A 60,948-nucleotide genomic window follows, 5' to 3' on the forward strand; every position below is an offset into this window, starting at 1 on the left:
CAGCAGGTGAGGGCAGTGGGCCAGGCCGGAGGCGCCTGAGGTGGCAGCGGCGGCACAGCAGGTGGCCCTCCAGCGGGTAGCAGCGGCGTCCGTCCTCCCCGCTCAGCTGCAGCCCACAGTCCTAGGGAAGAACAAGCCCAGCCCCAGTGAGCAGGCAGGGGCAGCACAGCGGCTCCTCAGGGTATCGGTGCGGGGCAGATCGGTAGGGCTCTGTCCAACGTCCACAGAGCTCTCTGGCTTTTACTCTCACGGTGGGGTGTCAGGAGCCCCGTGTGGGCCACACCCATTGCCCCTTGGAGGGGTGGAAGGTGGCTGGACACAGCCCGGACAGAGGGCTAGGCAATAAATGGGGGCTCCGGCATAAAAATGGGTTATCTTAACAAAATAGACATCTCCCTGGAGCACAGGAAACTAGAAAAGAGAACTACCTGCTTGAGCCATGAAGGCTCCGCTGTAAAAGGAAAAAAGATCTGAGCCAAGGAGACTTGAGGGGGAAATAAAAGTGAGGGAAACCGAAAATGGACGGTCCCAAGGGCACAGCGAGGAGTCCAGAAGAGACGGGTCAGCGTGTGGGAAGCTGCTGAGAGGTTAGAGCAATGACAACTGGGACATGACTCCTGCATCTGCCACATGGGGCTCACTGGTGATCTCGGGGAGGAGAGGCTGTCAAATGCCTGACCCCAGTGGCCTTAGGAGATAACGGAAGAGAAAAAGCGGGGACAAGTAAACAAGGGGTTCTGCCTTACTGCGCTCACCTTCCCGTTGTACCGTTGAGGTATGTATCCTAGGCTAATTTTTTTGTTGTTTAACAAGTTACATGATTGGTATGTGGCCTCTGTAAAAAAAAGGGGGGTGACACTTGCCCCCACCAGGGCCACCCGGTTCCAAATGGACCTTTGATGATGGAAGATTTCTCACTCACACTCCCTCCTGCTCTTCCCGGGGCTCTGAAACCCAACTGCTCTTCCTGGTTTTTCTCCTGCCTCTTCATTCGCTCCCCATGTAGCGGCTTTGCCTCCACGCATTGGCCAGTGCTGCTCCTGGGGCCTTCCCCAGGCCCGGCTCCTTCCTCGGCAGCTCTCCCCGGAGGCCCTGTTACTCCCCTGGCTTCAGCAGCCGTCCACAGGCCCAGGACGGGGCTCCTGCATCAGGCCATCACCGTTACAAGGACCAGGCTTCCCAGCCTACCTTTCACAAAGCGAAGCCAGGCAAAACGTATGAAACTGGATTCTCAGATCCTAGACAACAGCCAAGGCACGTCGTGACCTCTGAGGAGGGAACCTAATCAGATGCTCCCGAGTTATACGAGAGACGTGCCAGGCTTTCCGGAGAGGGCCCACCGGACTCCTGGAATTGAGAACTCAGGGAGGCTGAGGTGTCTGGACACCGCAGGGCAGAGTATTAGAGAGGAAAGAGCTACACATGCCAGCGACTCCCAGATTCCTGTACCTGTGGGCAGAGTCTCTGGACTCCACACATCTAGCTGCCGCCTGCACATCCCTATGCGGGTGTCTCCAAAAATAAGTGCATCAGATGATCCCCTCCCTCCTGTCGCCCTCACACTCTCCTTGGTCCTAATGGACACCTCCCAACCCCCAAACTCCTGCACCCAGTCACTGACCAAATCCAGTCTTTTTTACTGCCTAACATCACTCAGCTCGATTTACTACCCTGAACCCAGGACCACAGCCCCCTCAGGGAACCCCAGCCCCTGCTCCCCTTCCTCCATTCACTCTCTGCATGGCACCGAGTGCCCTTTCTAAAACCCAAATGCCATCGTGTCACCCTCTCCGATCATTCTCCAGGGCCCTCACGGTAAGCCAACCACACTCCTTAGCTCATGTAGCCTTTTGTCCCCAGCTCCCGCCAACATCCAGTGACACAAACAACACACCCGTCTTCAAGTCTAAGCACATTCTGCTTCGACTGCCTGAAACCGCCCTCACTACCTCCTGGGCTAACTCTTATTCGTCTTTCAAATCTTAGGCTGGGCTAGGTGACCTCCTCCAGAAAGCCTTCCTGATTTCCCAAGGCCTCGGTGCGCTCTGAAAACTCTCCGTGACAGCAACGATGACCTGTGTGGATACGATCTGAATACCTGTCTCTGTCATGGGAATGGGGACTATATTCTCTATGATTCACAACACCCCATACACGGTAAATCACCAGTAAATATTTGACTGAATAGGAAACAGGGTGCGGGAGAACATATCTTGGGGACAGGGCTCACTGCAGGGTGCGGGGGGACAGGGAGAAGGGGTAAGAAGCCATAAAAGAGGAGGTGGGCTCACAGAACACCTAGAGGGAGAGACAACCGCGTGACGGGGACTGCCCCAGCCCCAGCCTTCTGCGAGGACCCAGCTCACCTCACAGTGGTAACATTCCACATGGTAGTCCCTGTCCATGGACACCACCCGGATGGTTGTCTCACAGCCCTGGAGGAAGAGGTGGGGTTCACACACAATAAGCAGGCTGTGGCTGGAGGCGACCTGTGCGTGGGGGCACATACCCACGCCACAGGCTCTCGCCACGGTGGACGAGCACTCACGCCCCTGTGGGCAGCAGCAGGTGCACGTGGACGAATGTGCATGTGCCTTGAGCAGCCTCCCACGGCTGCCACCCAAAAGCATGCACAAGGGTCCACGAGAGCCCTCCTGTGCGTGTCAACGTGTGGGTGCGTCTCCTTTTTAGCTCTTTGGAGTCAGGAGACCGTGGCCGGCCCTGCTTCCCCAGCGTGGGAGAGCCCAGCATATGTGGAAGACCCACTGCCTGGGAAAGCTGCACGACCCTAGGTCTCCTGCACAGACTGTCCCCTCACCTCGTCTGCACCCCTGCCGCCTCCGCCTGCACAGGTAACAGACCCAGTGGGCAGTTCTTCCATCGACGGACAAGGGAGCTGAGGGCAGCCAAGCAGCAGGGGCCACCGCCTCCCCCTAACTCATGCAGGGACACCGCACTCCGCATGCGTGGGCACCATACACATCCCTCAGCCCGAGGAGCAGGGGGCAGGTCCTGCTCATCCCTCCCGCAGGGCCCAGAGCTGGGGCTGGCCGGGCCAGGCACCTGATCATCTCCTGGTGTGTCCTACCTGTGCAGGGAGGATCGGACGAGCACAGGAGGCACATTTTGGTGCAAAAACCCTGGGGAAAAAAAGAAAACCAGAAGTGACCAGCTGAGTGACCACAGGCCAAGGGCACAGGGAAGGCCCACCCACTATCCCCCTCCCAGGCCAAAGAGGCCCGGCCTGCCCTGGCCAGTGTGGCTCAGCAGTTAGAACACTGGCCCGTGGACCAAAGAGTCAAGGGTTCGATTCCCGGTCAAGGACACATACCTGGGTTGCAGGGTTTGATCCCTGGCTCTGATCAGGGTCATGTGGGAGGCAACCAACTAATGTGTCTCTCTCACATAGATGTTTCTCTCTCCCTTTCTCCACCCCTCCCTCCCTCCTTTACACTCTCTCTAAAAAGCAATGGAAAAAATATCCTCCGGTAAGGAATAACAAAAAAAAAAAAAGGAGAGAGGACTGATTTGGCCCTGGGAACCTAGGGATAGAAGTGGGGCAGCAGGGAAAGTCCCCACCCTGGGAGGAGGGAGCACGCAGACAAGGGCTGGGGGTGGGGGGACGGAACAGACAGCCGGTGGCTGAACCACCCACGAGAGAGGGCTCAAGGCAGAGATCTGTGCCTCGAGCCAACCACCGGGCACACAAGGGGAGATCGGAAGTATAAAAGGTCAAAAGTGGAGCCCTGGTCATTTTGCTCAGTGGCTAGAGCATCGACCCACAGACCAAAGAGTCACAGGTTCAATTCCAATCAAGGGCACGTGCCTCGGTTGCGGTTTGGTCCCCAGCCCTGGTCAGGGTCCTGGGAGAGGCAACCAATTGATGTGTCTCTCTCACATCGATGTTTCTCTCTCTCTCCCCCTCCCACTCTGTCTGAAAGTAAATGAAAAAACATCCTCGGGTGAGGATCTAAAAAATAATAATAATAATAAAGAGTGGCAAACACGGACGGGCAGGTCAGGACGACGTTTCCGGGGAAGGCAGAAGAACAGCAGGAGCCGCACCTCTCCACACGCCGACTACTCACGTGTGATAGTCTCTGACACAGTAGATGTTGTTCTGCACGTCCACGGTGAAGGGCACCCCGTCCAGGCACTCGTTACACACGGAACACCGGAAGCAACCCGGGTGATAGGACTTCCCGAGGGCCTGGAGGATCTGAGGGTGGGAGGCACTGAAGGGTCAGTGCGGGGGAAGGCTCAGCACAGCCCTGGAACAGGCGCAGGCTCTGAGCCCCTGGCGGGTCTGCAACAGGGGAAAGGGTGGGGTCCTAAGTTTGCTCACGTCAGGGGGGCTCCAGGAGGCTGGGGGAGGTTCTCACCATTTCCATGATGAGGTGTCCACACACGCTACACTTGTCAGCCGTTTGCTGGAACCCGGAGTACTGGCAGGGGACACAGGATCCAGGAGGTTATGTGACAGGGACACTCACTGACCAGACAGCACCTGCCTCCTGGCCTCAGGTCTCCACGGCAATCAGGAGGGTCCCTGCCCCTGCTCCCACCCATGGTACCAGCCAGTGCACAGCTGACTCACCAGGAAGTCCTCCTGGCAGTACACTTTCTCGCCCACATTGTAGAACGCCTTCCCACGAAGACGTCTCCCTGCAAGGACGAGGGTCGAGAAAGGGGTCCCTGGACTGCTGGAAACCAGGGGTGGGGTCCCTGCTGCCATTTCTCAGCACCCTCCTCCAACAGACAAGAAGCGGATTACGAACAGATTTTAGATTTTCCCTTTAATGTTGTCATTATGCTAATTTCAAAATTTTATTTTTCAATTACAGTTGACGTTATATTAATATTAATTTCAAGTGTACAACATAGTGATCACCCCAGTAAATCTAATACCCATCTGACACCATAACTAACTATACTATTTATTATTAAATCATATTTACAGTATTTGACTATATTCCTTGTACTGTACTTTACATCCCCATGATTATTTTGTAACTGCCAGTTTGTACTTCTTAATCCCTTCACCTTTTCACCACCTCCCCCCACCATACCTTGCACCCATCAGTCTTTTCTCTGCGTCTATTAGTCTGTTTCTGTTTGGTTCATTTATTTTTTAATATTCCACATGTAAGTGAAATCATATGGTATTTGTCTTTCTCTGCCAGACTTATTTCACTTGGCCTAATACCCTCTAGATCCATCCATGTTGCCGAAAATGTAAGATTTCATTTGTTTTTCCTATGGTTGAGTAATATTACATTGTATATATGTACCACAACTTTACCCAATCATCCATTGATGGGCACTTGTGTTACTTCCGTATCTTGGCGATTGTAAATATTGCGGCAATGAACACAAGGATGCATTTATCTTTTCAAATTACTGTTTTTGGAATTCTTTGGATAAATACCCAGAAGTGAATTGCTGGGCCATATGGTAGTTCTTTAAATTTTTCGAGGACCCTCCATACTGCTTTCTACAGTGGCTGCACCAATCTGCATTCCCACCAACAGTGCACAAGGGTTCCCTTTTCTCCACATCCTCTCCAACCCTTGTTGTTTATTGATTTATTGATGATAGTCATTCTGACAGGTGTGAGGTGATATCTCACTGTGGTTTTAACTGGCATTTCCCTGATTAGTGCCATTGAGCATCTTTTTATATAGTAATTTTTGTTGTTAATCCACAATCGAGAATATTTTTCCATTGATTTTTACTTATTTATTTTTGTATCCTAACCTGAGGACATTTTTTCGTTTTTTGTTCAGGTAGAGTGGGAGAGAGAGAGAGGAAGAGAGAGAGAGAGAGAAACATCGACGTGAAAGGGACACACCGAGTGGCTGCCACCTGCACGACCCAACCAGGGCCGGGGACAAACTGCAACGGAGGTACGCGCCCTTAGTGGGAACCGAACCTGGGTCTCTCTGGACCATAGGCCGACGCTCTAACCGCTGAGCCAAACTGGCCAAGGCTTTCCATTGATTTTTAGATAGAACTGAAAGGAGGGAGGGAGGGAGAGAGAAACATTGATGTGAGAGACACATCAATTGGTTGGTTGTCTCCTGAGTGACTATCTTCATGATTCAAAGGGAGCCAAAAATTAAGTCACAAAAAATAGTAACTATAAAACAAAACAAAAAACTGACTAAATGGATTTCATTAAAATGTAAAATTTACCAGAAAATATATCATCAAAATATTTTTTAAATCACACTAGCAAAAAATATTTACAAAACATACATGTGAAAAGAACTTGTACTCAGAAAATATATATTTTTTCCCACAACTAAATAAGACAAATAACTCTCAATTTAAAATCTGAACAAAAGACTTGAATAGACTTCACCAAAGATGATTTTAATGGCTAGAAGCAGACAAAAAGATGCTCAACCTCATGAGTCCTCTGGGAAATGCCAATGAAAACCATGAGATACCACTCCACATCCATTAGAACAGCTAAAATTAAAAAGACTAAAATATCAATTTGTAGAACAATGCAGCTCTCTATATTTCTTTTTCTTTCTTTTAAAAAAAAATATCTTTTCTTTATTGATTTTAGAGAAAGAAGGAGGGGAGAGAAACAGAAACATCGATGAGAGAGAACATACATTGGCCTCCTCCTGCATGCCCCCCACTGGGGATCAGGCCCACAGTCCAAGCAGGTGCCCCGACCAGGAATCGAACTGGCGACCTCTTGGTTCATGGGTCGACATTCAACCACTGAGCCACACCGGCCGCGCTCAACTCTCTATATTTCTCGTAGGAGTATAAAATGGAACAAGCCCTTCAGAAAACAGTTTGGCTGTTTCTTATAAAGTTAAACATACACTTAGCCTATGACCCAGAAATTCCACTGCTTGGAATTTACCCAAGAAAAATGAAACATTTGTCCACAAATGACCTGTACAAGAATGTTCACAGCACAATTTAGCATCTACCCACAGTTTAATGGATAAATAAATTGTGGTATATTCATACAAGAGACTCCTACTTAACAATAAAAAGGAGTGACAACTCCCTTAGTCCACTATAACAACATGGACAAAAAAATAAAGACACGCTTAGGAAAAAAAAAAAGAAATCAAAATAGTGCATACTACATGACTGCAGGTATATGAACTTCTAGGACAGACGAAGACAAAACTAATCTACAGTGGTAGAAATCAGAACACTGGTGAGGTGGATATGATGGGGAACTAAAAAAAGAAAGAAGTTTTTGGGTGTTTAAATGCTCTATATCTTTGTTAAGGATGTGAGTTACTTAAATATATATACTTATCCAAAATCTTTTCACTATGGCCCTGGCCAGTGTAGCTTAGTTGGTTGGAGCATCATCCCAAACATGCAGGAGATGACTTATCAAAGTTTCTCTCTCACATTGATTTTTTTAGTATGTTTCTGACTTGGGCCAGTTCACACTCCTTAGGCAACCTGGCGGTCCCCCACTCCTGGGAGGTTACCGTATCGATGCCAAACTTAGGGTGGACACCCAATTGGCAGCACACTACAGCCCAAAACTCCTGGGCTTGGGATCCTCTAGCCTCAACCTCCCGAGTAGCCGGGACCACAGGCGAGCACCATGCACTGGGCTTTTAATGCTTTTATTGATTTAGAGAGAGAGGAAGGGGGAGAGAGAGGGAGAAACACGGATGTGAGAGGAAAACATCAACTGGCTTTCTCCTGAACACCCTCTACAGTGGATCAAGCCTGCAACCCAGGCACGCGCCCTGGAGAACTGAACTGGTGTCTTCTTGGTGCTCAGAATAACGTTCAACCTGAGCCTGGCCTCCCTTCTCTAAAATCAATTTTTAAAAAAATCTTTATACTACATACTTAAGATCTGTTTGCTGTACTGTATGTAAATTGTTCTCAAGAACAAAGCTAAACCTAGAACATCTTATGCCAAGTAAAGAAGTGCTGCCCTGGCCAGTTTGGCTCAGCGGTTGGAGTGTCGACCTGCGGACCAGAGAGTCCCGGGTTCACTTCCCTTCCCGATGGAGGCACGTACAAAAAAAAAAAAAAAAAAAAAAAAAGTGCGCAAAGCCCGGCCAGTGTGGCTCAGTGCTTGACCCATTACCAAGAGGTCGCCGGTTTGATTCCTGGTCATGGCACATGCCCAGGTTGTAGGCCAAATCCCCAGTGGGGGCATGTAGGAGGCAGCCAGTCGATGTTCTCTCTCATGGATGTGTCTATCTTTCTCTCTCGCTCTTTCTCTAAAATCAATAAAGAAAAACAATTTTTTATTTTTTTATCCTCACCCGAGGACATTTTTTCCATATTTTGTTCAGATAGAGTGGGAGGGGGAGGGGGAGAGAGAGAAACATCGACGTGAAAGGGACACATCGAGTGGTTGCCACCCGCATGACCCAACCTGGGCCAGGGACAAACTGCAACCAAGGTACGTGCCCTTAGCGGGAACCGAACCCGGGTCTCTCTGGACCACAGGCTGATAACTGCTGAGCCAAACCGGCCAGGGCAGAAAATAAATTTTTTAAATAAATAAAGTAAGAAGTGCTCAAAGAATGATGGGGACATGCCAAAGACACAGGGTCCAACTGGAAGGGATTTCCTCTGGCCACTGCATAAATAAAAGTCCATGAGCATATAAGAATACTCACAAAAGGAAAAATACATTTTCCCCATCCAAGTTCAAAACTTTCCTAACAGAAAGCTTTCAAACATTCCCTAGGGAAATGCACCTTCAACACAGAACTTGACGCCCTGGCCAGTTTGGCTCAGCGGTTAGAGCGTTGGCCTGCGGTCTAGAGAGACCCGGGTTCGGTTCCCGCTAAGGACACGTATTTCGGTTGCAGTTTGTCCCTGGCCCTGGTTAGGTCGTGCGGGTGGCAGCCACTCAATGTGTCCCTTTCACGTCAATGTTTCTCTCTCCCTCTCTCTCTCTCTCTCTTCTTCTCTCTCCCTCCCACTCTATCTGAACAAAAAAAAACACAAAAAAATAAAAAACCAAAAAAACACAGAACTTGACGAATTCCCACAGGCACACTCCACAGTCAAAAATTACAAAACTCGGGAGAAAACAAGGTATCATATCATGATCAAGAGTGAGGAGAAACAGTAGACAGTAGAAGTCAGACTTCAAAAGACATCAGATGCTGGGAATATTAGATGGAGAATACAGAATAGGTATGTTTAATATGTTTACAAAATACAAACATATCTAAAACATGAGACTGCAAAGATTTCTTCGAGAGAACAGTTAAAGCAGTAACTATAAGCAAAGATTAACTAGGCTTAATTAAGAATTTCTTTTTTTTTTTTTTATCCTCACACGAGGACATTTTTCCATTTTTTGTACAGATAGAGTGGGAGGGAGAGAGAGGAAAAGAGAGAGAGGGAAACATCGACGTGAAAGGGACACATCGAGTGGCTGCCACCCGCATGACCAACCAGGGCCGGGGACAAACTGCAACCGAGGTACGTGCCCTTAGCGGGAACCGAACCCGGGTCTTTCCGGACCGCAGGTGGACGCTCCAACCGCTGAGCCACTGGCCAGGGCAAGAATTTCTTTTCTTCAGGAGACTTCATTTAGAATGTAATGAAAAGTGAGAGTAGGTAAGGAAAAAAAAAATTTATAACACATATAAACCAAAAGGAACTTTTATCCAAGATGTGTAAAAGAACTCCTACAATAATAGAAAAATAAGTGTTTTTCTGCTACTGCAAAAACAGCTTCTCAGAATGATTTGACTTAACACTGTGCCTACATCATACTTTTATAAAATAAAATATTAAAATCTTTAGTGTAAATAAATGAAAGATGTCTGCTTCGGGGCAAAGCCTAGAACAGACAGTGGGCCCCGCCGGTGTGGCTCAGTGGTTGAGTGTCGACCCATGCACCAACAGGTTGCTGGTTCAATTCCTGGTCTGGGCACATGCCCAGGTTGTGAGCCAAATCCCCAGTGGGGGGTATGCAGGAGGCAGCCAATCGATGTTCTCTCTCATCGATGTTTCTATCACCCTCTCCCTTCTTCTCTCTCTCAAATCAATAAAGAAAAAAAATTTTTTTTTTAAAGTGCAGATTTCTGATGCTGGTTGGGTTATATTTTCTCTTTTATAACTTTGTCTAGGTTAAATTACAACCACTATAGTTTATACTGTGTGTAAAATTCAGGCAAAAAAGAAGTGGCATGGAAAAGAAATATTTGCCCCATATTGAGGCAGGCAGTAGGCATAGCACCCAGCCAGCCAGGAGACATCAATACCCTGCACAGGATGAAGTCTCCAAAGCCCAGGGCCAGAGGGGCAGCCTTTCCTTATGGCCAGCAAAAGTCTCCTCCCTGGCCCCACACCTCCCTCCCTGGGGCCCAGCGAAAAAAGGCTACAACTAGCCCCCCTCCACATTTCAGCTTGGGTCAGAGCTGCATGGTCCATCTTCCTGGGACTTAGTTGCAAGGGGCTCCGTGGAACAAGAGGGGCCAGAAAGAGGTTACCTACCACAGGAGTCACAGGTGAAGCAATCTGTGTGATACAGGCTCCCCATTGCCTGGCATGCTTGCCTTGCTCCATAGATGCCAAGCCCACACTTGATGCAAATGCCTATGGGAGGAGAAGCAGGAGAGAGCAGTGGTTAGCAACGTGCCTGTGGGGTTGGATAGACACGCATCTAACTCCAGTCCCAATGCTGCCCACCCGCCTGACCTTGGGCAAGTGAACTTCTCTAAGCATCCATCATGTAGTTACTAATGGCTACTACAGGGACAATAAGGGTACCCACTTACTTAGGGTCTGTTGCTGCTGTTGTTTAGCAGAGTACCTGACACAGAGTCATCTCGCCATCAGATCATTGCGACCTGTGTATACCCAGAAAATCATTCTGGACCCCTTCACCCATGACCTGCTCTTGGCTAAGGGAAAATCCTTTCTTCTGTCTATGAACCAAAAAAAATGAAGACCAGCCCAGCTGGTGTGGCTCAGTGGATTGAACGTCATCCCATGGGCTGAAAGGTCCCAGTTTGAATCCTGGTCAGGGCCCATGCCTGGGTTGTGGACTAGATTCCCAGGTGAGGGTGTGCAGGAGGCAAATGACTGATATTTCTCTCACATGTTGATGTTTCTCTCTCTCTCTCTCTCTCTCCCTTCTTCTCTAAAAAAAAAAAACAAAAACCACATTATTTAAAAAATAAATAAAAGGCCCTGGTTGGTCTGGTTCAGCAGCTGGCATGTCGGCCCACAGACCAGAGTTGCAGGTTCAATTCCGGTCAGGGGCATGTACCTCAGTTCGGGTTTGGTCCCCAGCCCTGGTCAGTGCGGGAGTCAACCAATTGATGTGTCTCTCTCACAATGATGTTTCTCTCTCTTTCCCTTACCCACTCTATCTGATGATAAATGGAAAAATATCCTCAGGTGAGGATTAAAAAAAAGAAACCAAGGTGTGACTCTGGGAGTGGGTGGCTGAGAAGCAGAGAGGTCACCCAGCTTAAAAAGGTTCTGGAAGCCCTGGCTGGTTTGGCTCAGCGGTTAGAGCATTGGCCTGCGGTCCAGAGAGACCTGGGTTCGGTTCCCGCTAAGGGCACGTACCTCGGCTGCGATTCATCCCTGACCCTGGTTGGGTTATGCGGGTGGCAGCCACTCGATATGTACCTTTCACGTCGATGTTTCTCTCTCTCTCTCTCTTCCTCTCTCTCCTTCCCACTCTATCTGAACAAAAAATGGAAAAATCTCCTCGGGTGAGGATCAAAAAAAATGGTTCTGGAATTCTGGAAGCCTGAGGCTGTTGGCTGGCTAATGGCAACGGAACTTGGTAAGGAGACATGAGAAAGTTCCAAAGACATCAATGAATGGCAGAGGGATCAGGAGGTCAGCTGGTGCCAGGGCCAGGAGAGGAAGGAATGGCACAGAGGAAGAAACACACCCTGAGAATGAGGTTATCCGAGATCACTTGAGCTGAGGCTCCCTGCAGACTTCCTTGTGTAAAACTTTGTCTTCTTTAGGTTGAATCATATAAAATTGCCACTTTTATTGTTCCAAAACATCAAATATCAGCAGCAAAACATCAGCAGTTAAAACAAATAGTTTCCCATATGTTTTTTTTAATCCTCACCCAAGGATATGTTTTTTAATTGATTGTTTAGAGAGAGAGGAAGGAGGGGAGGGAAAGAGAGAGAGAAACATCGATGTGAGAGAGAAACATCGATCGGTTGCCTCCTGTACATGCCATGACTAGGGATTAAACCTAAAACCTAAGTATGTGCTCTGACCAGTAACTGAACCTGCACCCTTTTAGTGCACAGGACTATGCTCCAACCTAAATCTGGCTTCTCTTGAAAAAAACAAAACAACACAAGGATCTATCATCACTCACCTTCCCCTCCCAGTGGCTGCAATGGGCCAGAACTTGAGCAGAGGCTCCCTTTAGAAAGGACGGCCCACTACCCAATATGGTCTTGTGCCCTGGGCCCCTTCACTTCTCCCATTACCTGGCTGGGCTGACCACCTCAGCTTCACACACAGACTCATGAGTAGCTGTGGAGGCCCACAGAACACACCCCTCCCAGGTTCTGCAATGGGCAGGGACAGGAAAATGAACAGCCTTTTGTGGAGAGAGCAATGGAATGTCTTTTCTCTTCAGAAAACAGTCCCAGCTTTTGCTCCTGGCTCCTGCCAGGCACAAGAAGCAACAGCTTCCTAACTCACCTCCCTGCTCCCAGGATGCTCCCAGGCCATGCCCAGCAGCCTCACCAGAAATTCTCACCCTAATGCTCCCAGATGAGCCTGAAACCCCTCTGTGTTTCCCCTCCCAAAGGCAGGGCCACATACTCCCTTGGCCACCTAACCCCTCCTGGGCTGCAACCTGGAGAATGTAGTGAAACAATCCACATCCTTACTTGCTTTGCCCACATTCTTCCTTCTGCCTGAAATGCCCCATCTGATCTGTCCCCTACAGCTTCCTCTTCCCTCAGGATCCAGTTCAGGGCATCCTGAGCCGCGAGCTGGAATGAATGCATGAACCCCAAGACAGCCGCAGTCCCAGGCAGAATAACCACCGGCCAGCCCCCTCCCCAGGCCTCTTCTCCGAATCTCAACCCTAAGAGCCCTAAGCGTTGTCCAAAGGACTAACGGGGACCTGTGAGGGCCCAGGTCAGACTGGCAGAAATCGGTTAGCTTTGCAAAGGCTATCAAGCAGGATTCTCTTTAGAAACATCCCACTGTAGGAAGCACAGCCCAAAGAAAGGACAGCTTGCTATGACTGGCTTGGTCTCTTCCCCTTCATGGTGGACTCTCCCTCCTTCACACACTCTACCTCCAACAGCTACCATCACCAAAGCGGGGTCCGGAGGCTCCTGGACCACTCCACCACCCCGCTACCATCCGCAACCTACACTGCTGGGGGAGGGGGAACCCCGGGAGGGCTGGGTCCCTACACAACCTGGGCCGGAGTCACAAAGCGTGGAGTAGGCTGAACAGAGGCAACTGCCAAGGTTTAAGAAGAAATTATCCGGAAATGGCTCATCCTGCCTATTAAGACTTTTTCCCCCCAGTTAAGGTAAGGACTGCAACTCACTTTCCCAGACCCCGTCTCCAGCCGGTAGACCTAGAAGGGAGGCTGGCAGTTCACACACACACCTTGTGCGAAACACGCCGCCGGCTCCCCCGTCTCATCCCGGCCCCTCGACAACGCCCAGCGCAGGGCCGCCCGAGCGGTCCTCGGCCGAGCGGCCGCCACCCCGAGGCCGTCCCGACCAGCTCACCGAAGTAGTCCCGCGCTGTGCGCGCTTCCAGCGCCCGCTCCAGCTCTCGGGTCAGCGCCTCCAGCCGCCGCTCCGCCGCGCTCGGGCCGCCCTCCCGGCCCGGGGGCAGCTGGAGCGAAGGCAGAGGGAAGGGGACCGGCCCGGCAGGCTCGGGGGAGCGAGTTGGCGCGGGGCCGGCGCCGGGCAGGAGAAGGTCGGCGTAAGCACCGGCCGAGCCGCGGGAGCCGAGACTGGACACACTGGAGCGGGCGCTGCCCACTGACGGCGGCCCGGGGCCGGGGCGCGGGTCCGAGCGGCCGGAGCGCGGACTGCCGTGGCGCTGGTCGTAGCCCAGGCTGATGCCGCTGGAACGGGCGCTGCCGCTGCCGCCGCCGCCGTCGGAGCCCGCCAGGCTGGCCCGCGGACTGCCCGCCGGCTGCGCGCTCAGCTCGGGGGCGGCCGCGCGCCGCGGGCCGCGCTCCCCACGGCTCAGTCCGTCCGCCCCAGCCTCGGGGCCGCCGGCGCCGCCCTTCCCTCGGCGGCCCAGCGCCGGCGCCGCCTCGTCTCCGGGCCCGGGCCGCGGCCCCCGCCGACCCCGGCCCGGAGAGTCGCCGCCAGGCTGCAGCTCCCGCAGGGCCAGCCCGGCCAGGAGCAGAGCCGCCTCGTCCGCGGCCGCCCGGGAGCGCTGCATGGTCCGGCCCGCCGGCCCTGGCGCGTCACCTCCGCCTCGGCTTCCCGCCGCCACTCCGGCCGCGCCGCCGCATCGTCCGCCCGTACCCGGAGCCCGCCCCGGGACCCCTGGGCGCAAGGCGGGGCGGGGCCGGCGCCGGGCCGGGGTCGCTCCGCCGGCCACGCGCGGTCCAGGGTCCGCTGCGCTCCGCTCAGTGGCGCGCGCGGCGGAGGAATGTGCGCTCGGCGGCGCTGGGCCGCGCCCCCTCCTCCCGCGGCCGCGCGGGGGCGGAGGGACTCCTTTGTGGGGGCAGGAATGCGAGGAAGGAGACGGCGCTGCGGCCTCTGGAATGTGGGGGAGTGGCGGCGGCGGCGGCGGGGCTCGCAGCGTGGAGGGCGCGGGGCCGGGCCGGAACGTGGCGCCAGGGCGCCGCGCGCACTGCTCGGAGCCGGCCCTGGAGTGGTCCAGCGGCGGGCGTCGCGCGCCCAGACCGCCGGGCCTGTGGAAGGATCCGATCCCCGCGGGCCGAACTGGAGGCGGCCAGCAGCCCCGGCCCGAGAAACCGGAGCATCTGACAAACGTTTCCCACATCCTCCGTCGTCTTACTTCCCAGTGCTGCCACATTTTCAGCTTCTTGGCCTTCGGCTGAAGCTCGGCGCCCGATCCAGGACCCTGAACACTGTGCGTTGGACGCAGTTGCGACCCCAAGACCTCGCGTGACCCCCCGACCCCAGCCCGTCCCTGGGCCATGTGGTTGGTTGCTCACTGGTTTCAGGGGTCCCCACCTGCCTGGTGGGGAAGGCGCCTAGTGCTAAGAGCCGGGCTTGGTTGGGGTCTGTCTGGTCTTTGTGCCGGGTCGCTGTGCACAGATGCTCAAGGCTAAGCCAGGCCGAAGCAGACCTCAGGCTGAGCCAGTGCACTGGTGACCCTCGGCTGTGACCACCACATGCAGTCACCAAGAGATATGAGGACCCCCTGTTTTTCCAGTACCTGCCCTCAGGGTCTTGGATGGGGCGCCAGGGGGGTGCTGCTGAAAACACTGGCACTGCCACAGGTCCTGAGGTGAAGTGGGGGCGGAGAGAGGTGACCAAGGCTTTGTCCCCCAAAACAAGCTACAAAGCCCTACCTTGTCATACATTTCAAACAAATCGTAGGGAAGAAAAGCAAACCATTATCTGTCAGGACCTGGGGGATCCAGGAAAACAACCTTGGGTGGATTAATCTCTCTTTTCCCCCGAGAATTCCAGCAAGGCACCCACAGTGTCTCAGGGAGCAGGGAGCCTGGATCAAGAATTGTCCTGGTGCAGACTAATCAGGACGTGGGGCCTCCACACTGCTGGGGAACCAGCTGTGGCCCATTCTCCTCAGCTAACAGTTGAGCAGCGTCTGACCCAGCAGCTCCACCCCAGCACTTCTGAGAGCTTGCAGACTCCCAGCATCCACCCCTCATCACCCATGCTCAGGGTGAGGGGGCAGGCAGAGGTGGGGACTTAACGAAAAAGGACCTGAGAATGGAAACAGATTAAATCAACAATGTGTTTTTGTTTTTGTTTTTTGGTTAAGTGCCCCTAGTGGGAACCGAACCCAGGACTCTGGTCCACAGGCGGATGCTCCAACTGCTGAGCCAAACCGGCCAGGGCAAATCAACTTTCACATCGTCTTCCATTTAAAAATGGAGATTTTGACAAGACGGTGATGAAATGTGCCTGTAGTTTACTGGTAGGAGTATAAATTGGTATATTCTGTCAGGAAGAGCAATTTGCCGGTATTAACATCCTCACAAAAACCCATATGCAGTAGTGCTCCAAGAATCTATTCTAGGGAAGTAATGCAAAATGCAGGTAACGATGTTAGCAAAAAATGTTATCACATTATTTATGTAATCCATACAGTCCTAGGGTCTCCAGCCTTCTGAAAAGGAGCTCAGAGGGAGCTTCTGCCCTCAAAGGTAGTTCTTAAATAACTGTTCCATCCCCTCATGCCCCACTTAACGCTTCCAAGATTTAAACAATATATTGGAGCCCAGAGTCAGCTAAAACACATTACTCTAATAGTAATAAATAACAACAACCCACAATCAGAAATAGAAACAACCCAAAATAGTTTCCTTTACTCACTTCTGGCCACCTGGATGGCTGTTCTTGGTTGGGGCCATCCCACAGCTAAAACAGGAAAATGGTGGCCGAAAAGAAGACCAAAAAAACATGAAACATGGGAATCAGTCAAGTCTAAGCTCCAGCTGGTTACAGAAAGTGGGGAGTATGGCTGGGGTACAAGCAGACTCGGAAGATGATCAGACTAGGCAAAGTGAACCTGGTCATCCTCGATAACAGCTACCCAGCCTGAGGAAATCTGAGATAGAGTCCTGCCCGTGTTGGCCGAAACTGGTGTCCATAATTAGAATGGGAATACCTGGGGACAGTGTGTAGAAAGTACTTCAGTGGATGTACACTGGCTGTCATTGAGCCAGGCGATTCTGATGTCATCAGAACCATGACAGAACAGATATGAAGAGTAAATTATGCAAACATTTTTCTCTAATAAAATTGGCTAGCTCTGGCTGGTTTTCTCAGTGGTTAGAGCATTGGCCCGAGTACCAAAGGGTTTCTGGTTCAATTCCTGCTCAAGGGCATGTACCTGGGTTGCAGGTTTGATCCCTGGCCCTAGAGGGATTGAGTGGGAGGCAACCAATTTTTGTGTCTCCCTCACATTGCGGTTTCTCTCCCCAACCTTCCACTCTATCTAAAAATTATTTATTTTTTTAAAGAAATTTATTTTAAAGTACACTTTTTTTTTTATCCTCATCTGAGCACATTTTTGCATTTATCTTCAGATAGAACAGGGGTGGGGAGAACATGGATGTGAGAGAGACACAGTGAGTGGTTGCTACCCACACGACCCCAACTGGGGCCGGGGACAAACTGCAACTGAGGTACGTGCCCTTAGCGGGAACCGAACCTGGGACTCTCCAGTCCATGGACCGATGCTCTAATCGCTGAGCCAAACTGGCCAGGGCACTCTATCTAAAAATTAATGGAAAAATATTCTTGGGTGAGGATTAACAGCAATAACAAAAAAATTGGCCAGAACTCATTTAAATAAGTAAATAAAATGGCCCTGGCTCAGGTGGTTGGAGCATCATCCCATTCCCCAAAAGGCTGTGATTTGATTCCCTGTCAGGGCACATTCCTAGGTTGCAGGTTCAATCCCCAGTCAGGGCACGTATGGGAGGCAACCAATCGATGTTTCTCTCTCATATCAGTGTTTCTCTCTCTCCCTTCCTCTCTCAAATAAAAAATTTTTTGTTAATCCTCACCCAGTGATATAATTTCATTGATTTTTTAGAGAGCATAGAAAGGAAGAGGATAGGGAAGAGAGAGAGAGAAACATCAGTGTGAGAGAGACATATCGATTGTGTTGCCTCCTGCATGTATTCCAACTGGGGTTGGGGATCAAACTTGTAACCCAGGTATGTGCCCTTGACCAGGAATCAAACCTGAGACCCTTTAGTCCGAGGGCCGATGCTCTAACCACTGAGCAAGCTGGCGAGGCTCTAAAATCAAATTTTTTAGAAGTTTAAATAAATGAATTAACTAAACGTTCATTGTTCAACATTAAAACAAAGTACTTCCATGAAGTGGGAAGTACATTAAGCAACTATTTATAAATATATTAAACTATTTAATGGTGTGGGGAATCACACCACTGCTGAATGGACACAAAGTAGCATTCAAAATTGTGTGGCCTCTATGCATTACCTGAATATGTAGCCTCACTAAAGACATGCTGAGTGTTTGATCTGTTTGCTGGCTCTTTCTGTCTGAGAAGCACAATAGGGGAGAAGGAAAAGAACAGGGGCTGACTCGGGGCTCGAAGCACCATCCAAGGACTCACTGCCCATCCTCCACTGACACCGGGATGTTCTCTGTGCTCACCTCTCTCTGGCCTTTTTCTTCTTGGGTCTGGTGGTATGTTGGTACATATTTAACAACCAGTACTCTGGGAACAATTTGTACAAACCAGGAGCCCTGATGTATAGCATTTGTCAGTACCACCATGGTCAATTTCAAACTACCAATATGGTATCACTGAAGAGAGTTGGGAAGAAATGAGTCTAATAATCAGCTTGGAAAAGCTTGTATGAACTGGCTCCAACTACCACTGCCTGGGTCCCCCCATTGGAGAAAGAAAAAGTGTCGCAACAGAATTGCTGGGCCTCTCAAATTAACCAGAATCCTCCTGTCTAGGCAAATGGACACACTCTGAAGCTGAAACAGGACATGTTCAATATAGTCTCACATCAAGTCCTGAACCCACCACCTTTTCCTTCTAATTCCCCAGAGGCTATCCTACCCAGACTCCGTCCACGTTAATAGTGATTTTGTTTTTAAACTTTACAGCCTTTTTTTTCCCCTTTGTTGATTTTTAGAGAGAAAGGAAGGATGAGAGATAGAAACATCGATTAGCAGCCTCCTGCATGCCCCCCACAAAGAATCTGGCCCACAACCTGGGCATGTGTTCTGACCGGGAATTGAACCAGCAACCTCTTGGTGCATGGGTCCACGCTCAACCACTGAGCCACACCAGCCGGGCAATGATGATTTTTAAAAGAGATTATGGAGGAATTGCTGGGATCCACACTTCTTTCTCTTCCCTAAGCCGGTAGCAGTCTTGATCGTTACAGTTTTTCTTGTGAGTGCAGCAGGAATCTCGCACCTAAAGCACACTCTTACCTCTCCCAGCTCAGCTCCCAGGGGCTGGCATCCCATACACACACACACACACACACACACACACACACACACACACACACAGAGCCCAGTCCCAGACCCATGGTGCATCTCCTGCCTGATCCACTGGGAGGCGGTCTACTGGAAGTTGTGCCCATTCCCTTCAGAGACCCAGCTCTTTCAACCAGATTGAGCCCAACTTCCCCTGGCCCTGATTCCCCTTAGGCTTCTTTGGGGGCACAGAAGTTTCAACGCATTGATAGCTGAAGCCATTAACAGGTTGATTCCCCAATCTAAGAATTAGGGTTAGGATCTATAAATTACAGCTTGCTTCCTTAAGTCAGGAAGCAAGTGGCCTTTTAAAAAATGTATTTGATGCCCTGGCCGGGTTGGCTCAGCGGTTAGAGCGTCGGCCTGCAGTCCAGAGAGACCCAGGTTCGGTTCCCGCTAAGGGCATGTACCTCACTTGCGGTTTGTCCCCAGCCCCGGTTGGTCGTGTGGGTGGCAACCACTTGATGTGTCCCTTTCACGTCGATGTTTCTCTCTCCCTCCTACTCTGTCTGAACAAAAAATGAGGATAAAAAAAAATGTATTTGAGAGAGCTGAGAAACATTAACCTGTTGTTCCACTCATCCATGCATTCCTTGGTTGCTTCTTGTATGTGCCCTGACTGAGGATCGAACACACAACCTTGGTGTATCAGGACGATGCTCTACTCAACTGAGCTACTGGGTAGGGCCTGCAAGTAGCTATCTTGAAGAACCCTCACTTTTGTCCTAAGAGCTTCCTCTGCACTCAGGAATGGGAATTTATGCCCAAACGTTGTATAAGGCAGACACCAGCCAGTCCACAGCATCACAAAGAGGATAGCTACAGCTTAGTTACATTGTTGAGCTCGGGGTTGGTGCTCATGAGTGGCAGTGATGGTGGAAGCTGGCGCCAGGAACAACTGGGAAGCTTTTCAGAGAAAAGTTAGATGAATATTATACCTAAGAAAATAATTCCATTGCAGCCAATCTATTTTTTTCCCCCAATTTCCAGTGATCACAAAGTGTTCTAGTCATTTATTTTGCACTTGAATTCTAAAATGACCCACATTCTGCCCTGGCCAGTTTGGCTCAGCGGTTAGAGCATCGGCCTGCGGTCCGGAGAGACTCGGGTTCGGTTCCCGCTAAGGGCATGTACTTCGGTTGCAGTTTGTCCCCGGCCCTGGTTGGTTGTGCGGGTGGCAGCCACTCGATGTGTCCCTTTCACGTCGATGTTTCTCTCTCTCTCTCTCTTCCTCTCTCCCTCCCACTCTATCTGTACAAAAGATGGAAAAATGTCCTCGGGTGAGGATTAAAAAATAAATAAATAAAATGACCCCCATTCTGTACTTGGCTGATTGTTTGCTCATATTCATGTGTTCCTCTACCCATGTCCTGTCTGCTGGAAATCAAGTAGATGCTAGATTAGACTCAGGTTAACTCTTTTTTTGCCTAGGTAGTTGTAGTTTTTATTTCTTGGGGAAGTATGTATCAGATTGTCCCATTAGTGACGCTGGGTTTGATCACCTGATTATGGTAGTGACAGTCCCCATTTGAACATGGAGTGAAGATTCTTTTACTAAAGGTTCTAGCATGCACTAATCTTTGCTCGATCAGTCATTTCATTAAGGGCTCAGGATCTATATTAAAACACTGAATCCTCATGGTCCAATGAAGAATTCTTTCACTTGAGCCCACAGTGATGCAGACTGATCTTTGGGACCGTGGAGTCTCTTGGTAAACTTCAGGCACCACATTGCTCCCAATGAGGCTGGAAGATGGTGTATCAGGCTGTAGCTGCTGGGTAAATACTCTTACAGAGCCCTGCTCCAGCCTCCCCCACTGAGAAGACACTCACAAGGGAAAACCGTAAACACAAGGCCAGATCTAAAGTGTCTCCACAATCCAGGGAAGTGGAGGTAGCTTGGACTTGCTAAGTCTAGTTGAACAAGACCCCTAGAGTCAGCCCTGCCTTACTGAAAACTCCAACTTTATAAAAATAGGTAGAAAATTAAAAGAAACTGCTGAAAAAGATAGTAATCGAGTTGTTGAAAAAATGAAAACCACCACTGTCAGAGCAGAAACACCCCTCCAGATCAAATGGCCAGTTATTGCCATGTACATTCAAATGGGAAGGAACCAAAGAAAATACACAAAATGCCAATTGTTGACAACTGTGTCTAAAGGCAAGTCGAGGTTTTAAGGAATGAAGAGAATTTCAAAATACAAATTTCTGGAGAGTTCTTCAGAATTCAAAATTTTCAAAATAGACGATGATTATCAGTGCCCAACCAGTTAACCAAAAATTATGCTGAGAGCTGGTCTTTTAGGATTTTTATGTTACCTAGTTCTGTCATTTTGAAACTTTTTCTGGAGGAAAATGAAACTCCTATAAATCTAAAAGCAAAGTGAACCCCACAGGCTCACAGAGTTGGGTGAGGACTGTCTGCTTGCAGTTGCTATCAGAAGGCTGGGAGTCAGTCCATCTTGGAAGCACCCAGCAGCATGCCCCTGAGGGCCGTCTTGTTCAATACGACTTTTCTGAAGGCTTTGATTACATGCTGAATTTGCAAATGATATAAAACAAGGAGTAAAAATTAATAAGCTAGGTGGCAATCAAGAATTACACACAGTGAGACAATATAATAAATGATCAGTTTGAAGTTTAGTTGACTGTGGCCAAAAAACCACAGGCAGAGACAGAGAATGGGGAAAGCTTCATGGGGTTCTGCTATCTGAAAACTCAAGGCACACCTGTGAGGAGAGGACCCTACCGGCCCTCTGGGGTCCAGGCAGAGATATGAGTGCTGATGCATCCAGAGCTGGTCTGGCCACATCGGTAGGCTGGAGTTGGGCCCAAAATGAATGGTACTCTAAAGAAGTGGAGAAGACTGCAGAAAAAAGGACTCAGCCTCTGGAATCTCAAATCCAAGGCTCTAAGTTAATGGGGCTGGCCAAAGATACTCTTAAATACTCTCAACAAAAGGTCAACTATTTACAATCCAAATTTAAAAAGCAACATTGCCATTAAAAGCTTTATTTTAGAAAGTAATCATCTATGGCAAATAGTGGAGATCTTTTAACCTTCACATCCATTACAAGTTAACTTTTTAAAAGGAAAGAATTTAGCATGCCTGCAGTAAATACAATGGATAAACCCAACAAGGCAGCAGACACGTGAACTGTGCAGGCATGTACAAGTATGCAGAGGCCATTTATTTGGTCCATAAGTACAGTATAGTCGTATTTGAGTTTTACAAAACATCAAATATAAATAACCTGAAACTGTAACAATACACAAAAATTGGCTTCTTACACAGACATACCAGGCAGTACAAGCTGAATACTTAGTAAATTAACATTGTTTTACATCAATATACATAGTGCCAGTTAATATTTAAAAAGTTTCAATGCATAGCACTTGATACTTTTTTAATCTGTTTAAGAGTATGAAAATGGTTAGATCTAGGCTAAAAATAATTCTTTTTCTAACCAAAAATAAAGGCATAATATTTATAACCAGGTATCAACTTTACTAAACCACAATATTTTAAACTATTAAATGATACCTAAGGATATTTACATTAAAAAAGGCAACATGCATTGTGTTGTTTCATCTCATGACTGGTTATGCAAACGCTTTGTTCAAAGGGTTTTAAAACTATATTCCTACTTTCCATACAGCATATCGCAATGTGTCTAATAGTTCTAGCAAAATGAGTGCTTTCAAAGGGAGCAGGATCATCTTCAAGTCACCAGGGTCAACCTGTCCCCTTTGGAACAAAGGACTTAACAAACAACCTGGTTCTGCCCGGGGTGACCTAATGCAGTGAGGATTCTGTCAGAGGCACTGCTGTTCAATCCACTGCTATCACATCATCCAGCTCGTCTGAACGTTCTGTGCGTGACCTCTTTGTACTGATATTCTCTTTCTCCTCTAATTTCCTCTTTCGACTTCTCTCTTCTTCACTAATGTCAGCATTATTTGAAGGACCTTCTTCATCTGAATCAACTATGAGCACATCATCTTGCTCTTGTGCTTATTTCAGGGAAAAAAAGGAAAAAAATGGTTAAAAGTATGGGAATTACTAGTAGATCATTAATATTTCATATAAGTTGAAAAGTTAACTCTTCTGATGTACATCAGATCTTAAGAAAGGGTACCCTTAGACTGTACTGACTTCATGTTTTCTGTATTAAGCACCTATTTCTTTTCTAATAATAATAAAAAAAAAACCAGTAACAAGCATTATATTACTCAAATTACTACAGTTCCTTGTTCCTATTTCTCCAACAGAAAAGGGGAGGGTGCAAATCCTAATACTGTGATGTAATAAAAAACAACAACAACACATACATAGCACTTACAATGTGCCAGGAACTGCTCTGAGCACTTTGCATATAACAACTCATTAAATCATCACAACCACCCTATAAAGAAGATAACATTATTATCCATTTTCCAGAAAAGTAAACTGAGGTACAAAGAGGTTGAGTTGCCCAAGATCACACCATAGCAGAGGATGAGGCCAGGATACAACACACACAGTGGAGACTCTATAGTACATGCATTTAACCTTACACCAGTTAGTTTTGTGCCCCGACCCAACAAACCAAAGGCAGAGTACCTATCTTATTGCCACAGTCTCTAAAATCTACCCTCAGATGATCAATAAATGTACATTTTGAATTATGATTTTTAAAAAGCCACCACAGTCCGTTCCTCAAAGGATGTTGGCTCTATTTTCAGAGGGGGGTGAGGGGAAGGTCAAGAACCCATGGCCCACAAGTGGGCCAAACTCTAGATAGTCTCAAAGTCCACCTTTAAAACTCAGAGGACATTAGAACCGAGAAACATATTCAAAGAACACCAAAGACCCAGGGTCAATGAAATGGAAACAGAAGTAAAAAAACTGGTACCTTTTAGTTTCCTGACTTAAAGAATGAAGGGGTGGTGGTGTGTGTGTCTGTGTGGACATCCAAATACAAGTACAAGCACCAGCACGGAAAACCCAGAAAACAGAGCCTCTGTTGCACTGCTCCAAAGTCACACCGACTCTGAGAAAACTGTGAAATCTATAATTCTATACTCAGCAAGCATCTGCTCACTCATAATAGTCAGATGCACAGAGCTGTCACCTCTAAGTAAAACGGGGATACAAAATCCAAAACTACTACTACACTAAGAATAAATGGTCTTTATGCATTAGTAAACTCACAGATATAACCAGTTATAAAAATCCACGAACAAAAAATGGCAAAGTGTTTTTATTTTCAGTAAGAATTTCCCCCAGTCTTAAATGGCTTTATGGGTCATACATTCAAATCGCCATTAAAACAATCAATGCCAAACCAACACATACCTCTAACAGTCCTTTTGATTTCTACTTTATGGTCAACGTTCATCAAATAATCATAGTTTGTTTCTGTATAGTCTAGCCTGCTGGGTAATTAGCAACCTGCTGGCTGGGGCCATGACTCACCTGTGGACGTGGAAGGCTGAGCTCCATCGTCACTGCCATTGGTTATGCTTTTGGCGGCATCTTCAGCTTGTTTGGGCCCCACTTTTTCTGGGGCATCACCAACAACTTCAAATTCAACATCCTTCCCTAGGTCTTCACTGTAAGAGAACCACACACCATAAAACGGAACAGTGCTATGACTACTCACAAAAACAAAGATGCACCAGAGAGGTATTTGAAGTGTATGCTATGTACACACCAAATATTTAGATTCTGATTTTCCTTCAAATAGCTAAAATAAAAAACAAGACTATATGCAACAGATTTTTGTCATACAGGTCATTGCAAACTGCAACTCAAATTGTACATACCACTCACTGCACCTTCAAATAAGGGGAAGGGTGTGCATTTTTTTTTTTTAAATGTTAAATAACTTTATCGCTAAAGCAGAAAACTGAGTCCAAAGGTCTATGGCCTGATGTTAACTCTTTGGCATCATTCTTCAGCTACTATGTGAAGAGAGTCTACACTCCTACTCTGATCTTGATCGAAGTGATTTGGTTTTAGGAGTAGGATACATGGATCCTGGGTTTCCCCCACCTACAGGCAGCACTCTGCTTCTGCAATGCGCTCCCAAAACCACATATCCAGGTTTAATGCATAAAAGTCAAACAAAAGACTTACCTGTTATAAAGGGGGGTCTGTTCTGAGAGAGCTAAAAAATATGATTTAAAAAACCCTAATCATGCCTCCTCTTTTAGATACCTTCTAATATATTTTCATTTTATTGTACCTGCCCTTTCACTGTCTTTTTTTCACACCAACCCAAGCACACCACGGACATCCAACTGGTGCCTGCGGCTACAGCTCATTCTTAGCATTGTCTTTGACTCAACTGTCTGACTTTGTGAAGCTTATACTCATTACTAATAACCCAAATTCAGTCTTTCCTGTAATTTTATGCTTTTCATAAACCAAACATATGAAACACAATGTTCTCCAAACGATACAAAGTTATATGTTTGTACAGAGATGGTGATACTGGCAAAACAGCTGGACAAAGCTGTTGGTTAGACAGTACCCCAAAGTCCTAAGTCAGGGTGCGATTTAGGGGCATCAGTGAGCATGCACAAAACTACATGCGCCTTGTTCAACAGAGAACATTACCCAAGTGGAGGACCATCTAGATTTTAATTGTTTTATACACACACACACTCGCAAATATCCTACAATGAAAGTATTTTAAGTGCCTCTTATGAAGGATGTAAAATGAAATTAAAAGTATACATATGACCCAGGAATCTATACAGTATAATTTTAATATTCTCTTAATGTTACAGATCACAAATGAAATACTTATTTTCTTCTAATGAATCTTTAAAAATAACAAATTTTTATCCTAGTTCAATTATTAAAACGAACTCACCTCTGATTATAACTATTCAAATGCCTTGATTTCTTTCCCAGGCATGTGCCTTGACTGGGGATTGAACCATGATCCTTTGGTCTGTGGGCCGACACTCTCTCTAACCGCTAAGCCAAACCAGTCTGGGCTCAAACGCCTGGATTTCTACCCTCTTCCTGATCAGCCACCATCAACAACAGTTAAAACATTTTTTGTTTACCCATTTAATTTCTGAATACCCCAAATTTTCTGTAGGTCAAACCTCAGGGAATTTAGTGCCAACTTAAGCAAATATACAGTGCAGTTTCATATGAACTGTAGAGTTTAAGGGTAAGAAAACATTTTTTTTTCATCCACTGTACCTTAAGTTGTATAGTCAAATAATTTCTTACATTTAAAATATTAATAGTTCTGCCCTGGCCGGTTTGGCTCAGTGGTTGGAGCATTGGCCTGCAGTCCCGAGAGACTTGGGTTTGGTTCCCGCTAAGGGCATGTACCTCGGTTGCAATTTGTCCCCCGCCCTGGTTGGGTCCTGCGGGTAGCAACCACTCGATGTGTCCCTTTCATGTCAATGTTTCTCTCTCTCTCTCTCCCTCCCACTCTATCGGAACAAAATATTGAAAAATGTCCTCGGGTGAGGATAAAAAAACAAACAAACAAACAAAAAATAAAATATTAATAGTTCCTACCTATGAAGGATGTTGATCAATAAAGTGTAGTCCTGAAGGAAGTCATCTGCTTGAAGCCGGCTCCCGTTTCTAATTCCAAATTCTGACAATTTCTTGTGATTATTAGCTAGGAAATTTTAAAGAAATTCGAATACTTTAGTTATAGCTCCATGGAGCAGTCACGTTAGTTTTAAAGAGGTTAACACCCTACCCTAAACTGAATTGTGGGCCCGCCCCCAATTCATATGTTGAAGCCCTAACCCCAGTACCTCAGAATATGACTGTATTTGGAGATAGTGCTTTTTAAAAATGATTAAAAGGAGGCTGTTAGGGTGGACCCTGATCCAATCTAACTGGCATCCTCATGAGAAGCCAAGGAGAGAAACCTCAGGAGAAAACAAACCTGCTGCCACTTTAAGACCTCTAGCCCCAGAACTATGAGAAAATAAATGTGTGTTATTTAAGTCACCCTTATCTGTGTATTTTGGTATGGCAGCCCTAGCAAACAATCCATTAAAATATTTGCCACTTATGCCCTGGTCAGTCTGGCTCAGCAGTTGGAGCATCGGCCTATGGACGGAGTCGCGGGTTCAATTCCGGACAAGGGCATATACCACTGTTGCGGTTTATCCCTGGACCTGGTCGGGGTCATGCGGGAGGCAACTAGTCAATGTGTCCTTCTCATGTCGATATTTCTCTCTCTCCCACCCTCCCACTCTATCAAAATAAATAAATAAATAAATAAATAAAACATTTGCCACTTAGGAATTCATCCCTGAACACTCAACTACTATTACTTCAAAAGCACCAAAATGAGAAATTCTGAGAACTTTCTCCCATTCAAACTGAATTAATCTAGAATCTTGAGCAGTCAAAGACAACTTCCATAGTTCAAAATATATTCTTTATTGATTTAAGAGAGAGAAATATTGACTTGTTGTTCTACCTATCTATCCATTCATTCGTTACTTCTTATATGTACCCTGACTGGGGATCGAACCCACAACCGTGGCTATCAGGACAATGTTTTAACCAACTGAGCTACCCAGACGGGGCCCAAAATATATTCTATGTTGTAAAGAGTTTATCCACAACAAAACTTTTTAAATCTTTATTAATTTTAAAGAGTGAGGAAGGGAGAGGGAGAGACAGAGAGAAACATCGATTGGCCACCTCCTGCGTGCCCCACACTGGGGACTGGGCCCACAACCAGGGCAAGTGCCTTGACCAGGAACCTAACTGGTGACCTCCTGGTGCACAGGTTGACGCTCAACCACCGAGCCACACTGGCCAAGCCACAACAAAACTTTTAAGCAAGTTTTATAATTCAGAATATGAGAAAACTCTAAATAAAATTTTTGTTTTCTACCCTGGCCGGTTTGGCTCAGTGGTTAGAGCGTCGGCCTGTGGTCCAGAGAGACCCGGGTTCGGTTCCCACTAAGGATGCGTAACTCAGTTGCAGTTTGTCCCCGGCCCTGGTTGGGTTGTGCGGGTGTCAATCACTCAATGTGTCCCTTTCACATGGATCTTTCTCTCTCTCTCTCTCTCTCTCTCTCTCTCTCTCTCTCCTCCCCCCTCCCTCCCACTCTATCTGAACAAAAAATGGAAAAATATCCTCGGGTAAGGATAAAAAAAAGAAAAAAAAAATTTGTTTTCCAACATCAACATTTCTCAATGAAGAGCCAGTGGGGCCTCCCAAAAATAAACATTACAACCTCGTTCTATCTTCCACATGTCTTTTCTGTATCATCTGAATATCCCCAGTATGCAGAATGTGCTTAGCACCCAGTAGCATTCAGTAACACTCTGCTACATGGACTGTAAATACTCCCATGAAGAACGATCCCTCCCACCAAACTTTGGGTGTCACCTATTCTGGAGTCTGTCTGCCATCACTATGCTCCTCTCTCCTGACCTGTGAGAACACTCAGGTCTCATCTACAAAACTGCTTCCTCTATAGCACAGGGAATTAGTAATACTGTAATAACTACACATGGTGTCAGGTGGGTAGACTTATGGGGTGATAACTTTGTAAAGTATATAATGATCTAACCACTATGTTGTACACCAGAAACAAAAACAATATTGCATGTAAACTGTAATATAAATTTTTAAATTTTCATAAAAAGTAAAGATTTCAAAAGAGAAAACCCTGCTTCCTCATCTTGCTCCCTATATGCACTCCCAGTTCACTTATTGAGTGCGTTTGTGAGGCGCACAGACCGCAAAGAACTTTCTGACCTATATCCACAGTGCCTGTCATATACTAAGCATACTATATTTTAAATTCTAGTTATCATGTTTAACTTTATGTGATTTAATTAATGCTTATTATTTCTTTTATTGCTTAAAAGAAAAATGCTTAGGAAGTATCTTCCTCCCTAGGCTTTGAAATGCAGAAAGACCGACAGTTTCTAGTTTTTTTGTGTGTTTTTTTTATACAAATGTATTATTTTAACTTTCCAATCTACCTGGAATGTCTTTAGAAAACAATAGTTCCCACCCATCCTTCCACCCCTAAGACCTTTCACACATTCCCCATTCACGACAAACTCCTCAGATCCAACACATTCAAAAGGAGAAGTTACTGTGCAGTCTACCCTGGTTAATTAGCACATTTGTAAAGCCAGAGTCCTGGCAACAGTCCTGCAACGATGCTGCTCTGCTTCACCAGTGCCCTAAATTCTGACCTTGCACGTCTCTTGTCATCTGTTTCTACCTTAGTAAAAATCCCTCATTCCCCTCCCTAACTGGCTCCACCTCCACTCTCTTACCCCTAACTCATTCTGGAAATTATACTACAAGGTAACCACATTACTTCACCACTTAAACCGTGGGGTGGGGGTGGAGGGGCAGAGACACATTACGTGTAGCCACAGAAAGTCCTCCAGTGCACCTCCCGTGAACCGGCACTGCCACCCCACCGCACCCTACCTTCCAGTGAAACAACGTGACTAGCCATTCCCAAAGCCTCTTATGTTGTTTCATAAGTCATGCCATTGTAGAAGCTGCTCATTCTGCCCAAATGCAGACACTCCCTTCTCTGCCCAGAGGATTCTTAACTTCTTCAAGAACTGGCCCAGGAGTCCTTTCTTCTGTGACCTCCCTTTAACCTTCCATTCACCAGGTTTCAATTCATACATTCTTTTCCCACAGTATTTCTTAGACTGTACTAAATCCACTAGCTGATAATCTCTCCTTCCAGGCTATAAAGTATTTCAAATGAGAGACTCCTGTCATACTCGTCCTTGAATTATGACTACCTATAACTATGCCTATAGTACAGGACTCCACATATATTTGAATAAATGCTATCTCACCCTCAGCAGCACACATATTTTGTGGAGAAGGGCCCCTTTAAGCCACCGAGATTCTTGACCAGTTTCTATTTTTAAGGTCCTAACATTTGAGAGCCAGCTAGGACTAAGAGAACAGGGTAGAACCATGAACAAACTTTTTTCTTTGGATAAGACAGCTGGCTAGAATGAATACTAAATATTCAACTAGACTCTTAAAATACACTACTACCCAGCCACAACATGGCCTCCAATTACTCATGACCTAAAAGTCCAAACAATTTGACAAGGAACTACAGCCAAGAAGAATCCTGACACTAAGTTTTAAAGAAGGCTTAACATTTGAATCCCCATTAGGATTTGGCAAAATGTACTGAATTAAATAACCAGTAAAGAAATAGGTAAATAAATTAAGTCAATAAAAATAAACAAACAAACAAACAAACAGTGCCCCCAAATTTTCAAAGTAATGGTACTCTGGCAAAATTTAGAATATCAAGAAATCAACTAAAATGGTAACCCAAGAGATTCTGAGATGCCAAAGTGACAGAAGAGAATTCTAAGACCAATGAGACTAACCAGTGTAGGCTGAAGGAGGCATGACCAGAACCAATCCTCACTAAGAAAGCTTCAACAGAATCAAATGCATTGAACCTTCTATAACAAATGCAGTAACAAAAGGGATGGCCTGCTTGAACTTAAAAAAGTCTAAAAACCCAAAACTAGGCACTGATTTTCAACACTATTTTCTGCTCTATATAGGAGCAGGCTACGAAGGGACCAAACAGCCAACAGCCAGGGCAATCTCATTACCACTGTAGCTCCAGGATCCATGATACAAGCAAGGCAGTGCCTTCGAAGTGGACAAGAGCACTGAAGTCACTGTACATAGTGACTATGTGCTGGGTTATAGAAAAACAGCCCCTGAGACACAATGACAATACAGAGTTCCCCAGACTAACTTGTGATCCCACCAAGGCATGCCGTCTTGGAAGAGCACTCCTTGACCACATGGCCACGTTCAGCTGTGATGCTGAGTAACGTACACCTCGAATGGACAAACTAGCGTGCACTCCTTCATTTAGGCATCTCCACTCAAATGAAGGCAGTATATAAATGCAATGTATCATACCGTCCGTCTCTCCCTCTTCTGAAGATATTAAGATTGTTCCTTTCCCATCCTCGATTTGGACATCGGGTGCTACCATAGCAAATTTTTCTTTCACAATCTACAGGGATAAAAGATTCAAAATATTAATATATGTAATTAAAGACCATAAAATACTTGGACTTTTTTTTCCATAAAGTGTCTTACTTTCCCCTTCCATTGGAAGGGGGCCAAGTAGCTGTACAAGATACCTCAGGGCAAGTAGAAAAGCAGTGGGAATTCCACCAATTATTTCATGCCCATGCTCTATCCCGTTTGAATACTGATAAAGATAAAGATCAGACACAACTTCCTCCAAATGGGGGACAGAGAACTCCTTGACTGGCTCTTGGTATTTTGTCCTTCCCTGAAGATTAGGTACTTAGCTAAATACATATTTCCTCTTAGTCTCCATGACAACCCTGTACTAACAGACATTTTACAGTCGCAAATTTTCTCATTAACTTTATTCTCAGATGGTCCAAAAATGACATTATTCTGTCAAATCTACATGCTCCTAAAAATAAAAAAGGGGGAAGGGGATTCTTTAAAGGTCGGTTTATTCTACAGATAATGGAATTTTGCCTTTAAGTGCAAGCATGAGTAGATACCAAGTATAATTATTTCTAAAAAAGAAGGTGGGGCAACCACCCTCTACTGACCAGTATTCCAAGTCCTGCTGTTTCCCCATCCCAAACAAAAGATCCAATCAACTGCTCTGTATATACATTTGTGGGAGAAAGGATATTCCTCTTCCTGAGAATATTTTTCTATTTATCATTAGATAGAGTGAGAGGGAGGGAGGGAGGGAGGGAGAGAGAGACACAGAGAAATATCGATGTGATAGAGACACATCAACTGCCTGCCTCCCGCACAACCTGACCAGGGGTGGGGACGAACTGCAACCAAGGTAGGTACATGTTCTTGACCAGAATTGAACCTGCGACTCACTGGTCCACAGGCGGACACTCTAACCGCTGAACCAAACCAGCCAGGGCAGGACATTCCCTCTTAAGCAGTCTGTAGGACCTTGAAGGTCTGGGAGGCATGTAAGGATATAACATGATGATGGATATAATCATAAAACAATCTGACCTTGGCCAGTTTGGCTCAGCAGTTGGAATGTTGGCCTGCGGACCGGAGAGTCCTGGGTTCGGTTCCTGCCAAGGGCACATACCTCAGTTGCAGTTTGTCCCCGGCCCCTGTTGGGGTCGTGCGGGTGGCAGCCACTCGATATGTCTCTCTTACATCAATGTTTCTCTCTCTCTTCCTTCTTCTCCTTCTGAAGATAAATGCAAAAAAAAAAAAAGTCCTCTGGTAAGGATAAAAAAACAAACAAAAAATGGAAGTAATCCCAAAGGTGGGAAGCAATGCCCACTGGGGCAATTTTTGATATCTTCCCTAATAAAAAAAACCCAAACTAGCCAGTTTAGGGGGAAACTAAAAACCTGGCCATAGAACCAGACCACATCCCCCATTTCCCTCACTCTGGAGCGCTATAGGTGAATGCAGGTATACAAATGCTGCATCTCCTGCTCTGGCTGGGCAGGTCAGTTGGTTGTAACGTCATCCTGTACATTGAAAGGTGGCAGGTCTGATTCTTGGTAAGGGTACATACCTAGGTTATGGGTTCGGTCCCAAGTCAGGGTGTGTGAGGGAGACAACTGATTGATGTTTCTCTCTCTCTCTCCTCTCCCTTCCTCTTTCTAATATCAATGGAATACATATCCTCAAGTGAGGAGTAAAATAAATAAATACATAAATACATAAATAAATAAATAAATAAACAAATAAATAAAAATAAAACAAATGCTGCATCTCCTCAACAGACCAGAGTCAGGACCATCACCAAACTGTTTTAGGACACCTCTTGTCTGTCAAAAAATACAGAACGTACATGCTATCTGGGAAAAACAGTGAGCAAAAACCTCCTGCTTCCCAAGATACTGCACCACCTCTGTAATACCCATGGTGCATTTTCTAGCCAAATACAGCTAATTCCTTTCTGGAATTACATCACATATTTCAGCACATATTCTGAAACCACAGAGAAAAGGGCCAGCAAGATTGCAAATGGTAAAGTGACCAAGGATATCAGAGCAACACACCTCAGCAGCCAGTCTTTAGTTATTGCCGTCACGCAGTAAAATGCAAAAGAAAATGAGGTGTTTTTTTATTTTATTTTAGGAAAAGGAAAACGAACGAACTTGTAGAAGAGAACTAGCCTCTGCACTTACCTTATCTTGTAACGTGAGAACGGTCACTTTATGGACATTCAGTCGCACAGTCACCTCTGGCTTGCTGGCACATACATAACAATTAGGGTTGGGAGGATCCAGTGCACAAGGCACAAGGAGCTTCTTCCTTGGGTTTGGTTGTTTATTCAAAAAAATCTTTGGAGGTGAAAATCACACAATCAGAAATTCAAGTCACAATTTTATACACCATACAATCTGAAATTTACTCGTATTTACTGTATAGCCAATAAAAAAGGATGTAAATATTCCCTTCTAAACGGCAAAGGGCTAAGGAAAAATCATGACTAAGCATATGACTTTTCAAATTAGCTACCTTGTAAAAGGCTGAGCTTACTGAAAAGAAATCTTGTATTTAATACTCTAGACTACCCTGCAAACTAATCTAGCAAGACTAAGGGCTTAGGTATACTCATCTCTTGTATCAATAATCAGCTTCTGGGTATCTCCCTACTGGTTATTCTTATCATTTTTAAGCCAAGTTCTCAACAAGACCAATACATTAATATCTCCAACTAATGATAATGCTTTCACAGATGTATGGAACCAATGGGCTTGCCTTTCGTTTTGAGTTTTCTATGATTATGATATTAACTTTTATATAACTAAGAGAAAAAAACTAATGTACTTCTGGCACTACTAGCACCTATTCACCATTTCCCTAATACCCAAACAGAAAAATAAGAACCAAGGCAAATTAAAAAAACTACACTGAAATTTAAGAAGACCCCAACCTCAAACTACTACAAAGTTTGGAGAACACTAGCCAGATTCAATATGAACAAATGTCAGGTAACACTGAAAGCTAATATATAAATTCTCATCTTGTGACTACCAAGTACTGTGGTATTTGCTAACATTAATTAATTCTAAAGAGAAAAACCCCATGCATTCCCCCAAGCTTAAAGAAGTAAATTCCTCCAGAGGCAGTTAAGAGGTAGAGAGATCTCCTGTATTAACAGTATTACTGGTACTAAGTCATTGTACTGGCAGGCTGGAAGAAGGGTAAATGGGGGAACAGATTTGTTTGAGCTTCAATGGAAAAATAACTGTGCCTTAGCAATTGACAGTAATAGAAACAATCACTGACACTATTAATATCCAGCCTAACACTACTAACCAATCCTGAAATTCACTATGAACAAAAAAACCCCCAGAAATAAGTATCATTAACGCAAGAGAGGAATAGAGCTGAGATGGCAAAGAATCAAGAAGGATGCTAGAGGAACAGTGGACATTTTAATAAATACAACAATTAGTAATGTGAGCTCAAAGGGATATGGTAGCCACAGGATAAAATTAAACCTGCTATTAAAAAGTTGGAACTCGCCCAGCCGGTGTGGCTCAGTGGTTGAGCATCGACCCATGTACCAAGAGGTCGCTGGTTCGGTTCCTGGTCAGGACACATGACCAGGTTGTGGGCCAAATCCCCAGTGGGGGGCATGCAGAAGGAGGTCAGTCGATGTTCTCTCTCATCAATGTTACTATCTCTCTCTCCATCTCCTTTCTTCTCTTTCTAAACATCAATAAAGAAAAAAAGTTTGAACTAAAAAAATGTTCTTAGAAATAAAAAATATGTTAGCAAAAAAAAATTTTAATAAAAGATGGCACACTGGAAATACAATACTACATTTCTTGATCCTGAATTTCATGAAAACAGTAAGATATTCAAAGACTGCATCAATAATGGCACTGAAAAACAAGAGTATCATCACTAATTAGTTTTTGTTTGTTTAGAAATTCTTGAAATTAAATTGGTCCTTTTAAAAAGGGAAACAAATAGCAAAACGATTGGCTATAACATTTTTTTTTTTTAATCCTTACTTGGGGACATTTTTGCATTTATCTTCAGATAGAGTGGGAGGGAGAGAGGGAGGAAGAGAGAAACATCGATGTGAGAGAGACACACAGAGTGGCTACCAGCCATACGACCCCAACTGGGGCTGGGGACAAACTGCAACCGAGGTACGGGCCCGGGCAGAAACCGAACTCGGGACCCCCTGGTTCGCGGGCCGATGCTCCAACCACTGAGCCAAACTGGCCAGAGCTATAACATTTTTAAGGAGTAAGAAAGCAAAGCATCTTCAGACACACAAACTCAATACAAAATGAAAGCCGGAATCCAAAGAGAATATCCAAGTGGCTCTAATCTTCAGATACACCTAAGGAGACATAAAACAAGAACCTGCAAGGGGAGAAGAGCAAAGAGAAGCTATCTTCTCCACAGAAATAACAAGAAAAATTACGACCTTGGTGCATCAAGGAGGGGAAATCTTCCTTTATAATTAAGTAAAATAAAATAGGGTTTATGCAGATTTGCTGTCTGAATAAGTATGTGGATTGAAAAACTAAGGAATTTAAAAATGTTCCCAGACTGGTAGGACCCCAGATAAGTAAACACAAATCCTCCTTGAAGAAACACATTTAATGGGTCTTTACGGAATTACCAAAGATATAGTTTTAACAAATACTAAGTGAGTTTAAAAAAAAAACAAGCTCATTGCCAGGCTGGTGTGGCTCAACAGTTGAGCTTTGGCATCAAGATGTTTCAGGTTCCATTCCCAGTCAGGGCACAAGCCCAGGATTCAGGCTCGATCCCCAGCAGGGGGCCTACAGGAGGCAGCCAATCAATATTGATGTCTCCCCCTCCTCAATGTTTCTCTCTCTCTAAAATCAATAAAAAAGATATTTAAAAAACAAAAAACAGCCCTGGCCAGTTTGGCTCAGCAGTTGAAAGCGTCGGCCTGCGGACCAGTGAGTCCAGGGTTCAATTCTGGTCAAGGGCACGTGCCTCGGTTGGGGTTTGGTCCCCAGGCCTGGCTGGGGTGGTGCGGGAGGCAGCCAGTCCATGTGTCTCTCTCACATAGATGTTTCTCTCTCTCGCAATCCCCCTCCCACTCTGTCTGAAGATAAATGGAAAAATATCCTTGGGTAAGGATTAAAAACAAAACAACCAATCATACACCATACAAGGAAACGATATACTATGAGACAGATCTGGCAGATATAACAGTAAAATCATTCATAAAGGTTTAAGACATTAACATTATCAAATAATATAAAACAGGTTTAAAATAAAATGATTAAGGCCCTGGTCAGTGTGGCTCAGTGGTTACAATGTCAGCCTGCACATCGAAGGGCCTTGGGCTCGATTCTAGGTCAAGGGCATACATGTACCTGGGTTTACAGTTCAATCCCCATCTCGGTTGGGGGCATGCATGTACAGGAGGCAACCAATCATCGATATGTCTCACATCAATGCCCCCCTCCCCCAAACTCTGTCTAAAAATCAATGGAAAAAATATCCTTGGGTGAGGATTAACCAAAATAAATAAATAATAATATGATTAAGAAACACAGCACTATACAAAGTACAGCATAGGGAATATAGTCAATAATACTGTAATAACTATGTATGGTGCCAGGTGGGTAATGGAAATATCAGGGGGATCACTATGTAAAGTACATGATTGTCTAACCACTATACTGAACACCTGAAACTAATACAAAATATTATAAAATGTAAACTGTAATTGACTAAAGAGAACTGGACTATAAACCAACCAAACAAAATTTAAAACCCGTAAAGAACTTTAGCACTCACAAAGTAACTGGGATAATTAATTTTCCATTGCTCTAAACCAGTTTTATTAATTTTTTAACTGTTAAGTTTAATGTTGTATTTTTAATACATTATTTTTTCCCCTGCAAATATATATTACTTTACAAAGAAGGTAAATAAAAAATACAAATAGAATAGAAATACTCACTGTTCTACACTGGTCTATTTTTCCTGATAAAATCTTCAATCCTTCCAATACTATTAACCCAGCAATCACTGCATTAGTAGTAGCGATAGCAGGAATAATGTTCCCTGCCATTGCTAAAAAAAGTTAAAAATTAAAAAAAAAAAAGGATGAATATGTTTAACTGTTAAAAAAGAAAAGACTAACATAGCATTTTAGATGATACAATTGAAGTACAAAACAACTTACATTTTATATCAAATCTGCTCTTCATATTCATACTGAAAATATGCATCCTGAGGTTTGCAGCAGAGGTGACAAAATCCATTGCAGATGGGTCATCCTACCAATAATTTAAATAATTTAACAGGTCTCCCCCAAAATTTACGAATTTCACTAGCATTACTTTTAGAACAATACTTGCATGTTTATAACATTGCAGTCAGTCAACCAGAAAAAGAGATGGCCACGAGGGAGCGGTAAAGCCTTACTGCTTGTAGCTTGAAGATGGGATGAGTAGGGGGCAGGGTCTCATCACCAGCTCCACTGACCCAGGAATATAATCTGACAAGGATGCCATGAGCCATCAGGCTCCTAGGAACTCAGACACCAATTCCATTAATTGACAATGGCAACCCTTTCCTGGGTCCATCAGTCAGTACAGGCATACCGCAGATACTGTGGGTTCAGTCACAGACCACCAAAATAAAGCGAGTGTCATAATAAAGCAAGTCACAATCCTTTTGCTGGTAGAAGGTCTTGTCTTCAATTTGTTAAAAACACAACATTCGCTGCCAGGCTGGTATGGTTCAGTGGATTGAGTGTTGACCCGTGGACTAAGAGGTCCCGGTTCAATTCTTGGTCAGGGCACATGCCCAGGTTGTGGGCCCAATCCCCAGGGGGGGGCATGTAGGAGGCAACCGATTGATGTTCTCTCCCATTGATGTTTCTCTCTCTCTCTAAAATCAATAAAGAAACAATATTTAAAAAACACACACATCTAACCAGTTGGTGTGCCTCAGATTAGGCATCATCCCACACACTGAGAAATCCCTGTTTGATTCCTTGTCAGGGCATGTGCCCGGGTTGCAGGCTGGATCCCCAGTAAGGGATGTGCAGGAGGCAGCCAATCTATTTTAAAACGTAATAACTCCTGGTACCGCATATACCTAAGAGACTAATGTTTATAAGAATTTCAAAAATCTAAATTTAGTAGCTTGATTTTACATGGGTGATTCAACAATTCCAAAATTTGCACACACAAAGTTATCACATCAGTTTGCTAAAGCTGACTAAACTTTTTTTCTTAAAGTTCATGGGAAATATTTACCATCATAGGAACATATAAACTCTGTATCAGATATATCACTTGTAGCCTTAGAAAATATTGCCTGCATTAAAAATAACTAAAACTTGCCCTGGCTGGTTTGCTCAATGGTTAGAGCATTGGCCTGCTCACTGAAAGGGGTCTTCGGTTCGATTCCCAGTCAAGGGCATGCCTGGGTTGCAGGTTCAATCCCTGGCCCCAACTGGGGTGCATGTGGGAGGCAACTGACAATGTGCATCTCTCTTTCACATCAATGTACCCCCCACCCCCACATCCCTCCTTCTCTAAAAAAGTAAAACTCATCAAACCTCAAAACACAACATCTAGCCCTGGCCGGTTTGGCTCAGCAGTTGGAGTGTTGGCCCACGGACCAGAGAGTCCAAGGTTCGGTTCCCGCTAAGGGCTCGCACCTCAGTTGCAGTTTGTCCCTGGCCCAGGTTGGGGTCGTGTGGGTGGCAAGCACTTGATGTGTGTCTCTCTCTTCCTCCCTCTCTATCTCAAGGTAAATGCAAAAAGTGTACTTGGGTGAGGATAACAAAACAAAACACAACACAACATCTAGCCCTGGCCAGTGTGTCTCTGTTGGTTAGGCATCATCCCATGCACTGCAAGGTTTCAGGTTCATTTTGGGTCAGGGCACGTGCCCAGGTTGGGGACTCGATCCCCAATAGGGGGCATCCTGGAGGCAGCATATAGATATTACATTCTCACATGGATGTTTCTCTCTCCTTCCTCTCTCTAAAAATCAATACAAATCTTAAAAAAAAAAATACTTCTATATAAAAAAAACACACCCTAATTGTAAAATACTATATCAACTTGTAAGGAATATTACTCTTATTTTTGTTTTTAGAGGTCTCAGACCTCTAAAATAGTTATAATTATTTCAACAGAAAGGCAATTTTGTTACTTTTAAGGTCAAACTGGTCCAAAGCTGTTGTCTCCAAAAGAATTTTGACCTCTGTTAACAAATCTATACTACACAGGAAGCTTTCTTAAGTTTGTAAAATATTTTACTCTAATACATTCACAATATTTCTCTAGCCAACATAATTTTAAACCATTAACACATTACTAGAATCTAAAATGAGGTTTTATGATATTGCCTGAATTCATGCAGAAAATTCATAGTTCAATGTAGTGATTAAAGATAAACATCCAAACAAAATCAAAACCATGTCCCCAAAATCTGGTAAAATAAACAATATTGAAAAAATTACTAGCTTCTGATTACAGTTCAAGAACTAAAATATACATCTGATATATAAGTAATTACCACTGTACTTCAAAACGAACCTTGTCCCATATGAGCTCAGCGCCATCCCCCTTTTCAGCTAAATGGTCTCTCAAAGTCTCAATGCTCTTTGAAAAAAGACGTGCATAGCTCTTTACGTCTAGAACCTGCTGGTCTTTGAGACCTAACTGGGGTTCATTTTGTTGATCTGCTGCATTGATTTCTCCTCCTAAGGAAAAAAAATATTAGCAATTTCACTAGTAAATATCATTTCTCTACAGTTTTAATAATTCAATGCCTGACCAATTAAGAAAATAATATAAAAGAAATTCTATTAAAGTAATTATAACAATGACACATACATCTGTATAAGAAAATTGTCCTGGCTAGTTTGGCTCAGTGGTTGGAGTGTGGGCCTGCAATCCAGAGAGATCCGGGTTCGGTTCCTGCTAAGGGTGCGTACCTCAGTTGCAATTTGTCCCTGGCCCTGGTTGGGTCATGTGGGTGGCAACCACTCGATGTGTCCCTTTAACATCAATGATTCTCTCTTTCTCTCTCCCCCTCCCACTCTATCTGAACAAAAAGTGGAAAAATGTCCTCGGGTGAGGATTAAAAAAAAAAGAAAACTACTAATACTGAGATGGGAAAGATGCAAGACTGTTTCAGAACCTCAAAGGATTACCAGGGGATTCAAGAATATAGATAAGATGATAAGCATTATACCCAGCACATAGTAAGCACTCAATAAGTGGATACTATTAGAACCACACTCATATTGGTCCGTAAATCCCAAATATCCATTACTGTAGGAAATTGCTCCAAACTGACATCTCTAATCTCCTTGGGACCCTTTAAGTTCCAATGTGCTGACCATTGCTGTGCATAATTCAATTGCCATACAATTCAGATAAAGCAGTTCATCCAGACAGTGTGTTGAGGATGAGTGGGATAAGGAATTTGTCACTATAGCAATAGTTTTACTCATATTTAAAATTATAAATATGTTCCTAATTTAAATCTAAAGAGATAATCACACAAAGATACAAAGATGTGTATACATATATTTTCGTCACTACACTGTGTTTCAGGGAACATATTAGACAACTAAATGTTAACAGATAAAGGACTATTTACTAAAAGTTAGAGCATTAATTCCATTACACAAAGTGCTCGTGTCTATGTGCAGAGATTTCACTACCAGACAGTCCCTAAAACATTAACAGTGGCTATTTCTGTAGGTGATAAGATTTCCAGTGATTTTCCCTTCTTTATAATTTTTTGAATTATTTGAACTTCTTACCATTGAATGTATACCACTGTTCAGAAATAACAGGGCTAGCTAAAGACTGAGGGAATTTCCAATTTAGGTATCAAAAATACTAAAATGTACCCTTTACCTTGACTCTGTACTTCAGCCCAGTCCAATGGAACCGGAGGTTTCCTTTTCCGCCATAGTTTGTCCATTGTCAACAGATACCTGATATCATCTTTAAAAAGCTTTAAATAAATAAATAGATAAATAAATCAATAAATTCCATAAACTCTACAGTCCCTATGCTGATAAAATACAACAAAATTTCACTGCTGATTTATTATCAATATTACACTATAAAATCTTCTGACATGCCATACCCCGGCTGGTGTGGCTCAGTGGCTGGACGACCCATGCACCAAGAAGTCGTTGGTTTGATTCCTGGTCAGGGCACATGCCCAGGTTGTGGGCCTGATCCCCAGTGAGGGGCAACCAAGAGGCGGCTAATTGATATTCTCTCTCATGGATGTTTCTCTCTCTCTCTCTCTCTCTCCCTCTCCTTTCCTCCCTCTAAAATCAATAAAGGAAAAAAAAAACTTAAAAAAAAAAAAGAGAGACTTAAAAAAAAATAAAGACATGCTGTATACCAGTAGATTAACAATTTTTTAATTGATTATTTAGAGAAAGAGGAAGGGAGAAAGATAGAAACATCAATGTGAGAGAGAAACACCGATTGGCCGCCTCCCGCAAGCCCCTCAGTGGGGATCAAGCCCGCAACCTGGGCATGTGCCCTGACTGGGAATCAAACCAGAACCTCTCAGTCCATGGGTCGATGTTCAATTCATTGAGCCACACTGGTTGGACAGATTAACAATTAAAATTTTTTTTTATTTATTGATTTGAGAGAGAGATCAGTTTGTTGTTCCACTTATTTATGCATTCACTGGTTGATTCTTGTATGTGCCCTGACTGGGGGTTGAACCCACAACACCTTGGCATATTGCGACCAACTGAGCAACCCTGCCAAGGCCTAGATTAACAATTTTTAAAAGAAGCTCAAGCCTTTTGTAAAAGAAAATTTTGACACAGAGCTCCTATATCTGTGATAGTTAAAAGCAGAAGTACTCTGCCCTGACCGATTTGAGTGTCGGCCCATGGACCGGAGAGTCCCAGGTTCGGTTCCTGCTAGGGGCATGTACCTAGGTTGCAGTATGACCCCAGCCCCAGTTGGGGTCATGTGGGTGGCAACCACTCGATGTGTCTCTCTCACACCGAATTTTCTCTCCCCACCCCCCTCTCTCTGAAGATAAATGAGGAAAAAAAAGTGTCCCTGGGTAAGGATAAAAAAAAGAAAAAGGCAGAGGTACTCTGAGGAGTGCAAAGCAAGGGAACTCTGAACTGTGATGAATGACCCTGCCCTAGCAAGTCACCTCCCTAAAAGCTTCCCTAAGGTTCCAAAGATCTTCTGAAGCACAGTCATACCAACCAAGGGACTAAATAAACATACACCAACTCCACAAGAATTGAACACAATCATTAAGCCTGGAGATACCAGTCTGCAATATCTCCAAATCTGTAGGTACACACAAATAAAACATACACACTCTAAAGTTATTAAGAACAGAATTTAACCATCTGTAACATTGTTGAAATGTGCCCCCCCACCAAAATGAACAAAAAGACGATTACTATTTGAAAAACATAAACATTACTATATACTGAAAGACTATCACATATATCACACTATTCTATATGGTAGAATTTAAAATGATTTTAATATCCTTGGTTGCATTTCTATTGATTTATTCAACATATTTATCTGCTATAAATTTAGGCATCCTTAATCTTTGGAAAACCAGCCAAATATACAAATAATTAGAATACAATTTAGTGTGAAAACCACGTAACTTGGAGTACTATCAGGAACTTTATTGTATTTATCTGAGACATGAGGAAAGAGTTCAAGAAAGTTAACATCTGAAATGGGTACACAGGAAAAGATTGAGAAGTTCAATATGACAGGGGTCACAAAAGTGGCTGGAGACACTCTGTAGAGTACCTTCAGCACTTGGCTGAAAAGTTATCCAGACCATGGGGAATCAGCATGGTTTCCAAAGCACAAGCTCCATGTCTTTTCTTTAAAAATCCTATTATTAAATGCCCAGAGTCCCTCAGAGTTCTGAATTGAAGTATCTTCACTCTGTTCTATAAACCTATGCATCTTTAATACATAGCTACTCCAAACCCTTCTACTGACCTATAAAATCACTTATTATTTCTCCAATATTTCATAGGAGTCCTACCTACCTCCTCCCTTTATGCTCCAACCCCAACACATCTGCTTCCTACTGCACCTACCTCAGAGAATGCTACCTCTGTTCATCCTGCTGCCCAGCAGGAAACCAGGTATTGATTCCTCACCTCATACACCCCAATTCCTGTTAGTCTACTTTTCCTTCCCATTCCACTGGGAATACAGGATACAGGAAGTTGTCCTTTAGACTACTCAGTCACTGCACAACTCCAGAAAGCACTGTCCCAAATTGCTCACAAGAGGATAATAAGGTGCCAGAATGGTGCATTGCATACCCTCTACATCCTTATAGTGACACTACAGACCAGCAGTTCTCAACCTGTGGGTCGTGACCCCTTTGGGGGTCGAAACACCTTTCACAGGGGTCGCCTAAGACCATCGGAAAACACATATTTCTGATGGTGATTCATAACAGTAGCAAAATTACAGTTATGAAGTAGCAACAAAAACAATTTTATGGTTGGGGATCATCACAACATGAGGAATTGTATTAAAGGGTTGTGGCATTAGGAAGGCTGAGAACCACTGCTATAGACTATCTTTTAATGCATTCCTACTGCCTTCATATAACATCCCTATCATAACCTAGAAAGCCCAGCCTGCTCTAGCCTCAGCTTACATTCCCAGTCCTCCTTCCACTCTCCCCTTTAATGGGAATGACTTCAGTACTGCAACCCAAGATTTTCTTTGTATATGCTGCACTCTTATCCCTACCTTTATTCTTCTTTTTTTTTTTATCCTCACCCGAGGACATTTTTCCATATTTTGTTCAGACAGAGTGGGAGGGGGAGAGAGAGAAACATCAACGTGAAAGGGACACATCGAGTAGCTGCCACCTGCATGACCCAACCAGGGCCGGGGACAAACTGCAACCGAGGTATGTGCCCTTAGCGGGAACCGAACCCGGGTCTCTCTGTACCGCAGGCCGACACTTTAACCGCTGAGCCAAACTGGCCAGGGCATAAGTTTACTTTTTATTAAAAGGTTCCAATGCAACTAAACTTAATGTCTTATCAATGAATCTGCAATTACTTGTTCAATGTTTGACTTCTCTAGACTTTGAGATCCCTACAAAGAGCAGGGACTCTATTTTCTGTCGTGTTCCCCATTAAATCTCCTGTACAGCCCTGGCCAGCTGGCTCAGTAGTAGAAGCATCAGACCAAGACAAAAGAGTCACAGTTTCAATTCCGGTCAAGGGCACATACTTCAGTTGCAGTTCATCCCCGGCCCTGGTCGGGGTTTTGCAGGAGTCGGCCAGTTGATGTGTCTCTCTCGCATCAATGTCTCTGTCTCTGTCTCTCTCCCTCTCTCCCTCCCACTTTATCTGAAGATAGATGGGAAAAAGTATCCTCAGGTGAGGATTAAAAAAAAAACAAAACTCCTGACATTAGGTGGTGCCTGACACACAACAGATGCTTAAATTGTCTGTTAGACAAAAGACTGGAGATATACGTCAGATTATTCTGGCATTCAACTGTTGCTTGGATTAGAATACAAATAGGTATATAGATACCAGTTTGAAAAATATTGTCATTATCCATTTGAGCGTTCATTGCATTTTAAGTATAATCACAATAAAAACCATTTTTTTTAAGGAAAAGGGAATAGTGAGAGAATAATGCAACAGGCTTAAGAAAATCAACCTGTGACACCTGTTGATAGTGAGGAAAGATATGAAATATAAGCTGGATGAAGTAGCAAGCCATTTGCTTAGGACAGCAAGACCTGTGCATGTTAGAAAGCAGAGAGCAGGAGACAGGAAAGGTTACAGATGCAGGGCAGAGAGAAAATACTGTTTGAAAAATAAGATAAAGGAGAAAGAAAAATAAGAGGTAGAAAAGTTAGCCTTTACTCAGACATTTCCCTCCAACGGAAGGTAAAAGAATAATGAGTCTGCAGTGAAATGGAACATTCTCTTAGCAAGTAAATTATGTCCAATGGCTTCAAATTTGTTACCGTATCTTCAAGGTCATTTGCTTAGTGAGGGTAACAAGAATATATTAGGCAGTTTAAGAGCTGAGAAAGTTTCAAGTACCTGTTAGATAAACTTGCTAAGGAACAAAGGCAGAAGAAATAAAGACTTTAAAATACAGATCTGAGTCCTGGCCAGTTTGATTCAGTGGACAGAGCATCAGCCTGAGGACCAAAGGGTCGAGGAGTTCAATTCCCGGTCAAGGGCAATACCTGGGTTGGAGGTTCAATCCCCAGGCCTGGTTGGGGTTGTGCAGGAGGCAAACAATAGATGTATCTCTCTCTCTCACATCAATGTTTCTCTTCCTCTCCCTCTTCCCCTCCCTCCCACTCTATCTAAAAATAACAATCAATGAAAAAATTTCCTTAGGTGAGGATTGACAAAAAATAAAATAAAACAATCTTGAGTATTTCTTTAGAAATATTCAGCAGACAAATAATATGCACTAATGAAAAGGGGTTCAACCAAGAACAAAAGGCTTTGGGATTAAAAAATTGTCAACAGAAGATTTAAGCAGAAAAAGCATAGAAGACGAGAAACAGCAGGAACCAAACACCAATTATAAGGAAAACCAACTTTCAGTAAAAGTGAGAGAAGGGAAGACAAGAGTGTATAAGTTTCTGTACTTTACCTCCTATAAAGATGTTATATTGATTTAGTACAGATGTAAAAATTTCAAAACCTGCTTATCTTGACATCAATCAATTTATTACAGCATTAGGCATAAAAAGAAATGTAATTCAATTTCATATACTATTTTAAAACACACCAAATAAACAATCCCCAAGTAAACCTAACCTTGGTAAAAAGTTTAACTGGGTCATATCCAGTTGATTTAGCCCATTCCTTTGTGGAAATACGTTTAATGTCACCGTCTTCATTCGCTGCTCTGGCTCTGGCTTCAGCTTCCATTGGTTCCCCTACAAAAACACGACTTTTGTTTTCAACTGTAATAAAATAGAACTAAGCTCTCATCCACATTTGGGAGGGAAAAAAGTCACTCATGGAAGTCACCTACACACAACACATTTTGAGTTTGGAGAAAGAAAAATGACCTGCTCATTGAAAACTTTATTGTACCTCAGTTTCTAAAGGTACAAAGTATAACCCTGTGATCAGATCTGGTAACAACTCCCAGGTCTATTTACTAGATTTGTGAAATGTCTCTGCACTTTAATTTTCTCGCCAGTAAAAAGAGACTAAGCATCTTAAAAACATTATTTTAAAAATGAAACACTACATCTTAAACATATAATATGGCACCTAGCACATAATGGCATTTCCCCCCTTAAACTGTCAATATTAAATTAGCAAAATAAAGGTAGTGCTCACTAATAAGAAAACATATTCCAAATGGTTTACTCACAGGAAGCTTCAGGGTCAGCTCTGTCAGGAGATACTTCTTGATCAGCATCTTCTTCCCCAAACAACTGGCTATAATTTGAAAGTAGTAAATATTTATGTACAACAAAATATTCTGAATAAATGTTTACTTTTCCAACTCTCCTTACAAACAGCTAATTTAGAAAATCCTAAATACTTAGTAAGGATGATGAACAACAACTGATAAGTAATACTTCATAAACTTAAAAATATTAATTTGTTGACAGCTTGCACCCTAATTTCAACTGCAACACAAGCAAAGCTAAATTTTAGTAGACCTATATTCATTCCTATCAGCTAGGCTCTGCAAATATGTATGTTAAAAACCTTTGATTAAGCCCTGGCCAGGGAGCTCAGTTGGTTAGAGTGTTGTCTAGAAATGCCAAGGTTGCGGGTTTGATTCCTGGTCAGGGCACATACAAGAACCAACCAATGAATGCATAAATAATTAGAAAAACAAATCAATCTCTCTCCCTCCCCCTAAAAATCTACTAAAAAAAGTATTTGATCAAGAGACAGGTGAGCAACTTTTATCTTCCAACAAGGCTAGAATAATGTTTATGAAGTATACCTGCAGCGGGCATTCAACAAACATCCCACATCTGCTATGTGCCAGGTGCTGCTCTAGTTGCAGGAAACACAGCAGTGAAATAAGACTTTTTTTATGGTAGTATGAATCATTACTATCGAAGAGTATATAAAAGTAGTCAGCTGAAATTCTTTCATTAATCAAGTTATCCTAAGAACTGTTTAATTAATAACATTTATGGTAATAGTTTTCCTTTTTCCTCAAGCACATGACATATGAAAGTTATCTTATGCCCTGGCTGGTTTGGCTCAGCGGTTAGAGCGTCAGCCTGTGGACCAAAGGGTCGTGGGTTCAATTCCCCATCAAGGGCATGTACCTGGGTTGCAGGTTTGATCCCCAGTCTCGGTTGGGGTGGTGCAGGAAGCAATCAATGTACCTCTCTCACATTGATGCTTCTCTCTCTCCCCCCTCCACTATCTAAAAAGCAATGGAAAAATATTCTCAGGTGAGGATTAAAAAAAGTTATCTTAAAGGACTCTTTGTAGTTAAAATTAAAACAAAACCCAAAAGCTATTATCTCAAAGCTCCTAATACATTTTATAAGAAAATACCATTTGTTTCCCAAAGTCGTTGTAACAATTTGCACTCCAACAATGGCAAGGTAAGAATTCCTATTGATTCACTTCCTTTCCAGACTTAATGGTTGCCAAACTAATGGTGTAAAATATATTTCGTCATTTTATTCTCAGAAAATAATTTTTTCAATTGATTTGAGAGAGAGAGGAAGAGAGACATTAATGAGAAAGACGTCAATTGATTGCTCCCTCCTGCTCACCCTCTACTGGGAATCGAACCCAAAATCTGGGCATGTTCTCTGACCATGAATCAAACTGGTAAACTTCTGGTATATGTGACGATGCTCAACCAACTGAGCCACATTAGCCAGGGCAAATTAATTAAGTAATTTAAAAAAACCATCAAGGTCATCAAAAACAAGGAAAGTCTGAGAAACTGTCACAGCCAAGGCAGGCCTAATGTGGTTTCCTGGAAAAGAAAAGGGACACTGGGTAAAAACTAAGAAAACTTAAATGAACTATGGGTTTTAGTTAATAAATAATGTATCATATTGGTTCATTATTATTTCACATTGCATTACTAGAATAAATACAACTTGCAAGTCTAGACTTATATGTTAATATTTTGTATAAGGTTTTTGCATCCACATTTATGAATGAGAATGTCTTGTAATTTTCCTTGTATCCCATAAAGGCCTTAATTGGTATTGCTATCAAAGATATAATAGCACCATAAAATAAACTAAGTATTTAATTTTTTTTTTTTTACCCTAACCCGAGGACATTTTTCAATATTTTGTTCAGATAGAGTGGGAGGGGGGGGGAGAGAGAGAGAGAAACATCAACGTGAAAGGGACACATCGAGTGGCTGCCACCCGCAGGACCCAACCAGGGCCGGGGACAAACTGTAACCGAGGTACGTGCCCTTATCGGGAACCGAACCCGGGTCTCTCTGGACTGCAGGCCGATGTTCTAACGGCTGAGCAAAATTGGCCAGGGCTAAGTATTTAATTTTTTTAAAAATTTTTCTGGAAGAGTTTACAAGTTTAGAATGATATAACCCTTGCAAATTTAGTGGAAATCACCTGTAAATTCAGAGATCTGGTGCATTTGAAGAATTTAAATGATTGATTAAATTTCCCTAAGGAAATTTGGGCTTTCTATTTGAGTCAGTTTTGTAAGGCTTAAAAAAAAAAAAAATACAGTAGAATCTTAGTTCTCAACTTTAATTCATTCCAGAGGCTGTTGGAAAATCAAATTATTTTTTTCCCATTCAAAATAATGTAAATTGAATTAATCTGTGCCAGACCCCCAAATGAATCCATTTAACATTTCTTTTTTATCATTATTGTTCCAAGTATTATAGGTGGCCCTGCTTTTTCCCCCCATTGACTCCCTCCTCCCCACTCCTGCCCCCCACCACTGTTTAACCTTTCTTATACACAGTACATATCTAATGTACTGTTTAATCTATAAACACTTTTAAAACAAAAAGAACATGAGATGTAAACAAAAATTTAACACAAAGGAAATGAAATGTACAGTAAAAAATGAAAATTTAGTAACAATAAGCAGCAACAAAAGCAAAAATATATGAAAATATTCAAAGCACAATTTCCTGAGATGTTAACATGAGTTTTAAGGGTAAACTGACTCATACTCATGCATTCTCTCCTTTGTTTGTTGCCTGAGAGTTGGTGCCTGATTATACAGGTATCAGCATGAAAGGGTTGTCAGGTTGAGAAGCTAATTATTCAAAATGGGAGACATTGGAGTACCAAGGTTTGACTATAAATGTATCCTGCACGTTACAATTTTAAATGTATGGACATGGTCTTTGCTTATCTTCTCTACTCCATGCTGAAATTACATTCCCCATTTAGTTCTTTCTCTCTCCTCTCATTTTCATGATCAAACTTGCCCATTTTTCTCTTTTTGCTCTTATCTCAATTATATATTTCCTTCTAATTTTACTGAGTCTATTCTGTGGTTCTTTTCTAACATAAGCTGGATCTTTACCTCACTAATGATCACCTTTTTCCGTGTATGTAAGCCTTTAACTTTTCTTCCAACTACCACATTCAAAGCATCCTACAAATTTCACATGTAGTATTTCACTATTATTGCAAAGTATTTTTAATAATTTATTAATTACAGATGTCCCTCCTTCCCCCTTTTGACACTCTCCTCCCTGTTCCCACCCCCACCCCCCTTTCACTATACTATTGTCTGTGTCTGTTGTTTATGCATCATTACAAAATATTTTTAACTTCCATTTCTTTTTTAATCAATGAGTTATTTAAAAATGTTTTTATATCCCCAAATAACATAGATTCATATTCAGTTACATAGATTCATATTCAGTTATATGCCTGTCTCCAATATCACACCAAGTTCTTCACTGCATACAACAAACATGCACTAAATGTTGGCTGAATTTAATTTAATCCAAGAACCACAAGGAGGCTACTAAAGCATCACTTCCCCATATTTAAAATAACACTCACTGTAAGTACAATCTCTCCAAGATTTTAAATAAAAAATGACCCCATTTCTATCATCAGTACTAAAAATATGGCCAGAAATATACATATATATATATATATTCTTACTTGAACAAATACTTTGCCCAAACGATGCAATGAATAGGTTCTGAAGGTGTGTTACGAATTGTACAGCCAGGAAAAGTTCTCTGAGTTGGTTTGGGATGACATTCATAACACTCAGTCACACCCTGTAAAGTCAGAATATGAGAAAAATATTTACCCCATGAGAGTGGTTTCTCAATAAGATAATATTATCATAAACATTTCATTCATCCATCTCCATTCCAAATGGGGTGTATACTGTCAAGGAAATTTTAACATATTAGTGACTACAAAATCCTTACTTTACAGAGAAGAAACTATAACATAAAAGCTAATTGGATCAACTATAGTCACAGCGAAGGCTAAGCCAGGACTCCTCTGACTCCTGGACCAGTGAACACCACTTACAACAGCCAAATAAAAATTACCGAACCTTCTATCAAATACGAGAAATGTACCTTGATCATACCTCACAGAAAGAAAAACTACTAGAAAGACAAACAGCTTGCCCAGCTGGTGTGGCTCAGTGGATTGAGCGTCGTCCCATGAACTGAGAGGTCCCGGTTCAATTCCCAGTCAGGTAACATGCCTGGGTTGCAGCTAGATCCCCAGTAGGGGGTCGTGCAAGAGGTAGCTGACTGATATTTCTCTATCACATAGATGTTTCTCTCTCTTTCCTTTCCTCTCTCTAAAAAAATCAATAGAAACATATTTTAAACAAATAAACAGCTTTCCAACCACTTCTCTCAAAGTTGTGAGACTTAGTTATTTAAATATTATTCACAGCCTTACTTTATATTCTCCTAAAAATTAAGTGAACTAAAAGAAATTAATTTCAAGAGCTGCCTAGATACATGGGAAATACTAGGTATTATCAAACCAATATAAATCTTCTTCATTGGCTGATTGTGACAGTTAAAACAAAGAAAAACCAGAATTTTCAAGATGGGTAAACTGCCAAATAATGAATAAAAACAGCAAATTTCAAGTAGAGTGTAATTCCTTTTTGCTTCAAAATCTGTAAAATCATTCTTTAAATGTACTTATGTTTAGGTTCTTGAAAGAATTAAAAGAAAAAAGATGTGAACAGCAAATGAATCAGTGCTGAGATTTTATAAAATTGGGTTATGAGTACAAAGATATTTGCTCCAAAAATATTTTTCAACATGCTCTTCAGATCTACAAATTCAGACTTTTTTACACAAAAAGTTAACTTTTTAGAAGCTTAGTTTACCACATATCAACTATAGCATGACTTCTCATGTCTAGAAAGGATTTTTTATTTTAATTATATCTCCTTTATTATTACTTTTTCTTTATTAATTTTGGAGCGAGAGGGAGAAACAGAAACATCTATGAGAAAGAACATCGACTGGTTGCCTCCTGCATGCCCCCCCGGGGACTGGGCCAACAACCTGGGCATGTGCCCTGACTGGGAATCGAACCAGTGACCTCTTGGTGCATGGGCCAACACTTAACCACTGAGCCACGCCGGCCAGGCTCTACAAAGAATTTTAAAGGCTAATTTATTATGCTCTGTCACTCTATGGATTTTAATGTACAAATTAAATGACTCAAAGTTGTAGAGATAAAAAGATCTCCCCTCTTTTGGGGTACCTTTACGGTCTGCTAAATTTTATAGGGGCACAAAATTCTTTATGTCCTTGATGCTGACTAGCTCATATCATATAAATCCAAAGTTTATATCCTTCTTCCTACTCCTTTAGGTCCCAAATAAGTATTTGAAAGTGTTTTACCTTTTTAATAGTAGTTACTTGCCCAAGATAACCAGCAGTTCCACTCTCAATAAGAGGGACGTCAGCTGCCAGACACATCCTATTCACATGGTTTCGGGCAGCTGGAAGAAAAATACTAGTTAGTAAGACTTTATGGGTAAAAAAAATTAGCTACTCTTTAATTAGGATGACATTTACCCAAACTGTTTTTTTTTTTTTCCCTTTATAGTTGAGAGAGAGAGAGAGAGAGAGAGAGAGAGAGAGAGAGAGAGAGAGAGAGAGAGAGATGGAAACATTGATAAAAGAGAATATGAACTGACCACCTCCTGCATGCCCCCCATTGGGGATTTGGCCCACAACCTGGGCATATGCCCTGATCAGAAATTGAACCAGTGACCTCTTGGTGCATGGGTCGACGCTCAACCACTGAGCCACACAGGCTGAACTTGACACATATACTTTTACATGTGGGAAGTAATTATAGGCAAGGAATATTAAGTATTTTCATTCCACATTACACAGATTTACTAACAATGAATGGCTATACAACACTAGGTTATATGAAACACCACAGCATATTGTAAGAAAGTTTAATTGGGCTAGAATGTGTACATCTAAGAGAATCCAGTCTGTTATCTTAAAACAACCAGATATACTTAAAATAATTCAAGAGCCATAGCTTCTGCATTAACTTTGGGATCCTGTTGCTTCATTCTCAAAACAGTGGTTTTCAACCCTGAATGTACTTGAGAATCACCTGGGGAACTTTGAAAAAATAGGGTCCCATAAGTCTAACTGAACTGGTCTTGGTAAGATCTGGACATTGATATTTCTTAGATTTCCACAGAAATGCGGGGAGTGAGAGTGTTTAATTGCTAGGATAATCTGAATCAAACACCCATGCATGCACCCTATGTAGTCACCCTCTTTAGTATTTTAAATTCCCTTACTTCTACACCTTTTGGTAGAACAGCAGAATATATGATAGCTGAATTTCTGCCTGGAACCAGTTTTAGTTAAAATTACAATCTTTTGGGAAGACTTAAGCCTGATCATACTTCAAGTTCTAACTCATAAGGAAATACTTTGATTAATCCTAAATGTGTAAACAGCCTTGTTATGGGGGAAGAAAAATACTTAAAATTAATAATCTCACCTCTGTTATCTAAAGCATTCATAACCAATATAAATTGCCGGAAAAATTCCACATTATAGTCAGGGCTACAAAGCAAAACAGAAAAAGGTCAACAAAACAAGTGGCCTTACACATGATCTTCACAGTATAATACAAGGTCCTAAAAAGCATATTAAAGCAATAGTGCAAAAATAACTGATAATAATTAGAGGTCTCTACCATTTACATAGGTCTAACTTTTTTCTAAACACTGTAAGTGGATTTTAAAGGAATATCTTCTCCTTAATCCCTATGAGTGGCTATATATCCTTTTTGGCCAACTACCTAGGGCACTAGAGCAGGATCTCCAACTAGCAGAAAGATGGCATGAATTCACTAGTCCCACCAGGCCTTCTCTGGGCAGCAAGTGCCTGGGAACATACAAAGAACACATTCCCAGGATCTGCCTGGCCTGTAGCTTCACCTCACATGGTTAGGATCAGGCAGGGTTCAGGTCCCTAGAGTCCCCGCTTTTAGCAGCACTGGGAAAGCAACACAGGGTAAGGGGTTACAGTGCTATAGGCAAGCTTATAGAGCAAACATCAGAGAATAAAAAATAAGCTAGAGACACAAATTCCCGGAGCCAGTATAAGATTTCCTCTAATTCCAGACCTCAAATAAGAACTCGTTATTTTAAACACTGTTTACTTGTGAGCTACATAATTATAGGTAAAGAATAATTGAGGCCCTGTGCCCCAACACCTCCAAAATGTTATATTTACTCTATTTATCTTTACTGAGATCAGAGCATGTTTATATACTGTCAAAACTACTGCCCCATCACAATTCCCAGTGTAATATTACAGAAGTCACAGTCCTAAAAGACAAATTATCCTGGGAAGGGATCTTTTAAAGTGAAAAAGACCATAGCTGAAATTAATCAGAATGAGAGCAATATATTTAGAAAAATCTGAATCATCACATAAAAGGACTTATAGTTTAGAGTATCTTTTTATTTAAAAGAAGACTATAAGATCCTTATATTAAGTTTCCAAGTAACTTATTTATTGAAAATATTTAAATACCACATCTCTTATCTAAATCATTCAAATCATATACAAACTATTACAAGAATGCTACTCAACTTATGTAGGCACACACTATCACATTCTAATTAGTCTATAAAAATCATTTTAAAAAAGCATGACGACTTCAAGCTCATATACTTGGCTAATAAAAATACCTTACACTTTAAAACTTTAATTCAAAATTCACAACAAACAATTTTTCAACATAATAATTAGAGCATACTTCATGATGCTGTCATGGTAGGCTATGATATTAGCTTTCGGGTAAAACTGAAGTACACTTTCTTTGGCAACCTGGAAAAACAAGCAACACTAAATTACTTACTAAATTAATACAACATTTCTATCTGTATTTGAAATATATTTATGGCAGACAATACTGTTTTCACCTACTTACATAATCGTATTCATATTAAAAACTAAAGAAACATGAAAATGTGACAAAATTCCATTAAAACTAAGCTATATACACATATTTATAAACAGGAGGGCTGCCCCACTCCCGTATAGAATTCTACAAGAATGACGAGCTTCAGCAAAAATATAAAATACAGTAAAGAAGTGTCATTCATTTATTCAACAAATATTTACTGAGCATTTTCTATGTACCAGGATCTGTATAAGGCACTTGCTGAGCAAAATTGACATTAATCAATAATCATCTAGATAAATACAAACTATGATACATGATATGCAGAAAAGTAGAGGTTGTTATGAGAAGAAAATCTGGTTTGGCCTAAGAGGGTTGGAGAGTACCCCTAGAGAAGGGAGCCAGATGGAGAAAAGTGTGGGAGTTTGCCAAAAGGGCTGGGAAAAAAGCAAAGGAAAAGATGTTTTAAGATCCTGAATCAAAATGGAACATTCAAGGAACTAAAGGTCAGGGTGGTTAGAACCTCAAGGGAGGCTGTCTCCTATAAAAAGAGACAACAGCATAAGCTGTAGCTTCCCTTGCACCCAAATATAGGAGCAGTCAACCTCTAGGGAATATAGAAACACAAGGTTCGTTCTAAGTAAACTATCAGAAATTTAAATAAGGGACACCATTTATATGACTTGGTAGAGTACTTCCATTTCTTCTGCAGACCAAAAAAAGGAGGGCATCTTTAGTACTTTCCTCCACACATCCTTTTATTATTCACAATCACTCAGCTAAAAAGAGATGGCTTCTCCTTACTCTTCCTCTTAGTAAAGTTTAAATTAATCTGATATCATAAATAGAAGATCCATCAAAGGGTAGAAATATAAATGAATAAATAGAAACGGTATGAACAATATAAAGTTACCTGGGCCTTTGATCTTCCAACATGTTTCTTTTGAAACAAAAACTGCCTGTTGAGGTTGCTGACATCAATAGTATCCAGATCAATCTACAAATACATAAAACCCAGATAAATCACAAATTTTCTGGTATGTTTAAACAATATCACTATTTTCAGTATCCGTAACCGAGAACTTTTGATATTTGCCACATTAGTGGAGAAAATGCTTTTTGACCAATATCAAAATTCTTAAACAGATTTAAAAAAATTAACTTTAGAGATAACTTTCACAAAAATTTTAGAAAGGACACTTTTGTGTGTGTGGGGGCGTGTTCAATCCTCTTGGCCAATATGTTAGTAGCTCAGGTGGTTAGAGCATCACCCCAAAACACCAAGGTTTTGGATTCAATCCCCAGTCAGGGCAAATACAAGAATCCACCAGTGAATGCATAAATAAGTGAAACAACAAACTGATGTTTTTCTCTCTCTCCCTCTCCTTTCCTTTCTCTAAAAATCAATCAATAAAAAAATTTTAAATTCCATACTGAAAATGCATTATATAATTCATCTCTATCAATTTAATTAGTCTTTCAAATCCATATATTAGCTTTAACTGTGCCGGTTTTTTCCTTAAATTATACTTGGCTAACACATTTATTGAATTTTTGCTAACTTATTTCATTCAAAAGTCTTCACACATACACAATAACATTTATTTTTTTATATTTTATTTTTATCCTCACCCGAGGACATTTTTTCCATTTTTTGTTCAGAGAGAGTGGGAGAGAGAGAAATAGCGATGCAAAAGGGACACATCGAGTGGCTGCCACCCGCACGACCCAACCAGGGCCGGGGGAAAAACTATAACTGAGGTACATGCCCTTAGCGGGAACCGAACCCAGGTCTCTCTGGACCGCAGGCCAATGCTCTAACCGCTGAGCCAAACCGGCCAGGGCAACATTTATTTTTTAATACTTTTTTCTTTATTGATTTTAGTGAGCAAAGGAAAGGGAGGGAGAGAGACAGAAACATCAATGAGAGAGAACACTGATTGGCTGCCTCCTGCATGTCCCCCATTTGGTTTGGCCCACAACATGGGCCTGTGCCCTGATCAGGAATAGAACTGGTGACCTCTTGGTGCCCGGGTCAACACTCAACCAGTGAGCACTGGCCTGGGCTACACTAACATTTACAATTATTCAATTATTTCCTGAGAGCTGCAAAAAAAATTTTTTTACACAAGATTTTTAAAGTGTCATGTTTTAAGTCTTGTCTAATTGCTGCTCAAATATAAATATTAGGGTCCAGCTGGTATAGCTCAGCTGGTTGACCGCCCCATGCATCAGGAGGTTGCAGGTTTGATTCCCATCAGGGCACAAGCCTGGGTTTCAGGCTCCATCCCCAGTAGGGGGCGTGGAGATGGCAGCAGAATGATGTTTTGTCTCTCATGATGTTTCTCTCTCTCCCTCTTCCTGAAATCAACAAAAGCACTTTTTTAAAGTAAATATTGGGGAAGAAAAAAATAACTAAAGCCATGTTCATCCCATTTCAATAAATTTATATGCAGAGTAGTCAAATATTCTATTTGTGAAACATCTTAATGGTTTTGGTTGTAACTGGTGAAAATCATCAAAACATATAACCAAACACCTAAACAATGTTTTACTTTGTACTTTCAGAATTTACTACAAAACTAAACCAAACAAAAAGAATGCCCAAATTTACCGTTTTGTTTACTACAAAATGGTTCTTTTAAGTATCAGTAGTTATCAGGAAAGGCACAACCATATTTGGATTTGTGGTACAGAAGTGAAAGGGAAGACAAACCCTATAAAAAGCCAAAGGAAAAATGTTTAAATTGTCCCCGCCTCCCATCACTCATATATTAGCCCAGTCAGCCACCTATACTTTTTTTTTTTTCCATTCCATGTTTCCACTACATCTTAAAACGCTTTAAACTCACATGCAATTCCAGGAAACATCTCTAATCTCTAAAAAGTTTCGTTTAATAGAAATAACTTGATTTAAAACTAGTCACTGTAAACTAATGCAAAAGATCCTAACCAACATCTCACGAAATAAGTGTATGATCTACGGTAAATAATGACAGTCACGCAGGTTGTACCCAGAACCGAAAAGCACGAGCCCCGAGGGAGTCCTGCCACTTGTTTCGTGACCCAAGGTAAATTGCTAGACTCCACTGCATCTCACTTTTCCCCCCTCCTCTGTTCACAACAAAATGTGATGCAAAGCGCGTTTGCCACCTTACGGCGATCGTGAAGAGCAGATGCGTGAACGCGAGTGAACTCGGGACCTCACCCGGCTCGGGAACAAGCGCTCCGTGGGATCCTGTTACCGCCACCCTCTGCCCTGGATCATTACTTCTGAGTTAAGGGAGACCTCTGATTTCGACCGTCACAACCTACACTTGAAACTGAATCACCTCCTGCCTCCCATCAAAGCTGGGAAATGCGCTAAAGCGGGAAGACGAGCGGCGGTTTCTGCACCCTAGAGACGCCACAAATCGGCGCTGGCCGGGAGGCGGAGGCCGGCCCGCCGCGGGATGCCCCGAAGACCCGGGCCCGCGGCCTCCACGGCGTCCCGAGCGAGCTCGGAGAGCGGCGAGGCCCGCTCCGTCCCCGCCGAAGAGCTCCCTCTCTCCGGCCGGGACCCCAGAGCCTTGTGGCCTGCCGTCGCACCCCAACTCCGGTCCCGACCCCCGGGCCCCGGCACCACGGCCCGCCATTCAGCCCGCGCGCACGCCTGGCCCTCACCAGGTCGATGTGGGAGAACCCGGTGAGCACAAGGTTCTTGAGGAGCTCACAGCCGATGCCGCCCGCGCCCACCACCAGCACCCGGCCCCCGGCCACGGCCTCGGCCAGCTCCCGGGGAAGCCCCCGCGACAGAGCCATGGCGAGACGACCACGAGCCGCGACGGAGGCGGAGGCGGGAGAACTGAGCCGCGGCCGGAAGCCGGTGGGGGAAGGGCGGCGCGGCTTCCGTTCCTGCGCACTGCGGCCGCCAGTCGGCGCCAGGCGCGGGCGGTCTGGGACCTGGTGAGTGGGCGTCCTTCCCAGGGTGGGCTCTGGACAGGCCTCTCACTCTTGGGGCTGTACTCCTGCCTGGCCGTGTCCTTTACAAGCGCCTGCAGACTGCAGTTTAAGAAGCCTAAGGGTCACCTTGCAGCCTGGGGTTTGAACTGCCAGCCAAGGTTTCCTTACAGGTCACAAAACATATGCCCCTCTATGTAAAGAGCTCTTACAAATTAAGAAGAAACCAAATGTCACCCACCAAAAAATATAGGCAAAAGATGTCAGCAAGCAATCGTAAAGAAAATGGACAATATGCCCTGGCCGGTTTGGCTCAGCGGTTAGAGCATCGGCCTGAGGTCCGGAGAGACCCGGGTTCGGTTCCCGCTAAGGGCATGTACCTCGGTTGCAGTTTGTCCCAGGCCCTGGTTGGTCTTGCGGGTGGCGGCCACTCGATGTGTCCCTTTCACATCGATATTTCTCTCTCTCTCTCTTCCTCTCTCTCCCTCCCACTCTATCTGTGCAAAAAATGGGAAAAGTGTCCTCGGGTGAGGATAAAAAAAAAAGAAAAGAAAATGGACAATACGATCAATAAGCATATTGAAATTTAATCAAAGAAATACAAAATTGTATTTAAATTCTTTTCACCTATTGGCTTTGGCTGGGTACTAGGTTAGAACATCCTCTGGGTACACCAAGGTTGCGGGTTCCAACCCCAGTCAGGGAACGTACAAGAATCAAACAATGAATACATAACAAATTTGTTTCTCTCTCAAATCAATTTTTAAAAATTTAACCATTTAAAATATAAATTATTTTTACCTATTAAAGTGGGAAAAAGTTGGGACGGGTTGTGAGGCTAAGTGAAAAAGGTGAAGGGATGCGTCTCTCTCACATGGATATTTCTCTCTCTCTCTCTCTCTCCCTTCCTCCCTCCCTTCCATTCTATCTAAAAATCAATGGAAAAATATCCTTGGATGAGGATCAAAAACAAAAACAAAAGCCCTGGCTGGTTTGGATCAGTGGTTAGAGCTTTGGCCTGCAGACCAGAGAGTCCTGGGTTCGGTTCCTGCTAAGGGCACGTACCTCGGTTGCAGTTTGTCCCGGGCCCGATTGGGGTCATGTGGGTGCCAGCCACTTGATGTGTCTCTCTCACATCGATGTTTCTCTTTCTTCTTCCCTCTCTCCCTCCTGCTCTATCTTAAGATAAATGCAAAAATGTCCTCGGATAAGAATATATATATATATAAAACTCTACCCATTTCCTGTGCTTCCCCCTTGCCTCCCAGTATCTTTTGTCTTTAAGCTGAAGAAGGTATTTAAGATGATAGCTGGGATCATTTCTGGGAGTTACTCAGTTTCCCTTATATACAGGAGGTGTACATGTTACTGAACTTGTCTTTCTTCTGTTAACCTCTTATTACATTGAGGGTATCTCAGCCAATAACTTAAAAGGAAAAAGGGAACATTATTTTTCTTCCCCAACAAAACCCAGCATGCCTGAAGCCTCATGGCTCAGCACCTTCGGTCTGTACACAGCCAGCCACTTTCCCTCAGGGCCCCAGGCTTCGAGATCAGGTAGGGTTCTAACCCTGGCTGGTTTGGCTCAGCGGTTAGAGCATCGGCATGCGGTCCGGAGATCAGGTAGGGTTCTAACCAGACACACACTGCCTAGGAAAACCCCACCTCATGATAATCTGGGCCTAATGTGTTCTTTACCAGAGTAGCAAACCACATTATCTCTGCAGGCAAAGAGCAGGTGTGGAATATTTTCATACTCTGTCAAGGGGTAACAGAATGGAAGGGGTTAAAAACAAAAACTGAATGGAAAGAGAAATTGGAAAAATGGATGGCTGGATGGAAGGACAATGTCCAGAGTTCAGTAAGGGTCCCTTCCTGAGATGCTGCACAGACATCCAAACCTGCAGAGAACTTTTATGACTTTATTTGAGCCAAACTGATGACAGGCAGCAAAATCCTAACAGGTTAAAAAAATTCTCCATAGAATGGCAGTTTTGTAGTTTATTTTATACACGGAATAAAAGGAGGAGACATAAGGAGGACTACATGAAATTTATTGGTGGTAAATTAAGAGTCAGGATAAAACCAAGCGGGAAATCTCTGGGATTGGATAAAAAGGCAAAATTGGGAAACATATTTCTTTTACGTTGGTGGGTACAGGAAAGTAAATAACTAACATTTACAGCACATAGACATGGTATGTGGGGAAGAAGATAATGAAGGGTTCTGTGATCTGGAGCTCTGGTGCAGTGGTTGTGCCTTGAGGAGTCTGGAAAAGATAACTCTCACGTTTCAAGGTATGTTATCTTAGATGCAAAAAGACAATAGATAGACTTACTTAAGGTAAAAATTGACCTTTGACAAGGAAGCTATAAGCCTAAAACATGACTACCTGCCATGATCCACTGTTAGGA

The 60,948-nt window shown here is 43.4% G+C and overlaps 2 protein-coding genes across 4 annotated transcripts in view; both read right to left on the bottom strand.

Moving 5' to 3' along the window:
* The window catches only part of LOC118638575 (WT1 interacting protein), a 14,563-nt gene extending 166 nt beyond the window's left edge, over nt 1-14,397 (bottom strand). Inside the window, exons 1-8 of the mRNA XM_036274597.1 lie at nt 13,728-14,397; nt 10,474-10,575; nt 4,598-4,665; nt 4,383-4,445; nt 4,089-4,219; nt 3,089-3,140; nt 2,367-2,435; nt 1-121 (exon numbers count right to left, since the gene is read on the bottom strand). The exon at nt 1-121 is cut by the window's left edge and continues 166 nt beyond it. Of these exons, the coding sequence (XP_036130490.1) occupies nt 1-121; nt 2,367-2,435; nt 3,089-3,140; nt 4,089-4,219; nt 4,383-4,445; nt 4,598-4,665; nt 10,474-10,575; nt 13,728-14,397 (1,276 nt within the window). The remainder of the gene's footprint in view (nt 122-2,366; nt 2,436-3,088; nt 3,141-4,088; nt 4,220-4,382; nt 4,446-4,597; nt 4,666-10,473; nt 10,576-13,727) is intronic.
* Nucleotides 14,398-22,266: 7,869 nt separating this feature from the next.
* UBA2 (ubiquitin like modifier activating enzyme 2) lies at nt 22,267-58,460 on the bottom strand. 3 transcript variants are annotated; one of them, XM_036274599.1, is made up of 17 exons: nt 57,210-57,300; nt 55,509-55,592; nt 54,449-54,519; nt 53,180-53,244; nt 52,045-52,145; nt 50,312-50,433; nt 46,579-46,646; nt 46,011-46,132; nt 41,071-41,170; nt 39,736-39,902; nt 37,362-37,455; nt 37,137-37,249; nt 33,349-33,504; nt 31,097-31,193; nt 26,689-26,794; nt 24,616-24,752; nt 22,267-23,171 (listed from the first exon to the last, which is right to left on the bottom strand). In XM_036274599.1, the coding sequence occupies exons 3-17, from the start codon at nt 54,451-54,453 to the stop codon at nt 22,990-22,992; spliced, it is 1,635 nt and encodes a 544-aa protein (XP_036130492.1). In that variant the 5' UTR covers nt 54,454-54,519; nt 55,509-55,592; nt 57,210-57,300; the 3' UTR covers nt 22,267-22,989. The 3 variants fall into 3 exon arrangements, with proteins under 3 accessions (XP_036130492.1, XP_036130491.1, XP_036130493.1); XM_036274598.1 differs by lacking the exon at nt 57,210-57,300 and adding an exon at nt 58,259-58,460 and having other exon boundaries at nt 22,329-23,171; XM_036274600.1 differs by lacking the exons at nt 22,267-23,171; nt 24,616-24,752; nt 57,210-57,300 and adding exons at nt 25,279-25,309; nt 58,259-58,419.
* Nucleotides 58,461-60,948: the final 2,488 nt, after the last annotated feature.

Source organism: Molossus molossus, unplaced genomic scaffold, assembly GCF_014108415.1.
Source record: "Molossus molossus isolate mMolMol1 unplaced genomic scaffold, mMolMol1.p scaffold_m16_p_21, whole genome shotgun sequence".
In the NCBI taxonomy this organism is placed as follows: Eukaryota; Metazoa; Chordata; class Mammalia; order Chiroptera; family Molossidae; genus Molossus; species Molossus molossus.

Excerpts from the sequence above, each read along its gene's own strand:
- UBA2 (XM_036274598.1), bottom strand. The coding sequence starts at position 58,396 with ATGGCTCTGTCGCGGGGGCTTCCCCGGGAGCTGGCCGAGGCCGTGGCC. Across the intron at positions 55,593-58,258 it reads GGTTCTCCCACATCGACCTG|ATTGATCTGGATACTATTGA; the intron begins GTGAGGGCCAGG and ends ATGTATTTGTAG. Across the intron at positions 54,520-55,508 it reads TTGGAAGATCAAAGGCCCAG|GTTGCCAAAGAAAGTGTACT; the intron begins GTAACTTTATAT and ends TTGTTTTTCCAG.